This window comes from Carcharodon carcharias, chromosome 9 (genome assembly GCF_017639515.1).
Source record: "Carcharodon carcharias isolate sCarCar2 chromosome 9, sCarCar2.pri, whole genome shotgun sequence".
In the NCBI taxonomy this organism is placed as follows: domain Eukaryota; kingdom Metazoa; phylum Chordata; class Chondrichthyes; order Lamniformes; family Lamnidae; genus Carcharodon; species Carcharodon carcharias.
Window position 1 is genome coordinate 96,701,935 of NC_054475.1, and position 62,715 is coordinate 96,764,649.

Here is a 62,715-nt window from a genome sequence, read left to right on the forward strand (position 1 = left end):
ATAAATGTAATCCCTCATCCCTCAAACCATTCCAATAAATCTCTTCTGTATCCTCTTCAAAATGTTCGCATCCTTCCTGAAAAGTATAGTGAATATAACTTAATTGCTTTGCAGTTTGTTCCTCTATTTATGGAGTCCAGAATCTCAAACGCTTTATGAGCTGCTTTGTTAACAGTAAAGTCATCTTCAAAGATTAATGCAGAAACACCTGGTAGTCTTTTCTCCCTCAAACCAAATGTTTAATGCAATCATGTTATGGTTACTGTTAGGTAGGTATTCCCTTACCAAATAATTGGTAATCTCCCTCAGAGTAGAAGTGTTTAATTTGGTCCTGCCTCAGGCACTCATTCTGAGGAATTTATGCATGGGACTGGAATTACTGTGAGAATTTGGCATGACTTTCGAGAAACTTTTTGTGGGTCATTTTCTCACAATGGACAGGATCTAAAGTAAGATGACGTGATGATATTATTATACAGCAGCATATTCACGACTTAAAGTACTTGAACATTCTTAGATGAATATTTGGAAGAGGCAATTATGAACATTTCAACCTAGAACAATGTCAAAAGCTGTCCAACAGCTTCAAAACTTTGATACAGGGCCCAATAAATGAATACCACAAAAATTAGTTAGAGGACAGGAATTTCCAATTCCACCTGTGGCGGGAATCATCACAAGCGGGACAGAAAATGTGACGGAACAAAGAAAGGTCTGTTAACTTCGGGAAGGAATTTCTGGTCCAACGGCAGACTGGACTGAAAAATCCTGGCTGGAGTTTTTAACTTATTGAAGGTATGATATTGTCAAGCTATGCACCTCTGGAAAATGTTGATTTTTTTTTATATATTAAAAGGATGCAACCTTGACAATTTTAAGCACTTTTTTGCTTCATAATTGATAGATTTTTTTAAAACCTGTGACTTCTAGCTGTGGAACTTTCATTCCCTCAGAGTGAAGCACAGGAAAAAAGGTAACAGATTTGTGACACTGAAATCCATCCTCTAAACATTCTCCTGGAAATTAGATTAATCTCCAATATCTGCTATTGTCTGTAATACATGCAGTTAGATTTACACCATGGTTGGTTTGGTATACATCACCTTTCATTATTTTTATGAACAATGTAAATCACAACCTGTTAGGGTACAATATACTTTTAATTGGTGTTTCTTGGCTTTACCCTGAAGACAGTGGAGTTAATTTTAACTTTGCTGTCACAGTTATTACTTGACAGTTTAGATTGATCATCTGTTGTAAACTCCACTTGATGTTATTTCATTGAACTCAACGGAATGAAAGTAACACAGTTCCTTCAGAAGAAATTTCCTCATCACCTACGTGCTGAAAACAAAGGCTTATCTGGAACAGTGTTTCATCATAATGATTTTTCTACTTCCTCTACAAAGAACATGTAACAGGAGTAAAGCATGAAATGGAGAAACGAACAATGAAAAGCCCAAGGCCAGGATTTACAGCTCAGCGTGTGGTAACGTGCCGACACAGCATAGTGTGAAATAGTGCACGATATTTCGGTTGGCAGGTGCGTGCGGGAGTCGGGAGCGTGCCTGTCGACAGTTAAGAATCTTATTAAAGCCCTTAAGCAGAAAATTAAGTGGAATTTTTTGCTTCCCACCCAAACTTACAGTTGATGGTCGGGTGAATAGGCCAGGTGGCCTTTGCATTTTTGCGAAACTTCATCCACGGGTGGGATGAGCTTTCCAATTTTTAAAAAATTTTAACTCATTTTTAACATGTCCCTCTTCATGTGAATGATCACATGTGGGCATATGTTTCCCTTATTTTTCAAATCTTTATTTTTCATTTGAAAATCCTTTAGCTCTCTGAGGCAGCTCTGTGCCTTCAGGGAGCTTTCAGTGTGCGATTCCCCCTCACATACAAAAACTTCAGCGCTCGTGCTTCTCCCACTTCCACATTGGCAGTGCTGAGGCTCTCAGTGCATGTTTCACACTGCCTGGCCGTTAATTGGCCATCCAGTGGGAAATCGTAGTCAGGGGCCGATCGCGGGTGGCGGAATGTTTCGCAGCCGCTCCCGGGCCACCTGCCACTCCAGCCAGACGAGGGGAGAATCCTGCCAAGTGTTTCCTCATTCTTCATTCTTCTGTCATTAACATCAAGAGGTATCATAGAGGTATTTTTGGAAAGCATTGAAAACAATGGTAATGTTGACAGAGTCTCACTGCCCGGACATGAACCACTTTTGCAGCCATGGAGTTGGTGCCAAGCAGTTGACCTGATTTAACTCGCTGATTGTGGGAGGGTTGACAATCTCATCCTAAGTGAACTTCACAATCGGCTTCAGCCCATGACAGGAGCATTATCACAGAGATTATGTGCGCTGCCATAAGCCAGACTGGAGTCAAACATTTACAGATGCGATATGAGGATCTGTAGTGTCTCCTCACTGCATGTTGTCATCATCCTCCACGAATCTAACAGCTATGAGGGCCTCCTGAGCATGTCTGCCTCATCTGGCCAGTGCGAGTGCCTCATCCACATCATCATCGCCTTCCAGGTCCTCCTCACCCTGATCCCTGTCAGCGTCCTCCTCATTGGAGGAGACCTCCAGCTCCTGCATCTCCTCCTCAGCCAGCTCCTCTCCCCGTTGCAACACCAGATTGTAAAGGGTGCAGCAGGTGACAATGATGTGTGACCCCCTCTGTGGACAATATTGCAGGCCTCCACCAGACCGGTCCAGGCACCGGGACCTCATTTTCATTATCCCGATGGTCTGCTCCACCAAGTTGCGAGTTGCAGTATGAGCTTCATTATACCTTACTCTGCTGCAGTCTCAGGGCAATTCACGGGCGTCATCAGCCACGGCCTCTGTGGTTAGCCTTTGTCCCTGAGGAGCCATCTCTGCATCTTCTGTGGACCCTGGAAGACTTCAGGGATCTTTGAGTGACTGAGGATGTAGGAGTCGTGGACAGTCCCTGGGAAATGTGCGCAGACCTGCAGGATGCATTTCTGATGGTCGCACACCAGCTGCACATTCAAAGAAAGGAGGCCTTTGCAGTCGACATAGCTGACCATTTGTTTCGACAGTGATCTGAGTGCCACATGAGTGCAGTCGATGGCACCCTGCACCTGTAGGAAACCTGAGTTCTGGGCAAATCCAATCACTCTTGCATCCTGGCTTTTCTGGTCCTGGATGAAATGCACAAAGTTGTGTGCCCTCGCAAAGGTGGCATCCATGACCTCATGGATGCATTTGTGGGTGAAGGCTTGTGATATCCCACAGAGGTCACCTGTGGAGCCTTGAAAGGAGCCACTGGCATAGAAATTGAGCGCTGCTGTCAATTTCACGGCCACTGGCAGTGGATGCCCTCCATGTACCTGTGATGCCAAATCCTGCAGCAGGTGGCAGATGTGACCGACCAGTTCCCTAGACATGTGCAGCCTTCTGCAACACTGGTTCTCAGTCATCTGCATGAATGAAAGGCAGTATCTAGAGACCCTGGATTTCTAGGTGCCGATCAGCAACGGCTTGTGTGCGGGAACCCCAGTTGCCCCTTTTTCCAGAGGGGGCTGCTCCTCCCTCTGCACAGCCAGGCTTGAACCACTGGGGGGACTGGTCCAATCTGGGATGGTGACATTACAAGAGGTTGTGAGTGTCTCCACTGGTGACTGCTCCAGGCCAGCTTTAGCAAGGAGATTGTACAAAGTGCCCAGTTGTCCAACTATTCTGCAGTCCACAAAAATGTCCATTAGTTAGCAGGCTTTGTCCGAGGAGTGAAAAGCTCTGGAGCACTAGGTGGCACTTTGATGCCTCTGCATTGCTTGAGTGGGCAGAGAAGCTAGACACCCAACTCCAATCATATCAACGTGGCTGCGCTTGAACTGTCTCAGCTGCAGAGGAATGGTCACTTTATACAAGGTGTCCCTAATCCATGGCCACTTCCCTCGCCATCAACTCCCCCCACACCCGGACCTCCCACCCAACCCCAAGACACCTCAACTGCAGGGCAGCCCTTGCACCCCCCACCCCACCCCAAAGCACCTCGACCCAGGCGAGCACTCCACAACATCACTGTGTACTCACCTCTGAGTTCCCCTCAAAGTGCAGCCCGTCAAGTGCACATCTTTTATATGCTGTTGTGAAACACGTTGGTGTGCTTTCCAGCCAACGCAGACAGACAATCTAGTGCAGGGGAATGATTCTGGTGGGCTGGCCGTATAATGATATGCTGATGTATTACAATGAGGTTCCCAATGTCCAACGGCGGAAAACGTGGCACCCCATCAGCAGGCAGAGTGGACGATCACAAACTGGTTTCACGATGTCGTGACACTGACTTTTGGCCTTTTCACCATATTGTCCGCCCAAACCACCGAACATGCACAATGCAAGTGGGCACGGGAAATCTCGGCCTCAGATTCCTCCATGTCATCCACACTTCACAGAATCCTACCATTTATTGTGTATTTTCTTGCCTTGTTTGTCCTTTCTAAATGTTTTACCTCATACTTCTTCAGTTTGAATTCCATTTGCCACTTTTCTGACCAACTGACCAGTCCATTGATATCTCCCTACTGTCTATAGCTGTCTCCCTCACTATCAAACACACAACCAATTTTTGTATCATCTGCAAACTTCTTAACCATGCCTCTGACATGTAAGTCTAAATCATAGCTATATATACCAGCAGTAGCAAGGGAGCCAGTGCTAAGCCCTGCAGAACCCCACAGGTAACAGCAGAAAGGAGGTATCGGGGGGACAGGGAAGAAGAGGAGGTAAGAGGAAGGGGGTCATGGCAAGAGAGATTGTGCCTCAGCAGGGATGGACTTGTCTGCAAACTTTGCTTCAGATTGTGCTGCGGGAAGTGATATCTTGTTCTGCTTGGAAAATGTTTAAGTCCGGAATATGCAGCATTCTGTACTGTGTGCTCACTGAGTTTTCAATGTTTGAATTTTGATTTCAGTTGCACTTCCTTCTGTGGCTTTGCCAAAGTATGTTTGAGGATTGTAGTGAAGGTTTAGCTCTGTAGCTTTTAAGTTTGCTTGGTTACTTGGGTGTGGTTGTTTCAATGTATCTATTTCATTATTGAGCCTCCTGACCTCCCATAATGAAGACGGTGAATCACTTCACTTTTCAATCTCACCTTTCCACTAACTTTGTTTAACAGCTCTGCTTGTACAAGTTGCATTTGGCCTTGGCTGTTCATGGGCAGCTCTGAGCTTGTTGCTTATTTGTCCTGACATTTAGATTCTCCCATTGCTGAGCAAGGGCTTTTTGTGCTCCCTTCATGATAGTGAAAGACCAACTGGACCAGCAAGCTTGTTCTATATTTACTGTACCCCATGATTCTATATACCATGACCCCCATGTGATACTCATCAGGGTTAGAATGGTAGATTCTCACATGATGCCTAAGTCAAACTCCATTGGTATCTGGCTTTCACATATTGGTTTAAGTAATTGGCATTATGCACTAGCTTCACATGGAATGCCCTTTTTATTCATATGGGGTATTAAGTGGTATATGAATTCCATCAATGGCACTTTAGACCAGTGGGAAGCCAGCCAGCCTTTATAACTGGATAGCTCTCTCTTTGTTTCTCTATTCCAGTTGAGAGGAAGTGAAATGGGTAGCCTTGGCAGAGAGAGTGTGAATGAGATTCTCGTGATAGCATTGAGTTGCTAGCAGGCTCATGTGAGACAATCAAAGGATCCTGTGAACAAAAGGTTTAAGGCACCTGTGACCTGAGCTGGTATAGACAACACAAAAGCAAAGCACTGCAGGTGCTGGAAATACAAAATAAAAACAGAAAATTCTAGAAATAGTCAGCAGATCTGGCAGCATCTATGGTCAGAAAAACAGAGTTAGCATTTCAGGTTAATAACCTTTCTTCAAAAGTGGAAAAAAGTGAAAAATATCACATTTTTAGCAGTACAGGGGCAGGGGAGGGTGACAAAGAACAAAAAGGAACAAAATACGGTGGAAGGCAAGAGAGATTAAATGACAAAAGTGATGATAGTGCAAGGCAAATTGGAATGGTAATGAGAGAAAAAAAGAAACAAAGAGAAACATCTTTGCTTCGTGCCTGTCATCCATGTACCTGTCCTGCTGCTCCTGCACAGTGGTACTCCTGCAGCTGCAGCACAACTGTTGGACTTTCAATAAAGGACACTGCAACTGGCCTTAGAGGATGGTGTTGAACAACCTTGGCTTTTGAAGGCTTGGTTGAAAACTGCACCTCTTGGCATAGGCTGCAGCAGTCTAGGTTGGCTGGCTGACAGGTAACAGCATAGGCACTGACACATAGGCAGGGATGGGTGGATGAATCCAGTCTTCTTGACTGGCTCCATGGAGCCATTGCCATTCCACCGGGCATTCCACCGGGCAATCCCAGTAATCTGATGGAGGACAGATTGCTGGACTGCAGGGGGAGAGCAAGGAAGTGAGACTAATTAGATAACTCTTTCAAAGAGCTGGCACAGGCACAATGGGCAGAATTATTATGTAACTGATTCACAGCGGTGGCTGGTAGTGAGCAACGAACACAATTGTTGCTGGACCGAGCTTTACCTTTTCTGTCAAACAGCCAAAGTATTAGCATTTTGCTTCCAGATTTCCCAATAAATCACTGTGTATGTGATGAAATGCACCTTTCAAAGGGAGGGTTTTTATTGAAATGGAGCTGGCAGGCGTCTGAATGGCTCCATTCCAGAATGATTTCTCAGGGTTCAGCAAGCAACGGAATGGAATTGCAAGGTGGGATGGCTGCCCTCAATTCTCTGACTTTTCCCTGGAGCTCCTGTGAGGCCCCAAAGGCCAGGAGGAAAAGGCCAGCCTCTAAGATCAATGATACAGGTGTGACTGGAAATGCTGAATGAATTGAGCAGCATGAGTACCTTGAACCTGAATTCAGTGTTGCAAGAAGTTCAATGACCTCATAAGGGCAGGAAAGGTGAGTGACGTCCCACTGTCAGGTGCCAATCTCAACATTCTGACTACCCCAGTATCACCTGCAACCCTTGCAGTTCCATTCATTCCTCTCTTACAAGGCACCCCTCATATCCTCAAATACAACACTGACACTCACTCTCATCTTCATGACATCTCATAACTATGCTGACTCAACCTCCAGATATTTTGACAGTTCCCTCTTCTCCGCACTATCCATTTCTTGCACTCATAACTCTCTTTTTCTCCCTGCAGAAAAGAGTACAGAGCTCAAGTGAGATGCAGAGAACCAGGAGAGGCTCTCCAGTGACAGCTTGCCTGACTGCTGTGGGAGAGAGGGCATTGGAGATGACCAAGGTGGCGGAGTGCAAGGCCATTCGTGATAGAAAGTTGGGGGTCTCTTTGATACTTGGTGACAGAATTAGAAATCACTCTGTCACTTGGCACATAGCAATCAGTAATGTCGATTGCTGTCACCACTACCTGAAATGGGATCACCTCCACAACATTGACTTTTTACTCTTTTTTCTTGTCAGATCTGCCCCAGCCAGAAGACAGGAAGGAAAATACGCATATATCTGCATCAACCTGGCTTCTTTATAAAAATATTATTTTTATTTTAAAAATGGACAAGGCTTTACCCTGAATAGTCATGGCTCATACAGAGGAATTTCTAACCTCCAGAAACCAGCAGGGATCTTGTTATCTTTAAAGAGATGTTAATGCCCTCGGTGATGGCCGACTAACAAGTGCCAAAGAAATGCACCCACCCCCTTTACATTTCTAAGACACACCTCCGGCCAGTGGAGACTGTACATCTGCAAGGACAAAAGGACCCTGACTCCTGTATTAAACACCAAGATTCCAGACCTGGGAAAATACACCCTTTGTCCAATAAATACCCAGGAGAAGTGGGAGGTATGTCACATGACAACCCAAGCTGGTAGAACCTATAATATTGGCATGTGTAACTGAACTCAGGCAGTCTGCCATCTTACCATCCAACAGGTAGCAGCAGAAAGAGATTTGTCCGGGTTTAAAATTACCTGGCCGTCATCTACACTGTGTACTACTGGAATATTGGAACTTCTGTATCGGTGCCTATAAGACTCATTCATCTCTATGTGCCTTCTTCCATCGTGGAAGTCCTCTCTTCTGGAAAGACGGATCACCCTGCTAGCCTCTGAAGGAATACACCACTGGACTTTTGACTCTGGACTCACATGAAACCATAACCCTTATTTTTATCGTGATCTTGCCCTGTACCCCTTCCTTTCCCTAACCCTCTTTTATTGTATGATTGCAAAAGGGGCAGATGTTGTGAAAACCCCTTCCCGTATTTTACATGTGTATAAAAATAAATCAACCCTCTTATTTTACCTTATCTCAAGTTTGTTGTGGGGTTATTAATAGAGGATTAGATAACTCCAAACTGAAAGGTTGGGGAAACCACACTGTCACTAAACAGGACAAAATCAAAAATCAAAAACAGCTTTCTGTTTATGAACGGGTAGTGAGAGGAGAAATCAGGGCTGTTTAAATTGATCCCCCTCCTGTCCACAACAGATCTATTACTTTCATCTCCAACAGATCCATCAAGTGTGACACAGGAGATACAGCAAGAGGAGTGCAAGAAGTCCTCAGAGGAGGTTGCTCACTCTGAGGAAGCTCTGTCACATAACTCATATGCAACCTCAACCAGTTCATATCCCCACACCTGGATGGGGCCTCCAAGACAGATGGTTGGGTTCTTACATGGGGAGGAGCACATCACATGGGAAGTAGCACATCACATGTGAACATGAGCAGGTGCTGGAGACAGAGAAAGCAGTGGAGGGTCGCCAGCGGAGGACACAGGACACACCAAGCAATGCACAGCTGGATGCAGTTGCTGAGCCTCAGGGATCATTCATGGGAAGAAAATTATGGAATGGCAACAGAAAAACAGAGATTCTGTCAGCCTTTCCAGAGGCACTGCACAACCTTGGAATGAGATTGGCAAAGTTTGTCTCCACCATGATATCTCAGGCTTTCGCTCTGATTTCTACATCCACAGAAAGAATGTCCACTTGGATGAAGCATCAGAGATGACAGGCAGCCAAGTACATGCTGGCCCTGACCAATGACCTGACCTGCAGTCTATTTGCAATGTTAAATTGGATTAAGGAAAGCCTTCCCTTGGTCTTTCAGCACATCATTGAACGACAGCAAAGTGCTCTCCAGCTCTTGACTAGCAGGGAAACGTGGGTGGGCCATAAAAGGGAATTTGGAGAAAGGACACAAGAAAGTGGGAACTTTTTATTTTATTCATTCACAGGGTGTGGGCTTCGCTGGCTGGACCAGCATTTATTGCCCCATCCCTAGTTGCCCTTGAGAAGGTGGCGGTGAGCTGCCTTCTTGAACTGCTGCAGTCAATGTGCTATAGGTACACCCGCAGTGCTGTTAGGGAGGGAGCTCCATGATTTTGACCCAGCGACAGTGAAGGAATGGCGATATATTTCCAGTTCAGGATGGTAAGTGGCTTGGAAGGGAACTTCCAGGTAGTGGTGTTCGCAGCTATCTGCTACCCTTGTCCTTCTAGATGGTAATGATTGTGGGTTTGGAAAGTGCTATCTAAGGAGACTTGGTGAATTCCTGCACTGCATCTTGTAGATGGTATACACTGCTGCTCCTGTCTGTCAGTGGTGGAGGGAGTGAATGTTTGTGGATGTGGTGCCAATCAAATGTTGTGGGAGCTGCATTCATCTAGGCAAGTGGGAAGTACTGTAGATACTGCCTTGTAGATGGTGGACAGGCTTTGGGGAGTCAGGAGGTGAGTTACTCGCTGCAGGTTTCCTAGCCTTTGACTTGCTCCTGTAGCCACAGTATTTATATGGCTAGTCCAGTTCAGTTTCTGGCCAATGGTAACCCTCAGAATATTGATAGTAGAGGGTTCAGTGATGGTAATGCCATTGAACATCAAACGGCGATGACCTGTTATTGGAAATGGCCATTGTCTGGCACTTGTTTGGCGCGAATGTTACTTGCCAATTGTTAGACCAAGCCTGGATATTGGCCAGGTCTTGCTGCATTTGGACATGGACTGCTTCAGAATCTGAGGAGTCGCGAATGGTGCTGAACATTGTGCAATCATCAGCGAACATCCCCACTTCTGACCTTATGATGAAGGAAGGTCATTGATGAAGCAGCTGAAGATGGTTAGGCCGAGGACACCGCCCTGAGGAACTCCTGCAGTGATGTCCTGGAGCTGAGATGAATGACCTCCAACAATCACAACCATCTTCCTTTGTGCTAGGCACAAATCCAACAGGTGAAGAGTTTTCCCCCTGATTCCCATTGACTCCAGTTTTGCTCAAGCTCTTTATGCCACACTCGGAAAATGATGCCTTAATGTGGCTCTTTTGCCCATGTTTGAACCAAGGCTGTAATGAGGTCAGGAACTGAGTGGCCCTGGTGGAACCTAAACTGAACATCAGTGAGCAGGTTATTGCAAAGCAAGAGCCACTTGATAGCACTGTTGATGACCCCTTCCATTACTTTACTGATGATCGAGAGTAGACTGATGGGGTGGTAATTGGCTGGGTTGGATTTGTCCTGCTTTTGTTGTATAGGACATACCTGGGCAATTTTCCACCTAGCCGGGTAGATGCCAGCATTGTAGCTGTACTTGAACAGCTTGGCTAGGGGTGCGGCAAGTTCTGGAGCACAAGTCTTCAGTACTATTGTTGGAATATTGTCAGGGCCCATAGCCTTTGCAATATCCAGTGCCTTCAGCTGTTTCTTGATATCACGTGGAGTGAACTGAATTGGCTGAAGACTGGTATCTCTGATGCTGGGGACCTCTGGAAGAGGCTAAGATGGATCATCCACTTGGCACTTCTGGCTTAAGATTGTAGCACTTATCTTTATCTTTGACACTGATGTGCTGGGCTCCTCCATCATTGAGAATGGGGGTATTTGTGGGGCTTCCTCCTCCAGTGAGATGTTTAATTGTCCATCACCATTCACGACTGGATGTGGCAGGACTGCAGAGCTTGGATCTGATCCTTTGGTTGTGGAATCGCTTAGCTCTGTCTATCACTTGCTGCTTATGCTGTTTAGCATACAATTGGTCTTGTGTTAGAGCTTCACCAGATTGACACCTCATTTTTAGGTATGCCTGGTGCTAGTCTTGGCATGCTCTCCTACACTCTTCGTTAAACCAGGGTTGATCCCCTGGCTTGATGGTAATGGCAGGGCGGGGGATATGCTGGCCATGAGGTTACAGATTGTGTTCGAGTACAACTCTGCTGCTGCTAATGGCCCACAGCACTTCGTGGATGCCCAGTCCTGAGTTGCCACAACTGTTCGAAATCTATCCCATTTAGCACAGTGGTAATGCCACATAATACGAAGGAGGGTATCCTCAATGTGAAGGCAGGACTTCGTCTCCACAATGACTGTGCGGTGGTCACTCCTACTGATACTGTCATGGAAAGGTGCATCTGCGACAGGCAGGTTGGTGAGGATGAGTCCAAGTATGTTTTCCCCTCTTGTTGGCTCCCTCAGACCTGCCGCAGACCCAGTCTTGCAGATTTGTCATTTCGGACTTGGCCAGCAGCTTAGTCAGTAGTGGTGCTACCGAGTCACTCGTGGTGATGGACAATTAAGTCCCCCACCCAGACTACATTCTGCACCCTTTCCACCCACAGTGCTTCCTCCAAGTGGTGTTCAACATGGAGGAGCACTGATTCATCAGTTGAGGGAGGTTGGTACGTGATAATGAGCAGGAGGTTTCCTTGCCCATGTTTGGCCTATTGCCATGAGACTTCTTGGGGTCTGGAGTTGATGTTGAGGACTCCCACTGTGCCGCCACCTCTGCTGGGTCTGTCCTGCCAGTGGGACAGGATATACCCAGGGATGGTGCTGGTGGTGTCTGGGACATTATCTGTAAGATATAATTCCGTGAGGATGACTATGTCAGGTTGTTGCTTGACTAGTCTGTGAGACAGCTCTCCCAATTTTGACACAGGCCTCCAGACGTTAGTGAGGAGGACTTTGCAGGATTGACAGGGCTGAATTTGCAGATCATTTCCGGTGCCTAGGTCGATGCTGGGTGATCCAACCGGTTTCATTCCTTGTTTGAGGCTTTGTAGCAGTTTGATACCTAGGCTATTTCAGAGGGCATTTAAGAGTCAACCACATTAGGCCTGGTGTCACATGTAGGCCAGACCAGGTAAGGACAACAGATTTCCTTACATTAGTGAACAGACATTAGTGAACCAGATGGGTTTTTACAACAAGCGACAATGATTTTAATTCCAGATTTTTATTGAATTTAAATTCTACCATCTGCTGTGGCAGGATTCGAACTTGGGTCCCAGAGCATTACCCAGGCTCACTGGATTAATAGTCCAGCGACAAGACCACTATGCCATCGCCTCCCCTCTGGTGGAAGTGTTCCTGCTTCTCATCCCTTGCTTCCTCCCTAACCCATTCTGAGCCAAATGCTGCCTGCTGTCCCGATAACCGAGTCTTCCCCTGCACAGGGACAAATAGGGCAGCCTTTGGGGCCCTGAGAGGCTCCAAAACCTAGAGAATGTTTGCCAAGGGCAACTGAGCTGTCAGAGCACAGGGACAATCAGCCTGCCTTTAGCCCTGCTGAGATTACATGGTTAGCAATACATAAAAGTACAATAGAACAAAGGAAAAGAAAGATGTTTGAATTGCAACGGGGATTCACTTGGGTGATAATAAAAATGTCAGTGTGTTAAGTTATTGCAAAATGTAAATGAATCAAACACACTGGGCAGAATTTTAGAGTCGGCGATGCGCGATGATGTCGGAGGGAACACCCAATGTCACCACACCTGATTTAAATTTTCAGGAAGGCGGGAGCGCAGCAAAATCAGCTGTGCGCTCACCAACCTGTCAATGGCCAATTGAGGCCATTGACAGGGTCAATTAAGCAATTAAAGGGCCTGCCCGTCCAACCTTAAGGTTGGCGGGCTGGCCAGGCGCCCCGGTGGGAACTGGAAAAAACCTGAAACCTCATCCACGGGTGGGATGCGGTTTCATGTAGGGTTTAAAAAATTTTAGTAAAGATTGTGTAAAAGTTATGGACAATGTCCCAACTCACGTGACATTGTCACATGAGGGGATGCGTAAGGGAAATTTTATTTTTCTATTTTTGTCTTTTTTACATTTACAGGCCATCTCCCTGAGGCTGCACTTAGCCTCAGGGAGATGAGTACGCTCTATTGTGCACATGCACGAAAGAGCACACTCATGATTTTGGGATTCTCTGCCCGCCTGCACAGGGACTGCTTACCGCTTCTGTGTGGGCGTTACGCTGGGTGGACCTTAATTGGTCCGTCCACGTAAAATGGCGCCGTGTCTCCGATTGGGGGCGCTGATTGGAAGCGCGCCTGTACATCAACTTCCCCCCCAACAAGAGAGTGGAGGGGGAAATTCAGCCGATTATTTCAAGTCTCCATTGTCCATTCATCTCTTTTGTTGTCTCCAGCCTTTTAAATGGACTTTAGCCTTAAGGAGAATGGTATGACCAGAGCAGAAGATGAGCAAAGGACAGAATTTAGTGTTCCCCTGGAGGCGAGTTTGGAGGCAGGGATTGGACAGGAGGGTGTGGGCTCAGGGGGAGCGGCGGAGGGGAGGAGGTGCGGTCCCACTGCCTTTCTGCCTCCTCCAATCAAGCTTGGGGGGAAAGAGTGGAAGGCAGCCTTCCAGCCCAGATGTCAATTGAGGCTCTTAATTAGCCACTTAAAGGCCATGTAAGAGCCTTATTCTGCCGTCACTGGTATTTAACCTGTCAAGTTTGCCAGCAGCTACTGGGAAGAACCTTCATCCACAGGCACCTCTGTGCCCAATCATGGGACCCGACTTTGGGAAGAGTGGTGCCGGTTTAAAACTATCTCTGTCCTTGCTTCTGACGCTCCTCCACCCTCTTGCCAGCAACCTTCTCACTGTCAATCCCCATTCCACTCACTTAGCTCCATCTGAGAATCTAGCAGTGATCCTCAAGCTAGACCCAAATGTAATATGGGTGCGGCTACTGCTCCCAGTAGTGTTGCCAGTACTGGAGAGCTGCGAGCCTCTGATTGGCCAGCAGTTCTTGGGAGTGGGATTTCCTCCCTACTGGAGATTAAGTGAGAGGCCCAATGAAGTACAGGTCAATGCCTGATTGCCTGGTAATTGCGTCGGGCCTCTTGGAGAGAAGCAATGCGAGTTCCCACCAGTTCTCCAACTGAAGGGCAGGACTCCCAACCCACACATTAAATTCCACCCGAAAGGTTTGAATGAAATGAAGGAATTTCTGACTGTGGGAATAATTGTGTTTCTGGGAGGAAGGTGGTCAGTAGTGGATTCAGCATTGTTCTGCCAAAGGCTTTGCACACTCCGATGATCTGAACCATACCTAGATGAGTCCAGCTCTGATAGCTAGGTGGGCAGTTGCAGGCATCTGGCCCCATCCTGTTCCTCCTCCTCCATGGAGGATCCAGAGAAGTCCTCAACTTCCTCCTCATGGCAGCTCCAATTCTCTCCACAGTTCAATGTTGTCCAAGGCATAGCAGACCATTATCATTGGGCACACTTGCTGGTGCATACTGAAGGGTGCTCCAAGATCTGTCCAGGCACCTTCATTGTTTTGTCCGTAACCCAGTGACTTGCTCAATGAGCAACCCTGTGCTCGTGAGGGTCCGGTTATACCTTTATTCAGCATCAGCGGGAGGGCTCCTCATTGGGTGTCATCAGCCACATCCTTCATGAGTAGCCCTTGTCTCCAAGGAGCCAGTCACTGATTCTGTTTAGAGGTGCGAAGACCTGCGGGAGATGTGACTGGCACAGAATGAAGGAATCATGGCAGTTTCAGGATATCTTGTACAACATACATGAAAACATTCCAGTGGTCACATTGCAGCTGAACATAGAAACATAGAAAATAGAAGCAGGAGTATGTCATTTGGCCCTTCAAGCCTGCTCCGCCATTCAATATGATCTTGGCTGATCGTCTATCTCAACACCATACTGGGCTCTCTCCCCATGCCTCTTGATACCTTTAGAGTCTAAAAATCTATGATCTTCTTAAATACATTCAGTGACTCAGCATCCACAGCACTCTGTGGTAGAGAATTCCACAGGTTCGCCACCCTCTGAGTGAAGAGGTTTCTCCTCATCTCAGTCCTAAATGGCCTATCCCATATCTGGAGATTATGACCTCTTGTTCTAGACCCCCCCAGCCAGAGGAAACATCATCCCTGCATCCAGTCTGTCCAGCTGTGTCAGAATTTTATTCGTTTCAATGAGATCCCCTCTCGTCCTTCTAAACTCCAGTGAATACCGGCCTAGTCGACCCAATCTCTCCCCATACGACAATCCTGCCATCCCAGGAATCAATCTGGTGAACCACTGCACTCCCTCTATGGCAATAATATCCTTTCTTAGGTAAGGAGACCAAAACTGTACACAATACTCCAGATGTGGTCTCACCAAGGTCATGTATAGCAGCAGTAAGACATCCTTGCTCCTTTTCTCAACTCCTCTTGCAATGAAGGCCAACATACCATTTGCCTTCTTAACTGCTTGCTGCACTTGCATACTTGCTATCAGTGATTGGTGGAGAAGGACACCCAGGTCCCTTTGCACATCAACATTTCCCAATCTATCACCATTTAAATAATACTCTGCCATTCTGTTTTCCCTACCAAAGTGGATAATTTCACACTTTTCCATGTTATACTGCATCTGCCATGTATTTGCCCACTCACCCAACTTGTCTAAATCGCCTTGAAGCTTCTTAACATCCTCCTCAACACTCACATTCCTACCTAATTTTGTGTCATCAGCAAACTTTGGTTCCCTCATCCAAATCATTGGTATATGCTGTGAATAGTTGGGGCCCAAGCACTGATCCCTGTGGCACCCCACTAGTTACCGCCGACCATTTCGAAAAAGACCCGTTTATTCCTACTCTGTTTCCTGTCTGCTAACCAATTCTCAATCTATGCCAATATATTACCCCCAATCCCATGTGCTTTAATTTTACACATTAGCCTCTTATGTGGGACTTTATCAAAAGCTTTCTGAAAATCCAAATACACCACATCTACTGGTTCTCCCTTATTTATTCTGCTAGTTAAGCCCTCAAAAAACACCAGTAGGTTGTCAAACTTGATTTCCCTTTCATAAATCTATGTTGAATTTGTCTTATCCTGTTGATATTTTCTAAGTGTCCTGTTATCACATACTTTATAATGGATTCTCACATTTTCCCTACCGCTGATGTTCGGCAAGCCAGTCTGTAATTCCCTATCTTTTCGCTCCCTCCTTTTTTTAAACAGTGGGGTTACATTTGCCACCCTCTAATCTGCCGGGACTGTTCCAGAATATATGCATCCACTATTTCTTTGGCCAGATCTTTCAGTACCCTGGGAAGTAGATTATTAGGCCCTGGGGATTCATCAGCTTTCAATCACATTAATTTCCCCAGCACTGTTTTTTTTATGAATACTAATTTCCTTCAATTCCTCCTTCTCACTAGACTTTTGGTTCACTAGTATTTCTGGGAAGTTAGTTGTGTCTTCCTCCATGAAGACAGAACTAAAGTAATTGTTTAATTGCTCTCCCATTTCCTTGTTCTCTATTATAAATTTCCTGTTTCGGACTGTAAGGGACCTACATTTGTCTACACTAATCTTTTTCTTCTTACACACTAATAGAAGCTTTTACAGTCCACTTTTATGTTCCTTGCAAGTTTACTCTCATACTCTATTTTTGCCCTCTTAATCAATCTCTTGGTCCTCCTTTGCTGAATTCTAAACTGCTCCCAATCCTCAGGCTTGCTACTTTTTCTAAGAACTTTATATGACTCCTCTTTGGATTTAATACTACCCTTAATTTATTTTGCTAGCCATGGTTGGGCCACTTTTCCTGTTGTCTTTTTGCACCAGAAAGGAAACTGTTGCAATGCTCATATTTTTTCCTTAAATATTAGCCATTGCTTATCCAGCATGCCTTTTAATGAAGTTCTGCAATCTATCTTTGCCGACTCATGCCCCATACCTTTGTAGTTTCCTTTGTTTAGATTTAGTACCTTAGTTTCAGATTGGACTATTTCACTTTCCAACTTAAGGAAGAATTCTAGCATGTTATGGTCATTGTTCCCTAAAAGACCCCGCACAACAAGATTATTAATTAACCCCTTCTCATTGCACAAATCCAAATCTAGGATAGCCTGTTCCCTGGTTGGTTCCTCAACGTACTGGTCTAAAAAAAACATCTCGTACACACTCCAGGAATTCATCCGCCACAGTATTATTGCTAATTTGGTTTGCCCAGTGTGTATGTAGATTAAAGTCACCCATGATTACTAAAGCACCCTTTTTACATGCATCTCTAATTTCCTGTTTAATACTGCCTTCTACCTTACCACTACTGTTTGGAAGACTATACACAACACCCACTAATGTTTTCTGCCCCTTGTTGCTTCTTACCTCCACCCAGACTGATTCTACATCTAGATCTTCTGAGCCAATATCCTTTCTCACTATTGCACTGATTTCATCCTGAACTAACAATGCCATGCCAGCTCCTTTTCCTTTTTGCCTGTCCTTCTTAAAAACTGAATACCCCTGGATATTCAGTTCCCAGCCTTGGTCACCCAGCACCCATGTCTCTGTAATCACAATCATATGATACCTGTTTACATCTATTTGCACTGTTAATTCATCTACCTTATTGCTCCATGCATTCAGACACAATGTCTTTGGACTTGTCTTTTTACATTTTTTTTTGTATTATGATCCTATTTGCTGCTGGCCTCCATTTCCTCTGTCTTCCACTTTTGCTTTTTACTTTTCTGTCTTGGTTTCCCTCTCTTCTGTTTCCCCACTCAGATTCCCATCTCCCTGTCACTCTAGTTTAAACCCTCCCTCACAGTACTAGTGAGTACCCCTGCGTGGATATTGGTCCCGGTCCTGCTGGGGTGCAATCTGTCCAATTTGTACAGGTCCCGTCTTTCCCAGAATGAATCCCAATGGCTCAGGAATTTAAATTCCTCCCTCCTACACTATCTCTCCAGTCATGCATTCATCTGGTCTATTCTCCTATTCCTGATCTCACTAGCACGTGGCACTGGGAATAACCTTGAGATTACCTTTGAGGTCCTGCTTTTTAACTTATTTCCTAGCTCCCTATATTCTGCTTGCAGGACCTCAACCCTCTTTTTACCTATGTTGTTGGTACCACTATGCACTATGACCTCTGGCTGTTCACCCTTCCCCTTCAGAATGTCATGCAGCCACTCAGTGATGTCCTTGACACTGGCGCCAGGGAGGCAACATACCATCCTGGTGTCATATCTGCAGCTGTAGAAATGTCTATCTGATCCCCTTACGATAGAATTCCCTATTGCTATTGCTCTTCCACCCTTTTTTCTTCCCTAACCCCACCCCCCCTAGCAGCTGAGCCACTCATGGTGCCACAGACTTGACCCTCGCTGCATTCCCCTAAGAAAACATCTCCTCCAGCAGTATCCAGAATGCAAAATCTGTTAGAAAGGGAGATGGACACAGGAGACTCCTGCACTACCTACCTGCAGGACTCTGTCTGGCAGTCACCCATTCCTTTCTGCTGGTGCACTCTTTACCTGCGGCGTGACCACCTCACTATCTTTGTTATCCACAAAGATCTTAGCCCTGCAGATGCTCCGTAGTGACTCCAGCCACATCTGAAATGCAGATTTTAAGTATCTGAAACTGGAGACACTTGCTGCACATGTGGTCACCATGGGCACTGGAAGTGTCCCTGACTTCCCACATCAAACAGGAGGAGCATTCCATGTGACCGAGCTACCCTGCCATGACTTACTCTTAAATTACTCCCTTTACTTTTACTTCCTCTAGTTTAGAGAATATCAAGGACAGTAGAAATGCTCACCAACCTCTACATCCCAAGGCCGCTGCTCTTCTTTGATGAAAGGTAAAAAACCCGCTTGCTTGCTTGCTCACTCACTCGCAGCCCAAAACAGCACACCAGTGAAGACAAAAGCAGCACTGTGGATGGCTTGCTTTTATGCTGCCTGAATCTAGCTTCTGAAAACCTGTTTAAGCCAGCTAACTAATTAACCAACTGCAAGCAGAGCCTGGATGAGCCATGTTTTAAAGCTGGACTAAAACTCATCTTCCGGGGTCGAGTTCTGGTCATAAACCAGCTGATTGCTGCCATGCTGTGGTACCGGCTGGTCACTTTGACCCCTCCCCCGGACCTTGTCACAAAAATCCAGAGAATACTCGTCGACTTCTTCTGGGACAAAAGACTGTACTGGGTCGCTGCTGAGGTTCTGAGTCTCCCGCTTAGGGAGGGCGGTCAGGTGCTGGTGGGCATTCGCACCCGGGTGGCGACATTCCGCCTTCAAGCCCTGCAGTGATACCTTTATGTTGAACCCCCTCCGAGATGGTTGCCCTGGCGACGTATTTCTTCCGCCAGGTGCACAGCCTGAATTATGACATGCAGCTCCTGTTTATAGAGCTGAGGGGCCTTCCTGGTTCCTTGTAGGCATTGCCCGTCTTTTACCAGGACCTGATCAAAGTCTGGAACGTGGATGCCTCGCGACGCAGCTCTCCCCTGTCAGGAGTAGCGGCTATCGTCAGGGATCCGCCCCTCTGTCCCTTTCATGGCTGGCAGAGAGGAGAGCTGTGGATGTTGGGGTGACCAGGATCAGGGATGTGCTGGGTGGTGGGGGAGTGGGCTGGATGATTCCCGCAGGATTTGGCACGTCGTGCATCCGTGGGCATCCGTCTCGTGGCCGATGTCATTCAAGACCTTAGGACGATTGTGCTCGGCCCCGGCATCATACTGGGCCTTGAGTTGGCGCAGGTGCGCGGTGGTCTTCCGTTTGAGCGTTCCCCTGTTCAGATGGAATTCCACATTGGCCCCAAGCCTCAAACCCTCCCTTGGGTGCCGGTGCCCTGCAATATGAGCCGCCTCAGGGACATGCCCTCTGTGTCCTTTAGCATGGCATGGAGGAGTTTCCTGTATGGACTGCTGCACATCTTTCACTTACTTGCCCTCGCCTGCCGCCCGGACACGCCTGGCGTGCTTTGTTACCGTCTGGCGGCGGAAGTCCCCATTGGGAGGCCCTCTACAGAGGTGTCCTCCCGCTTTCCATTGGGGACTTGGGGTGGAGAGTGTTGCATGCAGCAGTCCCCTATAACCGTAGGATGTGTTGGTTCACAGACTCCCAGGACACCTGCCTTTTTGCGGTCTTGTGGAGTCCGTGGACCATGTCTATATTAATTGTTGTAGGCTACACTCCCTGTTCAGTTATTTAAAAAACCTTTTATTAATGTTTTGTTTGCACTTCAGTCCCATGCTCCTGATCTACAGACCCCCAGGAGGGGGGCCGGGAAGGAGGAGGACCACCTCGTGAACCTGTTCCTGGGCTTGGCCAAGTTAGCCATTAGCAGGTCCAGGCAGCGGGCAATTGAGGGGGTGGTCCCACTCGACTGTTTGCCCCTCTTCTGCGGCTATGTTCGCGGCCAGGTGTCCCTGGAGAGGGAGCACGTGGTGTGGCACCGTCGAGGCCTTCCTTGCTCAGTGGGCACCATGGGGTCTGGGGTGCTTTATCGACCCCCTTAATCACATTTTGATTTGATGTTTGTAAGTTTTCTTTAAACTTTGTCTTTGGTTTTACAGCTAACTTAATTTAGGAGCTGTGTTTACTTTATCCTTCATTTTGTTAATTTGTTTTAGTTGGTTGGCTTTAAAAGAGCTAAAACTCACCTTCTCCCAATCTAAAGAGCAACTTTTAGTTAATTGCTTAATTAAACAAAGATTAGAATGTAGATAGAAATTAACCCTTAAGTTTGATTAGCCCTTAAAACTCCCTCACTTACCAATCTCCAGCTGAAGCATTCAAATCAGCCCAAAGCAGCACTCCAGTGCAGAGACATCAAGTGGAACATTAAGTGGAATCATGTCCAGCCAACAAATATGTTTTTTTATTAATTCATGGGATGTGGGCTTCGCTGGCTGGGCCAGCATTTATTGCCCATCCCTAATTGTCCTTGAGAAGGTGGTGGTGAGCTGCCTTCTTGAAACACTGCAGTCCATGTGGTGTAGGTATACCCACAGTGCTGCTAGGACGGGAGTATCAGGATTTTGGCCCAGAGACAGAGAAGAACAGTGATATATTTCCAAATCAGGATGGTGAGTGGCCTGGTGGGGAACTTCCAGGTGGTGATGATCCCATGTGTCTGCTGCCCTTGTCCGTCTAGACTGTAGCAGTTGTTGGTTTGGAAAGTGCTTTCTAAGGAGCCTTGGTGAGTTCCTGCAGTACATCTTGTTGATGGTACATACTGTTGCCAATGTTCATTCGTAGTGGGTGGAGGGAGTGAATGTTTATGGATGGAATGCTAATCAAGCGGGCTGCTTTGTCCTGGATGGTGTCAAGCTTCTTGAGTGTTGTTGGAGCTGCACTCATCCAGGCAAGTGGAGAGTATTCTATCATACTACTGACTTGTGCCATGTAGAAGGTGGACAGGTTTTGGGGAGTCAGGAGTTACATTACTCGCTACAAGATCCCTAGTCTTTGACCTGCTCTTGTAACCACAGTATTTATATGACCATTCCAGTTTAGCTTACGGCCAATGGTAACCCCCAGGATGTTGATAGTGGGTGATTCAGTGATGGTAATGCCATTGAATGCTAAGGGGCAATGGCTAGATTCTCTCTTGTTGGAGATGGTTATTGTCTGGCACTTGTGTGGCATGAATGTTACTTGCCACTTGTCAGCCTAAGCCTGGATATTGTTCAGGCTTTGCTGCATTTGGGCATGGACTGCTTCAGTATCTGAGGAGTCATGAATGGTGCTGAACATAGTGCAATCATCAGCAAACACCTCCACTTCTGACCTCATGATGGAAGGAAGGTCATTGATGAAGTAGCTGAAGATAGTTGGGCCTAAGACACTACTGGTTGACCTAAGGTACCTTGACTGACAAAGTCTGCAACTCTCTGTACCTGTGGGAATCCAGCCATTACAGCGAATGTGAAAGCCTCTAATTCTATCTGTCCTCATCAGTAGCAAAATGGACATAAGTGGCAGTCCTGGCAAACAAACATCAGTTTCCTGGGAGGTGCACTTGGGGGCAGTTGATTGCAAGGTTCTGGGCATGTCCCCGGCAGATCACTGGACAGAGCCAGAGGTGAAGAAACTCAGGGGTGTGGTGACCTTGCTAGGTACTGGCAATGCGTGTCCACCTGTTCTTCTTGGCAGGAGATCTTGTTCCAAGAGGTTATAGACTTCAGCAATGACGTGCTGCAAAAGTCTAAGCCTCCTAAGACATTGTTGCTCTGTCATGTTGAGTAACCTGATCCTCTACCTATATTCCACGTGTTGAAGGTATCACCTCCTTCAAGCTGGAGCTCTGTGTTCATCTCCTCTGTCCCTTGGAGCATCACAAGTCTAAGGAGAAGACAGCTATGTTATTTTTGGTGTTGTTCCTGCTGTTCCTGGTGCTGTTGGTTTTGCTGCTCTTCTGTTACTTATACAAGATTAATGCAGCGATCTAGAAACTGTTCCCAAGCTGCAGTGAAGGCTGACACCAGGGAAGTCAGATGAAGGTGAATAAAGTCCAAAATAACAGAACTGGCTTTCAAAATTTTGGAAATTACCTGTAAAACTTGGAATATCTGTGCACTGGCTGTTAAAGCCACAATACTGGGTTAAAGTCAGGATTAATTGTCACTCAACATATTTAAATTACAGGCCCAACATCTCCATTGGGGTTTCCCATTGTCTCCGAATGCATTCTGGTAAACACTGGACATGAACAGGATTGTTTGTGGTACACCTTTAAGTGGGTGCGGTTATATTTTCTGTATACATTACTAGAGGGGAAATGATGCAATATATCATGTGATTAAGCTACCAACTCAGACATGTGTACAAGCTATCCAACTGTGTAATACTGCTACCAACGTCTCAGATCTTTAATAAATGTATTTTTGTGTTATGTGTGGTTGGCGTTATGTGATGTTTATCTATTAAGTAAGCACTGGTGAAAAAAACATGTGGGGGTGGCAAGGAAATTACCCCCACACCCAAGCCCAAACCCACCTTGCCAGTTAAAATCCTGTCCAAAACTCTGGAGTGGGACCAGAATCCATGAGCTTTTGACTTTTGAGGCCAGCGGGCTAGTACAAGTCAAGGGCTGGACTAGAAAGTAATATAATTTCCAAGCGACAATAAAAATATGAAAGACTGACCACTTCATTTGTCTCAGATTGCCGAAGGGCCAACCATAGAATTAGTTTTATTTAGATTTCTTCTGCTTTTCTTTTAATTCTACTTAATCTTGATCTGCTTCCCAGCATTTACGGCTGATGGAACAAAGGGGAATTATGAAGGAGTAAGTAACTTATAGTTGACGAAACAAAGAGATTTATGAAAGTGCAATCAAAATTGGTAACTGGAAAGTTTTCATTGACGTGTTTGCTTAACGTGAAGCTTGGGGCGCCTCAGTACCTGGCATGACCTGGCCGAGAGGCGGAGACTAAGCGGCTCTTAGAATACAGGAAATACAGTCAGTTTCAGTTCAGGAAGAGCATTAGTACCTTCAGCAAAATGGCGCTTTTATTGAGTTTGCTTTCTACGGGATTCCGTTGTCACGGCGTTTACCGTCAGGTAAATTTATCCCACGTTTATGTTCAATAAAATATTGAGCATAAAGAAAGTCTATTCCTGCCCGGGCGCCGGAACAACACAGTCCTCAGTCAGTACATTCCGATCCCGAAGCACATCCTGGGTTTGGGACCACTCTGTGGATAGTGAGATTCTAATTCCGGGTTTGGAGTGGAGGTGTAGCCTTGGCTGTACAAACTCTGGTTTGAGCACCACTGAATGGTCTGCTCCTGTTACGATGTTCCCAGGTAATAAAAATAGAAAGTGCTGGGAAAACTCAGCAGGCCTGGCGGCATCCATGGAGGGAGAAAAACACGCATGGCTGTGTCACAACGTGACTCTTCAGATAAATAGAATTGTTTTTCTTCCAGCAGAGATGGTTAAAGGGATAATGAATAGACGTGTTCAATATCATGAAGGATTTTGATAGATAAGGAGAAACTGTTTCCAATGGCACAATGGATGCTACCCATTTAAGATTTAGGAATAGTGGCAGAAGAACCGGAGCGGAATATGATCTGGGATGCGCTGCCTTAAAGGGTTGTGAAAGCAGTCGATCGTGACTTTCAAAAGCAAATTGAATGAACCCTTGAAATATGGGGAGAGAGCAGGGTGGTGGGAGTAAATGGATAGCTGTTTCATTGAGCTGGCAGAGCAACAATGGGTCAATGGGCTCCTTTTTTTATTCATTCATGGGATGTGGGCTTTGCTGGCTAGGCCAACATTTATTGCCCTTGAAAAAGCAGTGGTGAGCTGCATTCTTGAACCACTGCAGTCCTTGTGGTGCCGGTACATCCACAATGCTGTTAGGTAGGGAGTTCCAGGATTTTGACCTGGTGACAGTGAAGGAATAGTGATATATTCCCAAGTCAGGATGGTGAGTGGCTTGGTGGGGAATGTCCAGGCGGTGGTTTCCCATGTGTCTACTGCCCTTGTCTTTCTAGATGGTAGTGGTCGTCGGTTTGGAAGGTGCTACCTATAAGGAGCCTTGGTGAATTCCTGCAGTGCATCTTGTAGATGCTACACATTGCTGCCATTGTGCATTGGTGGTGGAGGGAGTAAATGTTTGCGGGCTGCTTTGTCTGGTTGGTGTCAAGCTTCTTGAGTATTGTTGGAGCTGCACTCATCCAGGCAAATGGGGAGTGTTCCATCACACTCCTGACTTGTGCCTTGTAGATGATGAACAGACTTTGTGGAGTCAAGGGTTGAGTTACTCACTGCAGCATTCCTTGCCTGTGACCTGTTGTAGCCACAGTATTTATATGGCTAGTCCAGTTCAGTTTCTGGTCAATGGTAACCCCCAGGATGTTGCTAGTGGGGGATTCAGCAATGATAATGCCATTGAATGTCAAGGGGCAATGGCTAGACTCTCTCTTGTTGGAGATGGTCATTGCTTGGCACTGGTGTGGTGTAAATGTTACTTGTCACTTATCAGCCCAAGCCTGGCTATTATCTAGGTCTTGCTGCATTTGAACATGGACTGCTTCAATACCTGAGGAGTCGTGACTAGGCTGAACATTGTGCGATCATCAGTGAATATCCCCACTTCTGACCTTATGGTGGAAGGAAGGTCGTTGATGAAGCAGCTGAAGATGTTGGGCCTAGGACACTGTGCTGTATCCTATGATTCTAAAGCAGGAAATTAGCTTGCAATGTACACATTTAGTTATTTGAGGATGAAATTGTTTCTCCTAGATAGTTGTTGAAGAAAAGACTAATGCAATTTGTAATGGAATTGGATCATTATTTGAAAAGGATTTGTGGAAGGAGCTGTGAAGTTGGAATGGAGCAGATAGTTTCAATTGAGAGTTAGATCAGGCATCATAGACCAAAGAGCTTTAAGTTGTGTTGTAATTTCTGTATTCCTTCAATCGCATCTTTAAAAAAAACTATCTCTATTGCAAGGGGGTTTACCCATTAGAGTACATTTGGCTTCATTTGATGGCTCCGTTAATTAGCATGAGCTACAGAGCTCTTGGTCTAAGTTGATCAAAAACCTACATTTATATATAGCCTTTAATATAAAAAAACTAAGGCATTTAAAGAAATTACTAGGTGGAGAACTGTTGCTGGAGAATTAAGTGAGATGATAACTATCTTAGTTGAAGAGGTAGGCTTTGAAAAAGACTTTTAAAGATGTAGAGAGGTTTACGGAGCGGTAATTGGCAAAATAGATAAAGAGTAGATCTGTTGTAGTTGAAAGCCCTGCCAACAACAAGGGGAAATGACAGTATAGATACAGGAGTACACCATTCAGGCCCTCGAGCCTGTTCCACATTTTGATGAAACCATGATTGATCTGTATCTTAGCCCCATCCCACCTGGCTTGGCTCCATATCGCTTTATAACCTTTTCTAATAAAAATCTATTACTCTCAGATTTAAAATTAATAACTGAACTGCTGCTTTTTGTGGGTGAGTTCCACAATTCTAAAGTGCTTTATCTGAAAAAAATGTTTCCCTCTTCTCTCCTAAATGGCCTGGCTCTTACTTTATAGTTATGTCCTCTTTTCCTAGATTCTCAATATTTTTTTGATTGAAGGTGGGTGACCTTATCCTTATCTGCTTTGAAATCCATCTGCCACAATGTTATTCACTCATTTAGTCTTATCAATGGCTCTTTGTAATTTATGCTTCCATCTGCACTAATTGCAATACCATTAATCTTTATGTCATCAGCAAATGGATGCAAGGCTCTCTATGTGCTACCGAAATCAGTCATAAATATAATGAATAGTGAGGCCCCAGTACAGATCTTTGCCAGGCACCACTTCCATGCAATTCGAGTGCATACCCATTATCCCAACTCTGTCTGCTGCAGCCTAACCAGCCTAGCCAGATCAATAGTTTACCTTAAATTCCATGAGCTTTAGTTTTAGCTAAGTTTCTTATTGAGTGTCTTCTGGTAGTCCATATAAACAACATCTATAGATATTCCCCTTTCTAAACTTTAGTTGCTTGTTTTTTGTTTTGCAATCAGGTTTGTTGGGCATTACCTGCCCTTTACAAATCCATGTTGGATTTCTCTATTCAGCTCAAGTTCCTCTAAATGGTCAATCATTCTGTCTTCAATCATAAATTCCAATAATTTCCTGACGACAGATGTTAGACTAATAGATTTTTAATTCCATGGTTTCTCTCACCTTCTTTAACATTTCCTTTGACACGTTTCCTTGATATAAAATCACATTTTTTCATGTGAACCTAAACCACCCCCTACACTTGTTAGTGCAGCTTTTTACTGAAGTGTTTAACCAGTTGATAGCAGCTTTGTTTCACTGCTGGATAGTGAGGTTTAAAATGGATTTCTGTTATCCAAAGCTAGGATTCAAACTTTGTTCCCTGCTTCATAATTCAATCTATTGCTGTACACCACTTCATTCACTGACAGTTTGGGCACAGGAATTCTGAAGATATAATAATTCTTCAAGATACAGTGTCACAAGGGTGCTTAGAGAAATTGACTGTGGCTACTGTACAGGCCATCTATCGTCCACATCTAAGGTGAGAAATGGTGTACTGAAGCACAGTTTTATCATAGCAAGTTTCGTAATTTCTTTCTAATATTCATATATTATGCAGTGTTTGATCCAGTTCAGACAGAAGTACACTACCTCTCCAATCCAGATCAAAGGATTGGATCATCTTGTTCTGACAGTAAAGAGCATTGAAGATACTGTGGCATTCTACTCTCAAACTTTAGGGATGGAAGTTGTCACTTTCAAGGTAAAATCACGCTTCATGGTCACTTGGTTTCTTTTCTTTCTGTCTGTGCAAGTATTAGACTCTCAACAAGTCTTGATTTTTTTTATAAGGTCCAATAGATCCAGGATTGAAAATATTTTCCAAATTTAGGGAGGCTCTTCCACCAGTTGTCTTTCACTATCTTGGAAATGTTTCGCATGCTAGGTGATTCTTTGCTACAATCTTGGCTATGCAGGGTGGGTGGACGGACGGCATACCTTGGCTGAAGGGGTATGATGGGCCAGAGGGGGTGAGTAGAGGAAATGAGGTGGCACAGATGGGACATGGGGAATGTGTGGGGGTTGAGGGGCCATGAGGGATGAGGGCTGCAGGGCCTTTCTATTTTTATTTTAACTGGGATGAAGTCCCACACCAACCAGGTGGCCTTTTAAACAGCCCTCATCGGCACCCAGCATCCTCTGAGTGCCTCTGACTTCTTTCCTGGGTCGGCTGGCCCAACTGCAGCCTGCGCCTGTGCACGTGCCCTGCCAATGAAGACCCTGCCTTTGAGGGCACTTTCTCCCAAGGCAGGCGGGACAAACTGCGAATTTTCCTGACTTCTGCTACCCACCCGCACTCCCCACTCCTCTCCCACCACCCCCCCCCCCCCCCCCCCCCCCCCCACACACACACACACACACACACACACACACACACCACCACCACCCCCCCCCTCCCCCACACCACGCTCCCAGTGATAAAAATCCAGGCCTTAGTATTTTCCTCTGTAAACACAGACACAAAAATGCTCCCAGAAATACCAAAGAACTGAGAATGAGGCACTGAAAGAATTTTGTATTAGTAAAAAAGTAGTACTGGAGAATTAATGGGACTGAAAATTGATAAATCCCCTGAACCTGATGATCTACACCCCAGAGTATTGAAACAGGTGGATGTAGAGATGATAGCGGATGCATTGGTGATCCTCTTCCAAAATTCTATAGATTTTGGAATGGTTCCTGCAGATTGGAAGGTAGCAAATGTAGCCCCACTATTTAAGAAAGGGGGAAGAGAGAAAATGGGAATGACAGCGCTGTTAGACTGACATCAGTAGCAGGGAAAAATGCTGGAATCTATTATAAAGGGTGTGATAACTCAACACTTAGGAACTAGTAGGATTGGGCAGAAACAACATAGGTTTATGAAAAGGAAATCATGTTTGACAAACCTATTAAGAGTTTTTTGAGGATGTAACTAGTAGAACAGATAAGGGGGACCCACTGGATGTGGTGCATTTGAATTTTCAGAAAGCTTCCAATAAGGTTCCACTCGAGGTTTGTAAGCAAAATTAGAACACATGGGATTGGGGATAATATACTGGCATGGATTGAAAATTGGTTAATGAACAAAAACGGGCAGAATTTGCTGTCGGCGAGCAAGGGGCGGGGCCTGCTCGCCGACGTGGGATGACGTCGGGTGGAACCCCCGATGTCATCCTGCCCCATTTAAATTTTCAGGAAGGAAGGGGCACAGCAAAATCAGCTGCGGGCACGCCGACCTGTCAATGGCCAATTGAGGCCATTGACAGGATCAATTATACAATTAAAGGACCTGCCCGTCCAACCTTAAGGTTGGCGGGCAGGCCAGGAGCCCCTGTGGGCAATAGAAAAATATGAAACCTCATCCACTATGAGGTTTCATGTAGGGTTTTAAAAAGTTTAATAGACTTATTATGTAAGTTATGAACATGTCCCATCTCACGTGACATTGTCACATGAGGGGGACATGTTAGGGATTTTTTTTTCTATTTTTCATATTTTTATTAGTGTCAGCGATCTCCCTGAGGCAGCAGTTAGCCTCAGGGAGATGTGCGCTCTTTTGTGCGCATGCGTGAAAGAGCACACTCTTGCTTTTGAGGAATCCTCCCCCACTTGCACAAGAAGCGCATAGCGCTTCCCACCAGATGTCATGCTGGGCGGGCCTTAATTGGCCAGCCCACGTAAAATGGTGGCGGGCCCGCTTCTCTGGCGCGGATTAGCTCCCTGCCCGCTGGAGGTTGGGCCGGGCCCGCCCGCCCGACAGGCAGAAAATTCTGCCCATGGAGTAGGAATAAATGGGCCATTTTCAGCTTGGCAGCCTGTGACTAGTGGGGTACTGTAAGGATCAGTGTTTGGGCCCCAGCTATTCACAATTTGTATCAATCATTTGGATGTGGGGACCAAATGTAATACTTCCAAGTTTGCTGATGACACAAAACTAGATGAGAATGTGTGTTATGAGGAGGGTGCAAAGATGCTTCAAGAAGATTTAGACAGGCTAAGTGAGTGGACAAAAAAGGGCAGATGGAATATAATGTGGAAAAATGTGAAGTTTCTCACTTTGGTGAGAAAAACAGAAATGCAAAGTATTTCTTAAATGGTGAGAAATTGAGAAATGTTGGTAACCAAAGGGACCTGGGTGTCCTTATTCCTGAGTCACTGAAAGCTAACATACAGGTGCAGCAAGCAATTAGGAAGGCAAATGGTATGTTGGCCTTTATTGTAAGAGGATACGAGTACTGGAGTAAAGAAGTCTTGCTGCAATTGTACAGAGCCTTGGTGAGACCGCATTTGGAATATTGTGTACAGTTTTGCTCTCCTTGCCAAAGGAAGTATATACTTGCCCCTAGAGAGAGTGCAACAAAGGTTCACCAGACTGAAACCTGGGATGGTGGCATTGTCCTATGAGGAGAGATTGAGGAGACTGGGAATGTACTCTCTAGAGTTCAGAAGAATGAGAGGTGATCTCATTGAAACATACAAAATTCTTACAGGGCTCAACAGGGTGAATGCAGGAAGGACATTTCCCCTGTTTGGGAAGTCTAGAACCAGGGAACGGAGTCTCAATAAGGGGAAGGCCATTTAGGACTGAGATGAAGAGGAATTTCTTCATTCAGAGGATGGTGAATCTTTGGCATTCTCTATCCCAGAGGGCTGTGGAAGATCAGTCAGTGTGTGTGTTCAACACTGATTTCACTACATTTCTAGGTATTAAAAATATCAAAGGATATGGGGATAGTGCTGGAAAATGGTCTTGAGTTAGATGATCATGATCTAATTGAATTGTGGAGCAGGCTTGAGGAGCTGAATGGCCTACTCCTGCTCCTATTTCCTATATTCCTATGTGCTTATGCCTCTGGAGTAGAACTTGAACCCTTGAGAGGCAAGAGTGCTATCGTTGAGCCAAGGCGGACACCTTGTGCTTTGGAAAAAAAAGAAAAATGTCTTTTTCAAGAATGCTGGTCAATATGTTTTTATGGTAATGAATCTCTTAAAACAGGGCAACCGCAAAGCACTCTCCTTTGGGAATCAGAAATTCAATCTGCATGAAGTCGGGAAGGAATTTGAGCCAAAAGCACACAAACCTACAGCAGGATCCATAGATCTGTGTTTGATTACAAAAACACCAGTCAGTAAAGTGATTGAACATCTTAAGGTTAGTCAAACAGTATTTTATTTGTGTGCAAAGGAAACTTAAAAGTTTTGAGATATGAGAGCCTGATTAGAGCATCTCTCAGACATTTTGAGTGCAGTTTTAAATAATCACAAGTACAGAGAAGGTTTTTGGGATAAGGTTCCCTTTACCATGAAATCCATGCATCAGCTCAAGAGCTTGAATTCTTGAATGTGATGTTTGTGTGGACACTATGGAGATTTTAAAAGTGTAAGCCAAACAACAAAGGTTTTGTTTTTAAGTTAGAAATCTTTTCTTTTTGTTTATGTATGCCCTGTATGAACTGGCATCATTAGTTAGTAATAAATTTTCAGTAAATTGTCATTAGTGGGAAAACAAACATCAGAAATAAAGCTATAACCCTAACCTATTTGAAGTATTGTGCTGCTCTCATTTGGTGTGTTGGAAACCCTAATCGGAGTAGGAATAACCAGTAAAAAGTTCACCATTTTACTGTCAATGTGGACATGTTGCAAGATCTTTCATTATAACTGTCATATATCAATGAAATGTTTCAAAGACCCAGTGCAAGCAGGTATCCTACCTAATATTATTCCTGATATGAAATTTTGCTGTGGAAAACATGATTTATATTATGATTTTTCTGGCATTGGAGTTGAAATACTTCAGTAGTTGTAGTTGTACAGGAGTCATAGAGTTATACAGCATGGAAAGAGGCCCTTCGGCCCTTCATGCACTCTGCCCTGCTTCCACTATTCTCGCTTCTACTCATCATGTATCAAATTGAATATGAATTTACAGGCAGTGAGATATGAATTTACTTAATGTGCAACTTAGATAATGAAGATTTTCTGTTCGTCATTGTTCTATTGTGCTTTCTTGTAGATAATAATGACTCATAGTGGTTCTTGATATTTTGTATACAGGTATGTGGCATTCACATTGAAGAAGGTCCTATTGAGCGAACTGGTGCAGTGGGTCCTATCACTTCAGTCTACTTCAGAGATCCAGACAATAATCTGATCGAAGTTTCCAATTACAATTCTGATCAATAATGAACACATCAGCAAGCAGAGACCAAACCTATACGAGAATGAAAACTACAAAGATGAGCTGATCTAACTGTTAATTGTACATTTAACAAAATGAGTATGATACTAGTGTCACGAACAATTTTAAGGTGTTACCTTTGTCTGTGATCATTTATATTTGCATGTGTAAGTGTGTTTTATTACCCTCGGAGTAACTAAGTCAGTTTGGAATAATCCAGCAAGCAAGCCTTTTGTGCTTTTTAAAAAAGAGGTTAGTTTATTTTTTACACCTGTTACTAAAGTAAACTATGCCTCACTCACTCACTCTTTCAACACACCAAAACCTGGTATAGATGAAGATAACAATACTTATAAAAATGTAATAGTGCTCAGTCTGTGTTTCAATGCAGGCCTGTTATTTCGTAATCATGTTGTTATATTGTCTGAAGTGAAGGAAATTGCAGAGATGTCTCAGCAGTTGCAATTGCTCCCATAGTTGATCTGCAGGAGATTGGTCTTCTCAGGTAGACTTGGGCCTGAATTTTTCAGGCGGTGGGCGGGCTCGGTGTAAGATGTGAGCGGTACTACCTGTGCAGGCGGGGGAGGAGGAGAGAGAGTCAGGGCCAGCGCTTTTATGCACATGCGCGTGAAAGAACGATTCAATCTCCCTGAGGCACAGAGCTACTTCAGGGAGATTGAATCTACTGAAAATATTAAATACATGGAGTAAAAATTTATTTAAACATGTCCCCTCATGTGACTGTGTATATATGTTTTTATATGTAGGAAAATTTTTTTATTAAATTAACATAAGCTTTAGGAAACCTCATCCCACTTGGCCTTTTTGCCGACAACCTTAAGGTCGGACGGGCAGCATTAACAAGTAGCTTAACCGCTTCCTTAATGGCCTTAATAGGCTGTTTACTTATCGGCGGGCACGGAGCCGACTCTGGTGCATGCCCGTCGAACAAAACATTCCGAGACAGCGCGATGACATTGGGACGCATGCCCAACGTCATCACACGTTATTTTACGCGTTGGCGTGTTGGGCCCACCCCCGCATGGTGACAAAAAATCCTGCCCTTGAAGATAGAACCAGATAGTGGGGAGAGAGGAGGTTCTTTATTTCTCTTTAAAGGAACTGGGGAACCGTGACCCTGTCACAAATGTCTTGTCACCTTCTACATAAGGCATTATGATCATTATGATTACAGCCTGAATCCTCCTCCCGCCTGCTGTGGTGGCTTTTCGTCAGAACCATCAAAGTCAATGGCATCTATTTGTATTGGCTGTGCATTCGTTGAACTGCAAATGTCTTTCATGTCGGAGAATGCATCTTTTTTGTCTCCTTGTGAGATTAGAGAAAAATAGTTGAAATTTGCAAGAGAAGTTAACTCCCTCAGAGTTCATTTTGAATCAGTCCTTTTTTTAAAAAAAGGTAACCTTTAAAATACAGCTTTCATGATTTATAGTACTGTCATAACAATAATATAAACATTACAGTACTGTGGCGCAGGAAAGGGGGCTGAGCACATTGAAACATATGTTTTCATTCTGGGGACTACATGGGGTGGCAGGCAGGAAGGTCAGCCTGTTCCCCGCTGGACAGCGGGTCAGGTGAACATATGCAATCTACTGCTTTTCAGCTCATTAATTATGCATCAGCAATGAGCTTGGCAAATTTTGTGGCAGGGCAGACAAGAGGTTGCCTGCCTGCCATTACCTTATGGGTTGAAGGTCCTCATACCATATTTAAAGGGCACCCAAATAGACATTCACTCACTGCAGGACAGGAGCTCCACACTACTCCTCCAGAGTCCTTATTGTTCGTCCTGGAGAAACTTGCAGATGTGAGGAACCACATCTCTGGACATATGAAGGTGCCTCTGGCATTGCCTCTCGCTCATCTCTAGATAAGAGCACTGCCGGCGAAACACCCATTGTTAGGCCAATGCTCAACATTGCAGTGGTCCATGTTCGCTAGCCTCTTAATCTTATAACGGGCCTGCTCCCTCTTGCTGTTGAGGCCCTTGCTCCTTATGGCCCTATGCCAACCAGTGACAGGCCCTGCATTACCTCATCTGGATGAGAGCCATTACCACGGCAGGGTTGCCTGCAGGCTGCATCATCGAAGCCTCAATGGATGTGTGAATGAATTGAAGTGATACATTATGTGAGCATGTCCTTTACATGTTTCCCTCCATTTGGATGTTATGGTACCTGTGAGTCGGGAAAAAACCTGCTGCAATGCGGGCTTCACCATAGACAGGAGAACACAAGCGAGCATCTTAGACATCCTGATGCCTCAATTATTAGGGTGCCCTTTAATCACCCAGTTGTGCTGACCTTGAACTCCATCCACCCGAAAAGACCCTCCTCCAACCTTGAGGATTCACACGTCCAGAGCAACTGTGTTTTCAAGAACAGCCTTTAGAGAATGGTGCATGCAACTTTTCAGACACACTCCACCACCTTCTACCCTTCCCCTGTTACCCACCAACTTCCACCCATCACCATAAACTCACCAAATATCACCTTTCCACTCCCTTCTGTCACCCTTGAACCTGCCCCTGTAACCCTGGACTCTATAATAATCCATCTTCACGGGCCTTTCGTCTGCTATGAGCTGACCCCCATTACCATCCCCATACCAACCCTGACCATGTCCCATCCTGTTATCCAAGCCACTTGCCTTGTCCCCCTACATGACTTACCTGATGAGAACTTCACCTACCAGACTCTTACCCTGGACCTGTCACCCAACTGCATCCTGGCTCTTCCCCCCTGACTGTGATTGTTCCCTCTTCTCACCAGTATCCTGAGTTCGCCCCCCCAGGACTTCAGCCTCCAATACACTCCCCCCTTCCCCAGGCACTCTCCCCCTTTCCCTTGTACACCTGCCTCCTCTGTCTTGCTGCAGCTTGAGATACAAACAACCAAAATCTCACAGTACCACTATTAAAGGTAAGCGGAAGTAGAGTCCTCAAAGCCATTGATGAAGCTTGCCAGGTACACACCATTTATAAACCATTGGGAAATAGACTAGATAATCAGCTGGCAAGGCACTTAATGTGCAGGGGTAACAAATCTGGTGAGTTGGCCTTTTAATGAACATTCATGAGGTGCAAATTAATGCAAATGTGATTCCTGACATTGATCAGCGAGAAACCCGAGGCCCTTTAGGCCCACCATGAAAGCTGGGAGAACAAAATTCCAAACTAATTTCCTGCCGGCAAGAAAAAAAGTCTTTTTCCATCATGCCAAATCTAGTGCTTCTGCCTGCCATGATTCCCACTGCTGGTGAGAAGGAAAATTCTGCCCCTAATGTACAGTGCATGCCTTCAAAATGATATAAGTATATAATTTTTGGAGTTGAATAATTGATATTTGTTGAGCACATATCTTTCAATAAAAAAATGATTTTTACATTTATTCAACAAGACACTGAAAGGATTGATAAATATATAACTGAAATGTATATCATATTCTGAAGATTTACATGATCATGAAGTACTATTTAAAAAGAATGATCTAGCCATAAAATCAATAAATGCACTTGCCTGGTGCAAGAAGTTAATACACCAGTTTCTTGCTTCTGAGATTTCAATCCAGTTCAGCTGGATACAATACAAATCTTCCGTAAGGATGATTGGTTTGGCAACTTGAAATGTTCACAAAATTGTTGGAACAGAATAGTCGATCACTGTGGAAAGCTATTCAGTTCCCTGGGTTATCTGCTTGAGAACAGCAACCTATGAGCCACTAGGCCTGAACATTTGTTGGATGAGGGAAAGAAAAGCAAATACATATATAGCTGGTGTTCAACATGGAAAAAATACTTATTCATCAGCTGATGGAAGGCAGTAGCTGATAATCAGCGGTGGTTTCCTTGCCCATGTTTGGCCTGATGCATGAATAAGGGCAAACATGGCTTGAACTCGTAAACTTTAGGGCAGAATTTTCTCAGAATTTCACAAAGTGTGGTAGCGGGCGGGTGAAACAGAGTCCTACCCACCAAAGAAAATGGTGTGTTTTCACGCCATATCTTCCCAAGCCTGCCTCATTATTTAAGCATTCTCAGGAAAAATGCCGATTCCATAGCGGGTGGAATCTCATTCGCCTGCTTGCTATCACTCTGCTATTGCATCACACCGGCCGCCATCTTTAAAAGGCAGCCCCAGCAAGGCGCTCATCGCCACCAGCTTACCACTGCTGCCTGGGAGACATGGCCAGCAAAGGCAAAAAGACTGCAGTCCCCTGCTCCAACGATGGGTCCCTCAAGCAACTGCTGGATGACATGGAGGCCTGGCGGGATTTGCTCTACCTCCACCCTGGCCGCAGGATGGGCAGCAATGTCACCAAACTGGCTTGGGAGGTGGTGGCAGTGGTAGCCAGCGTGAACACCCTGCAGAGGAGGACAGCCACCCAGTGCCACAAAAGAATGAATGATGATCTCTGTTCTGCCAGGGTAAATCACTCTTTTCATCACTCCCAACTCACACACTCACTGACCCACAGAGTCCTCACTCACTGCCAGTGCAAGGGACATCACCATTTACTCTCTCACTCTCACCGACATTGTCCTCATCCTGTCCATGGGACCACTCACCACCCACATAGGCCAGGCATACTTATCATCTGGCCCAGCAGACATCCTGATACACTCTTCCATCTCTATCCATACAGGACAAACTAGCTCACAACAGGAGGGAAAGGTCGCAGACAGGTGGAGGGGCGCCAGAAATCAAAGTTCTGTCAGAATTTGAAAACAGAGCCATCCAGCCGTCCGGTGATGATCTGGACCATTCCTGTGCTGACAGTGAGGTCGGCGCTGCTCTACCAAGTGAGGGTCCAGCGGTGCAACAACCATCATCAGACAACCATGTTGTGAGTGATGTGTCCTCTTTCACAGGCCACTGGCATGCACTAATTATCTCGCCTTGCTTTCACAGGCATATCTGCCAAACAGCCAACAGAGTCCATGACCCAGGGCCTCCAATCAAGTCCTGAAGAAACCTCTGAAGAGGAATCTGAAGGCATGCTCCTTGAAGTTCCATCACAGGGCTCACCCACACCCTCCATCAGTGCAGAGACACACACCTTGGTGGGACCTAGCTCTAGAATAGATATGAGATCACATACTGGTGAGCACATCGCATTTCCTAATCCACAGCAGGTGGAGGCAGGGACTCCCCAGGTCCCCTCCACTTGGAGGACTGCTGGAGGTCAGAACATTGCTGTGTCTGAGTCAGATGATGAGCATCTGGACTCGGTCATGTCACAGTTGCTGGTGCTGCAAAGACAAGCTCAGGAACATCAGGAAGGGATGTCCGTTGCACTCCTCAGATTGCAATGCACGATGGAGGAGTCCGTCGGCCTTCAGCCTGAGGCAATAACGCCGGCATTGCACCGCACTGAGATCAACATTGGTAGGATGGCGGCTGCCATGGAGACCTTGGTCCAGCACTGCACCACTGCATGGGCTTAACTCCATCGCTGACACCATAGTTGGCCTCCAACAGTGTGTACGCGAGAGGGATGCTGGGCAGCTCAATCTCACTCCAGCTACTCCTTCCGCTCATGGAGTCAGCTAGGGGCCCTCGGACACCCGTAGGGAGAAGGATCAGCAGGTGCACACTCCGGGGTCATCCACCCAGATGACTCTGGGAGTGATCGGTCATCCGAATCCTGTCGTCCTGTGACCTCTGCAGATCCAGATTCACAGGCCAAGAAGGGTGCCACTGCCACACAGCAGGACCCCAAAAGCAGGCCCTGTCTCCAAGTCTCGGCCCTCCAGAGGATGCCCGCCAAAGTCAGCACAGACAGGGCGTCATAGTCAGCAGGCTGCCTCCACCTCTGCTGTGGATGTCCGGGGAGCACCAGGACAAAGAGGCAGGGTTAGGAAAGTTAGATAAAAGTGACTCTTTTGAGTCAACCAAGCAAACTAAATTAACAAAATTAGAGACAAAGGAAAAGGCAACCCCTTAAATTAGGGAAACTGCGAAAACAAAGACAAAATTTAAAGGAAACTTTGTGATAGGGGGGTCAATAAATCACAACAGTTCCAGTGGTGTCCACCGAGCACAGAAGGCCTCGATGGTGCTGGTAGACACCGCGTGCTCCCTCTCCAGGGACAACCAGCCGCGAACGTAGCAGCGGAAGAGGGACAGACAATTGGGTCGGACAAACCCCTCGATTGCCCGCTGGCTGGACCTGTTAATGGCCAATTTGGCCAGGCCCAGGAGCAGGTTCACAAGGAGGTCCTCCTCCCTCCCGGCCCCCCTCTGCACCAGGTCCCCGTAGATCAGGAGCGTGGGACTGAAGTGCAAACAAAACATCAGTAATAGGTTTTGTAAATAACTGAAAAGGGAGTGCAGCCTACAACACCCTATATAAGTGTGGTCCACGGACTCCACAAGGCCGCAAGAGATGCAGGTGCCTTGGGAGTCCGTGAACCGACACATTCTGCGTTGTCGGGGACTGCTGCGTGCAACACCCTCCAACCCAAGTCCCCGATGGAAATTGGGAGGACACCTCCATAGAGGGCCTCCCAACAGGGACTTCCGCCGCCAGATGGCAACAAGGCACGCCAGGGCGAGGGCAAGTAAGTGAAGGGTGTGCAGCAGCACCCCATACAGGAAACCCCTCCGCACCGTGCCAAAGGGCATGGAGAGCATTTCCACGAGGCGACTCACGTTGCAGGGCACCAGATCCCGAGGAGGGTTTGGGGCCAATATGGAATTCTATCAGAACAGGGGTACGCTCAAACGGAAGACCACCACGTACCTGTGCCACCTCGAGGCCCAGTATAACGTCGGGGCCGAGCACGACCATCCTAAGGTCTTGAATGGCATTGGCACGAGCCGGAAGTCCACTGATGCATGTTGTGCCAACTCCTGGTGAAGCATCCAGCCCACACCTCCGCCACCCAGCACGTCCCCGATCCTGGTCACCCCGACAGCCACAACCCTCCTCTCCGCCAGCCACTGAAAAGGACGGAGGGGTGGATTCCTGAGCAGTGGCTCTCTGATGATAGCCGCTACTCCTGACCGGGGAGAGCTGCTTCGTGAGGCAACTTTGTTCCAGACTTTGATATGGTCCTGGTAAAAGACAGGCAATGCCTGCAAGGAGCCACCGAGGCCCCTCTGCTCTATAAACAGGAGCTACACGTCATAATTCAGGTCGTGCACCTAGCGGAAGAAATATGTCGCCAGGGCAACCATCTCGGAGGGGGCTTGACGTTCTGGTATCGCTGCAGGGTCTGAAGGCGGAAGGTCACCACCTGGGTATGTGGGCACAGCAGCGCCCTCCCTAAGTGGGAGACTCAGAACCTCAGCAGCGACCCAGTGCAATCTTTTGTCCCAGAAGAAATCAACGAGCATTCTCTGGATTTTTGTGACAAAATCCAGGGAGGGGTCAAAGTGATCAGCCGATACCACAACATGGCAGCGATCAGCTGGTTTATAACCAGAATTCGACCCCAGTAAGACAGCACTTGGATCAGTCCTGTCCAGAGCCGCAGGCGAGTGGTGACTTTGGTCTCCAGCTCCTGCCAGTTTGCCGGCCAGGATTCCTCAGCAGGGCAGAGATGGACCCCCAGGTAGAGGAGGCTGGTCCTGCTCCAGGTGAAAGGCCTGAACTCCTCAGTTAGGGGATCCATCTGCCACAGGCTGACCAGGAGTCCAGAACACTTGTCCCAGTTAATGCTGGCAGAGGACACGGCAGAGTAGACCTCCTGGCACTCGCGTATCCTCTGCAAGTCAGCCGGGTCGGTGAACATGAGGAGCACGTCATCGGCATAAGCCAAGAGGACCACCCCAATGCCCGGCCTGTGCAGAACCAATCCCGACAACCTCCTCCGCAATTGGCGCAGGAAAGGCTCCACGCAAATAGAATACAACTGGCCAGACAGGGGGCAGCCCTGACGCACTCCCCTCTCAAAGCAAAGGGGCGCTGTCAGGGTTCCGTTATCCCTAACTAGACACTCCGCGGCAGTGTACAGAAGTCGGATCTGGGTGGCGAAATGCCTCCCGAACCCAAATAAATATTCATGATGCACCCTGTCGAACGCCTTCTTCTGGTCAAGAGACAGGAAGGCACTCGACAGACTAATCCTCTGGGAAAAGTGGATAATGTCCTGGACCAGATGGATATTATCGAAGATGGTGTGGCCTGGGATGGTGTAGGACTGGTCAGGGTGGATCATGTGGTCCAACACGGTGCCAAGGCGGGAAGACATTGCCCTGGCAAAGATTTTATAATCCGTGCTGAGGAGGGAGACCGGGCGCCAGTTTTTAAGGTGGTGAAGATCCCCCTTCCTAGTGTCTTGCAGCACCTCCTCTCTCCTTCACTCCGTCGTGAGGTGGGTCCCGCCATATTTTCCGTGCACATCACCTATCACTCCTGCTGCCTGGTGGGCTCAGAAAATTCCGCCCTTAGGTTCAGAGACAAGAGTGCTACCAAATGAGCCACTGCTACTAACTGTGACTTTGTGTTGGGCGGGAACAGGTGCTGCATGGGACTGCGGTCAATGGGTGGGCAGAGATACAGGTGAGCTCAGATAAACAACTGAGAGCAATTCGCAGGAGGTAGCATTAAAAATGCTTGGAACGTTTAGATGAGTGTAATGGAGGATGGCTCCACATATGTGGGAGAGTGCTTACATGAGGCTCTGAAAGGCCCTGCCCCACACACACTTCTCCCTCTAGAACCACTCATGGTCTAGCTGCATGCAGCTGAACTGCTAGTGGGGTGGGGGGAGAGATGGGGGAAAGCAGGGAAGGATTTGCAAAGCCTGTAAATTAAGCTGAAAGACACAATAACGCATTATTCAGTGAAAGTGAATATATTTTAAGATTATATTTGGCAAAATGTGTATACCCGTGAAACCACATGATCAGAAATTCTTAACTTTTCTAGGCCTACCACATTTTCTAGGTGCTGCCCTGACATTCACAGCAGGGGTGGGAACAGCCTGTGCAATGTTTGGCCCTGTTTCCTCTGATGACTTCGGCATGTGTCCTCTGGAGAGCTGAGGCCTTTGGGGTCCCAGCTTGCTTTGGCTGTTCTCCTATGGGCCAGCTCCTCCCTTTGCAGTGACAGAGGACAAGGTTCAGAGGGTCACAGGCAAAGGGGTCTCGACGGGAGCGGACAGTCTCTGAGATTCCTGAGTGGATGGCCTAGGGGTGTCCAGCTGTCATCTCTCATCCTTGAGGGTTCCTGAGGGCCCCGGCCCCTTGAGGGGGAATGAGCACTCAGCGGTACATCAAGGTGCCCTGTTTCCCTCTCACGTTGCCACTGCAGGATCTCTCCTATGGCTACCATAATGGAGTGCAGGTCTCCCCCAATCTCCATGTTCTGCTAGACCAGGGCCCTCATGGCATCCGCCATCCTTCCCATTGAGACCTCAGTGCACACACATGTGGGCACCACTTCATTAGAGAGCAGGCAGACGCACTCCTCCAACTCGCGTACTGCTCTGTTGATGCCTTCCAGCAGCTCTGCGTGATGTTTCCCCACCTTCTGCTGATTCTCCACAATGCGTGGAAAGGCCGAATCCAGAGGCTCATCATCTGGATTGTACCGCACAGATGCCTCTTCTTCAGCAGTCCTTTCAGTGCCGGGGAGCTCAGCTGAACCTGCGTCCTCCTGTTGCGGACATGTGACGATGCAGTGACCACCAGATTATGAACCCAAGCCTGCTTTGGTGCAGGGTGTGGGAAAGCGCTGCGACGGATCTTCCAGGCTGCTTATTTCCAGCTCTTCAATGGAGGATGTATCCTCTTGGCTGGATGAAGCTGAGGGACTGGCTGGCTGAGGTTATTGGTCACTTGGCAGATCTCCCTCTGAGCCAAAGTTGATATGATTAGTGCATGGCAGCAGAGTCAAAAGCAGGAGAGAGAGAACTCATAGTTGCATTGAGAGAGGGATGTGCGGTGCAGGATCCTCACCAATTTCCATCCCCATTGATACACTGTACACTGTCTAGAACCAATGAACCTTATGGTGCAAAATGACATTTGTAAAAAACCCTTGAAAAATGTCATTAATTGAGAAGCTTCTCCTATTGAAAAAAATTCTCAAGAACACAAGAAGAAGGAGCAGGATTAGACCATATGCCCCATGGAGCCTGCTTCGCCATTCCAAATGATCATGCTGATCTTAGACTTCAACTCCAATTTGCTGCCTAATCCCCAAATTCCTTGATTCACTGACCAAAAACCAGTCTACCTCAGCCTTAAATGTATTCAACGATGGAGCATCCACTACCCTCTGAGTTAGAGAATTCCAAAGATTCACCACCTTTTGAGTGAAATAATTTCTCCTCATCTCAGTCTTAAATGATTGACCCCTTTTCTTGAGACTTTACCCACGCATTTTAGATTCCCCAACCGACGGAAACAATCTCAGTGTCCACCCTATCAAGCCCCTTCAGAATCTTGTATGTTTCAATGAGATCACCTCTCTTTCTTCTAAACTCCAGAGAAAATATATCCAATTTGCTCAGCCTCGCAGTATAGGACAACCCCCTCACCTCAGGGACCAATTTTAGTGAACTTTCACTGTACTACCTCCAGCGCAAGTATATCTTTTTTTAAATGTGGAGACCAAAACTGCACACGGTATTCCAGATGCAGTCTCACTAAACCTTGTACAACTGTAGCAGGACTTTTTTATTCTTGTACTTGAATCCTCTTAACAAGAAGGCCAACATGACATTTGCCTTCATAATTTCTTACTGCATGTGCAAGCTAAGTTACTGCGTTCCTTGTGCAAGTATATCCAAGTCTCTTTGAACATTAACACTTACAAGTTTGTCACATTTTTAAAAATATTCAGTTTTGACCAAAGTGAATAACTGCACACTTCCCTACATTATAATCTACCTGCCACCTTGTTGCCCACTCACTTAACCTGTCTATATCTCTTTGCAGCCTCTCCATGTCCTTCCCAGAGTCTCATTATGTATGCTTGGCCAGACAGCTATTAGAATATGAGAACAGCGGCTTCCCCAGAGGCAACATTGCTTTATTGACAACTCAGGTTCTCTGATCTCTGTGGTCAATTTCACAATGTTTGTTTACACAGGTTGAGTGATTTCAAGGTTTTGTGGTTTTTGAAACTTCAAAGAACTGGGATGATTAACCCTTTTGTTAGCTTGTACTTCAGATTATTTTTTTTAAATAGGAGGAACTTCTTAATGAATAGCTACTTTCAAGTTATTTTTACACATTCCACTTTTATAAGGTGTAGAGTGGATCAATGGGGATGGAAGTGCTGTAGCTTGGCACAGGGGAATGAGGGGCCATGGGCATGAGTGGAAGGGCAGAGCTTGGCATAGGGCATGAGAACCCATGAGAGGTGAACGTAGTGGCATAACTTGGCATATGGGGCATGAAGGGGACCTTTGGAACTTGCCTTTTAAAAGGTCCCCTAATGCAGACTAGAGTTCACAACTCTTCTAAGGGGCAATGAACCACAACTCTTTAAAACCTGGCCTAATACCATGATAATTGTGGCGGAGTAGTTCATGCCTATCTCTGCAATGGAGATGGTCAGGTCAGGAGTGCTAGATGAGAGCTTTTGACAAGAACCAGCCCTGATTCTACAAAGGCACTCTTGAAAATCACACAGCCTAGGAAATGCATCAGGAATCATGGAATCAGGACCCGTCTGCCATTTTTAAAGGGCCCTCTAGTCAACCCAACATGGTGAAAATGTAGAGCCCGGTGTCAAAATTAGGAATCACAATCTCACTTCGCACACAATCCCGAATGTTGAATCTCTGTCACCATTAACTGAAATGTGATCATCTGCACAATATTGACTTTTCACCCTTTTCCCTCAGCAGATCTAAGACTTTCATTTCCAACAGGTCATTCAAGCATGTCATAGGCACTGAAGCAGGAAAGTCCAAGGAATCCTCAGAGGAGGCTGTGCGCTCTGAGGATGCTCGGTGAAATCAAATGAACAGCCACATAAGAATATAAGCAATAAGAGTAAGAGTAGACCATTTGGTCCCTCAAAATTGCTCTGCCATTTAATCCGATCATGGCTGATCTTCAACCTGCGCTCCACTTTGCCGCCTGCTCCCAATATCCCTCGATTCCCTGAGAAACCAAAAATCTGTCCATCTCAGCCTTAAATATACTCAAAGATGAAGAATCCACAACCCTCTGGGATAGAAAATTTCAAAGATTCACAACCCTCTGAGTGAAGATGTAACTCTATTTCTCAGTCCTAAATGATCGGCCCTTTTTCCTGAGACTGTGCCCCATGTTCTAGATTCCTCAGCCAGACGTAAGGATCTCTCAACATCTAACTTTCCAACCCCCTTCAGAGTCTTGTAGGTTTCAGTGAGATTACCTCTCATTCTCCTGAACTCCAAAGAACATAGACACTATCTACCCAGCCTCTCATCATAGGACAATCCCCTCATCCCAGGAACTAACCTGGTGGACCTTCACTGTACTGCTCCAATGCAAATATATTCTTCCTTAAATCTGGAGACAAAATTGCTCACAATACTCCGTGTTGTCTCACCAAAGCTCTGTACAATTGTAGGAAGGCTTCCTTGTTCTTGTACTCCAATCCCCTTGCAATAAAAGCCACCATTTGCCTTCCAAATTGCTTGTTGTACCTCCATGCTAACTTTCTATGTCCATTGTGTGAGCACACCTGAAGCTCCCGAACATCAATATTTTCAAGTTCCAGACTTTTAAAAAAATATTCTGCTTTTCTGCACTGTGATTCTGTGATCTATTCTTACTAACAAAGTGAATAACCTCACATTTCTCCACATTATGCTTTATCTGCCCCTAACCGCCCACTCACTTAGCCTGTCTATCTCTTTACAGCCTCTTCATGTCCAGCTCACACCTTACATTCTCCTGTAGCTTTGTATCATCAACAAATTTAGATACATTGTTTTCTGTCCCTTCATCTAAGTCATTAGTATGGATTGTAAAAAGCTGAAGCTTCAGAACTGATCCCTGTGGCGCTCCACCAACTTGAAAATGTTCCATTAAAACTTCATCTCTGCTTCATGTCCAGAAACCAATCATCTCCCTATGCTAAAATATTACATCAACTCTTTATCTTGTGTATTAACTTTTTGTGTGACCCGGAAATGCCTTTGGAAATACAAGTATACTGCATCTACTGGTTCCTCTTTGTCTACTGTGAGAAACCCATTTTCAAAACTTTGAAGTACATTAAATTTTGGACATTCTTCCACCTGAGTTATTTTTAAAAGTTAAAATATTAATTTGGGGCTGTGATTATGCTATTCTTCAAGAAACCATAGGTCAAGATAGATGTCCAGCAGAAACACCTGTTGGGGAAAAAGATACTTTGTAAATCTAAGTTGACAAAGAAATGCTGTTGTCAGGCTAAATACACTTGTTGATTGCTTAAAAACACCTGGCCCAAGAGAAGTATTATTTGAACAGTTTAGCATGTGTGTGCTTTAGAAGCAGGCTGCAAAGAAAAGACTCTTTCTTTCCCTCTCTCTGCCCCACCTTTGAGTTAAACTTTCCTCAGAAATGTCTCATCAGGATAACTCATCTCATTTTTTGAAAGTCTGCAATTGTGATAAAATGTAGTCATCAAGGACAGTTTCATCAAAAACACCATCTGAAGGAACTTCCAGATCTATTGTGACCAGAATTCTGTTAGATCAACAGCATCAAGATCTCTTTGAATGTTATCCTTTTGAAAGAAATGTTCCCATCCTCCAGTCTCTGCAGTATGTATCTGTTTTGTCCTACTTTGTGTTTGTGTGTGAGTGTATGGGGGCCCCGAATGTCTGTTTTTTTTTAAAGGGGAATATCATTACACTTCTAAATTACAACTTGTTTGATAATCAGTTTGCTAACTTGTTATTAAAAAGTAGTTTGTTTGATAATAAATCAATTTTTTTGTTTTTACTGAAAGAAGCCTGGTTAGATTTTAATGCTGGGACTAAAAGTATCAAAGGGTAACATTCAGCCAGTTTTGTGGTGAATAAAACATTTAAACTATTGTTAGAACCTGTGGACAAGTGGGGCTAGAATTAACTGCACTCCTTGTATCACGGTCCATAACACTGCCCTGCTAGTTACATCCTCAAAAGACCCTGATAGATTTGTCAAACATGATTTCCCTTTCCTAATGTTGACTTTATCTGATTATACTATGATTTTCTAACTGCATTGTTAAAACATCCTTAAGAACAGTTTGGGGTGGGGTGAGGGGCTGGTGTGCGGAGAAAGAGGAGGGTGGTGGTGCACACATTAGCTCATTTGGTTAGATGGCTAGAATGTGGGTCAGACCAAAGCCATCAGCACAGGCTTCAGCCCGCAGTCCAGCTGAGGTAGACTTGGGGCCTGTCTCCTCACAATGCCTCACAGCAAAATCAAAGCAATAAGCATGGTTCACCAATGCTCAAAGAATCAAGGATGCTACCTGGAGAAGAAGAATAATAGATTCCAGCATTTTCCCAATGACTGATGTTAGGCTAACTGGCCTTATTTTCCTATTTTCTCTCCACCTCCTTTCTTGAATAACGGTTACATTTGCTAACTTCCAATCTAGTGGAACCATCTAGAGTCTAGGGATAGCTCTGCAGCTACCTCTTTTAGAACCCTGGAATGTACTGACAATACCACTGACATACCTCAACAGAAAGGGATGTCCAGCCTCCCTGTGACACAAGCCAACTGTGTCCTCCTGTTGCTGAGAGTTTGTAAAGTGCTTCTAAACAGTTATGCCATTGTTGCAGAGTTTTCCTGGGGTTGGAGGAGGGAAGATGTGTGGGGGCAGCAGCAGAAATTCAGTTTCTCCAGTCAAGTTAGAACAAAGTTGTACAAAGAATATTTAAATTGACTTACTCCAGGAAACTTGCATGCAGCTGCATCTTTCAGCGATGGCATAACTTTCTAGTGTAAAAATGGCTTAACCAGGGCATAACTGACTTGCAGGGTTATTTCTGCTCATTAGCAGAAATAATTTTCACTCAGCCATCTGTATAATGATTGTGTGGAAATCCTTTCTGTTCATGGTGAAGGATAACATAAGTAATGTGAACAATACCTTTGAGTTAAGAGAATCTTGCTACCCAGTGAACGCTGTGCTTTATGTTAAGCTGATGTCTCCTTTCCACAGAGGAGGCCAGTTGCAAACATAGTGATTGTTACCTGCTTGAAATATTTGTGTACAGTAGATACTCAAACTGACAGATGTTGTCCTGGTGTGGTTTGGAAGAATTCAGCAGATTGAACGCTTCGTTCTATGGTAAACGATATTGTTACCTCTCTTTCAGATGTTGATAGAATCCTGCAGCAGATGGCTTGCCTTCTTTGCAGATGATGTGCAGATAAATTTCCTATAGGAAATGTCTAGATGCATGTGAACTGGTTTGTAATGAAAGGTTGTCCCCCAAAGGCCTCAGAGGTTCCTGCTTCTGCATTTATTATTGCCACCTCATACAGCTTTTGTTCATCTCAGTTCTGCAGAGTCATCAGAACTCCCAAACGAATGCCCATTCTCTGTTCTTTGCATGGTGCGATGTCAAAGGCAACAGCAGCTAAGAATAATAAATCAAAGTGGTGGCAGGTTTAAAAGAAATAATTTGGACAAGGTTGGATGCATGATCTTCTGATCCAAACCCACTGGTGGGGCCTTGCAAAATATATGGATGAAATAAGTTACAAAAGAAGACCATTCAATTAGATCTTACAAATAGGTTCAAGATACAATTAGATCTAATTGGATCTAATAAAGTTAGATAAAAAGCATGAATTAATTGATATGTTGAAAAAGTGAAGTTGAAATTAAGATTAAAGGTTAGCTTTGCTGGAGCCAAATAACTTTTAATTAAAAACTTCCATTTTCTCCACACTGTGTCTGTGCCTCACACTACTGAGGATTTAGCCTGCTATGAGTTGTGTAAGTAATTGTCTCTCCATGAAAGCACAAATGTTAGAACTGGTTGTCAACACCTCTATTTTGCCTTCCTTTTTCCGCTTGGAAAGTCACCAATGTATTTTATAACAATGGTAAAATAATACTTCCTCCATAGTACAAAAGATCATTTATAGTTAGGTATTAATTTAATCAACTGTGTTTTCTCTGCAAGTCCTTTAACCTGAACCACGCTTAGGAATTTCAGTTTTGTTATTGCTTTATTAATTGACCCATGAATTTCCCCTTATGTATTGCTCTGGCTTTATCTCGTTGTTGCCTCAAAACGACCTCTGTGAAGGGAAATTATGTGGACGTTAGTAAGAAGGGATAGGTTTGACTGTGATGCCCTTCTGATCTATTACCCTTCCAATACTTGTTCTAAGTATGAAGCTTAATCATTTGCATAAAATACTGAAAGGCAACTGGCATGCCTAGAACCACATCCACAATGTGAGATGATACCAGGAGAGTAGCGAGGAAAGACTATTTAAAGCTTTTATATAACATGAGCTGTTTTTTTCCAACTGTATGGGTATCATTTGTTCAGCCATCTGTGTTAATATTAAATTCTAAAAACGGAATAATAAAAGACAGCAAACCAAACTAAAAGAAATGAGGATTTTAGAAAAATACAGTCCATAAAAAAGGTAGTGACCGGCAATCAGGAAACCACGGATAAATTCATTGGGAATCAACAGCAAAAGTTCTGAATTTATTAATTGGTTTTGTTTTTCCTGCCCTCCTTTCCTCATCTAAAGATACTGGGATGGGGAGGGGATTGGGGCTGGGGATGCTAAATTAGATAGCCTCCGAGTTCAGGAGTAGGAAACTTGATGTGCAATTAAACCACAACCATTCAAATTGATGCAAATGGTGTGCAAACCTTGTGCTGCCTGCTAATTGCAATGATTGTGGCATGCAGCCTAGCAATGAGTCCCCTCAGCCACTGAGACCAGCTGTAGCATCGCTGCTGCTACCTCTTGCAGAGATCAGAACCACTTAAAGTTTGCCTGCCCTACGTAAAGGCTGGAGGTGGCATGAGGATTTGGATGCAATGGAAAAAGAAGTTTAATGACCTCCATGGTCAATGTCAATTAATGTATCTGCCACATGCCATAGCCCATCAACTGCACCACTAACCTCAAACATTACTTCAGCAATCACAACCCTTTCATTCACCTGCTAACAATCTCTGTCAGCCACAACTCATCCTTCACATTCATAACCTCACCTCTCCTTCACATGCATAACACTGTTGCAAGTTTCACATTCACATCTAAGTTTGCATACTCAGCTTTTCAACTATGACAGCCACATCACCCAAACACATTGAATCACTTTGACAGTCATATTTCACTGTCCCTTGCAGAATAAAGTGACCCGTAATAGGTAGCAACAGTGGCTATTCAGCAGCAGATGCATGGTTTGGGGGGTGGGTTGCAGGCATAGCTGCATGTGCTGGCCCCAGTGGAGGAGGTGGGGCTGGAATTAACAAAATAATGAGATCTGCCATCACTGAAGCAATGGTCAGCAGTGGGGCTGAAACCATCGAGAATGTTGATATGGTCCTGTCTAATTCGCCTTCTTACATCATTCTTCCCCGTCACCCCACAATCTGCAATAATTTACAATTTGCAATGGTGTAAACATGCACCTCTTGCTTTCCTCGCCTTTCCTCACCCCAACCCTCTGTCTTTATGCTTTCAGATATCCAAGAACTACCACCTGGCCAAGCCGGGTGACACAACCAGGAAAGAAGGAGTGAACTGGCTTCCCTCTATTCAGCCTCCTTGGCTGGTCACAACAAAGGTTTTTAAATTTCTCATCCCCGTGGATACCTTTTTCAAATCCAAATGTATTTTTTACTATCTATGTAGTAACAATAAGGAGCCAATCACAAGGCTTTCTTGAGTCAAAGAAAGAGCAAGATTATTAGCCACTAAACCTGAGAGAAAATAATAAAAGAGGTGATGTTACACCGGTATCAGAAGTAAGAAAAGTTTGAGTCTGAATAAAAGTTAAAAGAATATACAGTTATAAGTCCTTTGCTTATCTCTGAGGCATAGATTATTATACATTGTGGCCGATTTAAGTTATCTTTATCCTTGGACCAGGTAAATGTAGACGATGTTGCAATTCTTACAAGATTTCGATTGTGGGTAGGCCTTGGGTACGGTAATTTGTGGGGACTCCTGATTGCTTTTCTCAACTCCACTTTGGAAAGTGGCTTGCATTTTTAAAGCAAGTTTGTGCTGTCTCAATTCAAAACACAGAGTTTTGTTGAAGATTTTCAAAAAAAATAATTTTTCCAAAAATGGAGAGCTGTGACTCCATGACAGGAGGTTGAATGTCAAGATGATGAACAGACTGATGAGGATGAAACACCATCACTCAATCTGACACTCAAAGCCAGCAGCTCAGATACTTGCACTGCGCAGGTTTTAGTGGGAAGTATAGAGGCGGGGTCTCAACATTTTGAGCCAGTAGGCACAAGTAGGCTGGAGCCAAGGCAGATGAAAAGGAGAGGCAGGGCACCAATTGTGCTGTATGCATGGTTGTACACAGATTGTGCTGCAAAGGATTTAGACGGGGACTTCAACAGAGTGCCTAATAGAAAAAGGCTGATGGCATGCACACTGAAATTCTCAACACGTTGGCAGGCCTGCCAGGGACCCAGCTGTCAATGCCAAGGAGAGTAGAAAAACTCACCATTCTGGCAGCAGATACTATACAGAACTATGCACCCATCTTTTCCAGTGTGGGTGTGTTGGCCAACTCCATGTGAGCATTTGCAGAGCTGACCTTCCAGACTCTGATGGCTGAGACTCAGCTTCCGTTGCAGCATAGGCTGAAGCCTCCCAATGTCTGAATGCTGCAGTGGAAGCGCAGACTGAAGTCATGAGATCTATGCTGTTGCCACAGAAGCCCATCTTGGTGCCATGCAGTCTAAGACTGCTGCCATCATTGCTGTAGATGCCAGTGCATCTTACCAGAGGTGATACAAAAGAGATTTACGAGGATGTTGCCAGGAATGGAGAATTTTACTGATGAGGACAAACAACTACATGCTTAATACTCACCGCCGTCAAATTTGGGGCTTTTTTAATAAATTGTCTTTTAATTATTTGATTTGCTATTACATCACTGTTGCTTGGTAATCAGAATGACTGGATTGCTCCACTTTAACCTTACCTTCATGAAACTATAAGGATATTGCATGTGTGTCAGTATAACTCAGCTGGCAGTACATCTCCCTCTAGCTTTAAAATTGTGGGTTAAACTCCATTGTTTATTTGATTTTGATTGAGATTTTCTACCCTCCCACAAGCGGCAAGTTAAACCAGTTCAGCTGCTTGGTACAAACTGTTTAGACGTGAAAGTGAATCAGCTTTGGTTAGATGGCATGTCCCCTCTGCCCACTTCACCATTGTATTCAATGCCTTCTGAAAATAGGTCTATTGTCTGCAGCTGTTGTCACATTGGAAAGTTACAAGCCTTGGATGTTTTTCAGTCCGTTCTGGAGTTTTGCTTGGAGTGGTGTTCATGGTCGCCGCCTCAGTCCCTTCGGACATGGCCAGCTTGGCCAGTTCCCTGGGCAGTAGCAGGCACATGACGGTCTGGATCTCCTGGGAGCTGATGGTGCTGCGCTTGTTGTAATGGGCCAGGCGGGAAGTCTCACCCGTGATGCGCTCGACAGCATTGTTCACGAAGAAGCTAATGATGCTCATGGCCTCGGAGGAGATGCTGGTGTCGGGTTGAACCTGCTTCATCACTTTGTAGGTGTAGGTGGAATAACTCTCCTTCCTCAACCTTCGCCACTTCTTCCCGGCATTTGCTGATGGTTTCTTTAAGGTTTTCGTGGCTCCCGACTTGGGAGTTGCTTCCTTCTCATCAACCACCTTCAGTTTCAGGAAACCTCTGAGGTTAATTGATGCCGATTACTGAGGCTTGAAGAATGAGGAAACACTTGGGTTTTTCTCTGCTGGTTTTTCCATTTCTCTGTTAGACTCCTGTCGTTTGTAAAGGAGGGTCAAGGATTATCCTAAAATATTGTTCCAGGTAAATTTTGTCTTTGTCACCTGGGTGGTGATCTTCTGAAGAAATTGCCTAATTTTCATTTTATTGTGTTCAATGGAATATGAACTTGCAACAGATAACAGACCTATTCTGTCAGGTAATGCTCATGACAGGAAAGTCAAAGCTTTACTCCACCCATTTCAATTTAGAGATGAGAAACATGGCTGTAAAGTTTACTGTACTGTGGTAGGTTATAATTTACACTTCAACAAAGATAAATAAAGGTGGAACAATTAGTCATGGTGTAAACCTCATTGCATGTGTCACGCACAATAACAAATATTAAAGATTAGTTTAATTTCCAGGAGATCATCCTAAACTGATGTAGCATTTCCCAGTATTTTCTTTCAGCAGGTTCCCTCCTGGGTGACAAAATAAAATATTTCATGTCTCATCTGTAACTGGACCCTGCTCACGTGACAGATTCACATGAGGGGAAATGTTTTATTACATTTTTAAAATCTTTATTTCAAACTTTTACAACTCTTCACCTTCCTGAGGCAGCTCTGTGCCTCAGGGAGATTTTCAAGTGCTCATCTGCACCCATGAGTGAAGATCCTCACCCAACCTCCTTCCTCCTCCCACACAGGCAGCGCTGACTGCTGCCACTTGCGTTTCATGGCCTTAAATAGCCCATAGTGTGAAAATCGCTCTCTGGCCCTGATCGCAGGCAGCGGTTGGCTTCCTGCCCAGCCCCACCATGCCCGCCGAACACGGGCAAAATTCTGCCCATGGTGTAATGTGTACGCGGCATTGGGGGAGAGGGGATCGGGTGCAATATTCCGGGCATGGCTGCATGTGCTGACCACCATGGAGGAGACGATGCTGGAAATAACAAAATAACTAGAGCTGTTGCCACTGAGGCAATGGTCAGTGGTGGGGCTGAAACCATCAAGAATGATGATATGTTCCTGTCTCATTCACCTCCTCACATCCCACTACCCCTCATCCCACAATCAGTTATGATTTACAATCTGTACCTTGCAGCGTTGCTTCCTCCGCTTTCCTCACCCCAACCCCGCCCTTCAGTCTTTATGCTTTCAGATGCCCACGAACTACAACCTGGCCAGGTAGGGGTGCAGGAGGCTGAAGGGCACATGAACGGACTGATGAGGAAGAGACATTAACACTCAGAGCTAGCAGCTCAGATACTTGCAGTGCACAAGTTTTAGTGGAAAGTATAGAGGTGGAATCACAATATGAGTGGGGGATTTTATGAAGCCCACAACAGCAGGAAATGTGACATGCAGGGGGGCGACTTAATTCGGTGTGATAGGGAATTTGGACTTCCAGACGATGGGTTGAGATGCAGAGATAAAGGCAGCTGTGTGTTTGCGCGTGGTGAACATTATGCCAGCCTGTGGCGGGTTCCTACTTGTAATACATTTGCAAGCCATGAATAAGGTAACACTTGTTTTTAATTATCCCGCATTCAAGATAAAATCAGCAGGGTAAGAGAATCTCTAAGACACTCTGTTCATGATCGTTCAAAGCTGGTGTTCATTTGTTATCTTTGTGCAGTTTGTGTTAGGCCAATGATTTTCTCTGTTTGACTCTATGGCAAAAGGGAGGGGAGCAGGAGAACGGACTCTTACATGGAGACCGGCAAAGGAGAGTCAGTGGGGAGGGGAGATTGTGAAGTAGGGATGGGGACATGGATGAGTGGAAAAATGGATCCAGGGAGGACAGAGGGTGGGTTTGGGGGCATGGAGGAGTGGCAGAGGGATCCAGGGGAGTATAGAGTTTTGGTCGGGGACATGGAGGAATGAATTGGGAAGGTGCTGGTGTTCTAGGTGTGCTGGTAGAGGGGCAGCTGATTGGGATCGTCAGTCAAGTTAAGAAAATGAGAGGCCTAAAGGCGGTATTAGGACTGTCCAAATGTGGGTCCATCTCAGGGTATTGGCTGTCAGAGGCCTTATGGGGCTTGGAGTACACCCACAACATTTCAATTGTGCACACTGAAATTTCTCTCAGGTGATGTCCTTTGCAATGCAAAGAGCTGAACCCATAAGTTCAGCCAGGGTCCACAGAGAGGTGAGTACATCACTGGACATTCAATAAAAACATTCAACATGCAAAAACACAACATTGTTTCTTCCACAATAAAGTCCACTGTAACCATCAATGTGGGCCAACCAGGAAGGATGAGTTTTTTTTATACATTCACGGGAAATGAGCATCGCTGGCTGGGCCAGCATTTATTGCCTACCCTTAGTTGCCCTTGAGAAAGTGGTGGTGAGCTGCCTTCTTGAACCGCTGCAGTCTATATGGTGTAGATACACCCAAAGTGCTGTTAAGAAGGGAGTTCCAGGAATTTGACCCAGCAACAGTGAAAGAACAGCAATATAATTGCAAGTCAGGATGGTGAGTGACTTGGAGGGGAACTTCCAGGTGGTAGTGTTCCCATCTATCTGCTGCCCTTGTCCTTCTAGATGGTAGTGGTTGTGGTTTTGGAAGGTGCAGATTAAGGAGCCTTGCTGAATTCCTGCAGTGCATGTTGTAGATGGTACACACTGCTGCACTACTACAGTAGCAGTGTCAATACTTTGACCTCTCTGACTAAGCTAGTCTCAACGAACAATGATGATGCAGATATGAATAAAGTGAAACCAATGTAATGTGAAACATTTACAGATGAAATTTAATTTTGGAAAACACCTGTACCACCTTTCTGCTCTCAAGTCTTAAGTTAATGGAAATAGAGTTGGGCAGGAAAATTGTGGCACAGCATTCCTGTTTTACCATAAGGCTCTTTAATAGCCCATCTGTGAATGTAGCATTGTCTGATGATAGGTTTCACCAATGAAAAGCTTTCCTTGCAGCTAAGTAAAACCTGGTTTGCATGCTTGCTGCTGACACTTCAAAATTTAATCATAATCACGTGGGTAATAGCAAAAATAGGTTAACTGAAAGTGGAACACAGTTGTGGTGACAAAATCCTGGTTGGTGAGTCAGCAGGCACAGGTGGACTGGATCCAGCATAGGGAAATGGGATAAAGTGGGTGTCAACACCAAGAAGGCACGTTGTACAGGAACTATGCTGCAAAGGATTTAGATGAGGACTTCAATAAGGTGGCTAACAGGAAAAGACTGAAGCCATGTGTACTGCAATGCTTTCAGCATTGTCAGATCTCTAGACAGCCTGTTGTCACAGTCAGGGAGCATGGAAAAGTGGTCTCCAGTCTGACACCAGATTTTATGCAGAGCTACGCACCCATACTTTCCAGTGTGGGTGTGTTGGCCAACTCCATGTGAGCATTTGCAGAACTGACCTTCCAGACTCTGATGGCTGAGACTCAGCTTCCATTACAGCACAGGCTGAAGCCTCCCAATGTCCGAATGCTGCAGTGGTAGCAGAGCCTGAAGTCATGAGATTTATGCTTTTGCCATGGAAGCCCATCTTGGTGCCATGCAGGTTAAGACTGCTGCCATCGTTGCTGTAGATGCCAAGCATCTTACCAGAGGTGATACAAAAGAGATTTACGAGGATGTTGCCAGGAATGGAGAATTTTACTGATGAGGACAAACAACTACATGCTTAATATTCACTGCTGTCAAATTTGGGGCTTTTTTAATAAATTGTCTTTTAATTATTTGATTTGCTATTACATCACTGTTGCTTGGTAATCAGAATGACTGGATTGCTCCACTTTAACCTTATCTGCATGAAACTATAATGATATTGCACGTGTGTCAGATATAACTCAGCTGGCAGTACATCTCCCTCTAGCTTTAAAATTGTGGGTTAAACTCCATTGTTTATTTGATTTTGACTGAGATTTTGTACCCTCCCACAAGCAGCAAGCTAAACCAGTTCAGCTGCTTGGCACAAACTGTTTAGCAGTGAAATTGAATCAGCTTTGGTTAGATGGCATGTCCCCTCTGACCACTTCACCATTGTTTTCAATGCTTTCTGAAAATATTGTCACATTGGAAAGTTACAAGCCTTGGATGTTTTCCAGTCCATTCTGGAGTTTTGCTTGGAGTTGGTGTTCATGGTCGTCGCCTCAGTCCCTTCGGACAAGGCCAGCTTGGCCAGTTCTCCGGGCAGTAGCAGGCGCACGGCGGTCTGGATCTACCGGGAGCTGATGGTGCTACGCTTGTTGTAATGGGCCAGATGGGAAGCCTCACCCACGATGCGCTCGACAGCATTGTTCACGAAGGAGCTAATGATGCTCGTGGCTTTGGAGGAGATGCCGGTGTTGGGTTGAACCTGCTTCATCACTTTGTAGATGTAGGTGGAATAACTCTCCTTCCTCGATGTTCGCCGCTTCTTCCCGGCATTTGCTGATGGTTTGTTTAAGGCTTTCTTGGCTCCCAACTTGGGAGCTGTTTCCTTCTCATCAACTACCTTCAGTTTCAGGAAACCTCTGAGGTTAATTGATGCTGATTACAGAGGCTTGAAGAATGAGAAAATACTTGGGATTTTCTCTGCTGGTTTTTCAGTTTCTCTGTTGGACTCCTGTCGTTTGAAAAGGAGGGTGAAGGATCACTATCTCCACCCATTTCAGTATAGAGAAAAGATATATCGCTCAATATACTGTGGTAGTTTATAATTTATATTTAATAAATATAAATAAAGGTGGAATAATTAATCATGGTATAAATTTGAATGCATGTGTCACAGACAATAACAGATATTAAAAATTAGATTAATTTCCAGGAGATCATTCCAAACTGATGTAGTGTTTCGCAGTCTATTCCTTCAGCAGGTTACCTCCCAGGTGAGAAAGACAAACAGAGAAGACACTATTTCAGGGTAATGACTTGTGTCTCTACTTTACGTATAAAAGATAACAGGAGTTTAACAAATAAATAAAAACTCAAGTGTTTCCTCATTCTTCAAGCCTCTGTCATTAACATCAATTAACATAATTGGCAGGATTTTTGGGTCATCATGAGGGCGCATCGGGCAGGCCAGTGAAGGGTTCTCAAAATTCCCACATTTTTCATATCATCAACAAAGATATGACTTTTGGACTTTTATGGCAGAAGACCCAGCTGCTGAGTTAAGTGTAGAACACTGCAGACAGGAGGCTAGGCCCATGAAGGCCTGGGACTGAACATGCCCGGGCTTGTTGAGTGCAGTGTGGATTGTTGCCTGAAATCAGACAACAGGAAGAGACAGAATATGCATTCTTCCCTTTAAAACAATATTAACCCAGAGAAAGATCTCATCTTACACGAAACTAAAGCACATCAAAATCTTGCATAAATAATCGCTACTAACTACTAAGGCAGGAAGGCAGCAATCAATGCAATTATGCAAACCTATCAATACTCCACATATACAATGGCATTCAGTTCAAGACTAATTACAGGGGCAGGAACACAATGATAGACATCATGCAAGCCCATTAAAACAACGAGACAACAATCACCTGAAGAAGCCCACCAAAATCAGACAAAGAACTAACCTTGATTTGTATTCAGATAAGAAATTCAAAAAACAGTATAACTAGGCCACCAGTTATGAGGATGAGCAGTTTTTGGAGGGTGAGCAGTTTTGGAGCAGTTAAAGCAGAGTTTAAGGAGGGAGAGGTAGCTGAGTCAAGTGGAGGGAGGAGATCTGGAGGTTTGCAGGCCCGCAGGCAACATCATGGCGAGGGGCACGGGGTGGTAGCCTCAACAGAAGACAACAAGGCTGCAACTGCAGCCCTCCAAGAAGATTGACCACCCACAACCGCGCCCTCCACCCAACTGAAGAACCTTTGCAGATTCCACAAACCAGGACTACATGGGGATGGCAGGCCCCAGAGGACACAAAGAGCGTGCCCCAAGACTGCAACCTGGCTGGATTTCAAACTGTCAAGGAACCCTGGTTGTTGTCTGCTGCACTTTGTCACAACCCCCAAATAAGTCCAAGGTCTGGAACCTGGGGAGTAGGAGCGATCCAGACTGCTCAAGAGTCAGAGGTGAAGCTGACACACACCCCCACCCCCTAAATAATGGCGACCATGACAGGACCTTGGCAAAAGGGATGCGAAACAGTGGACACTGATTTGGAAGAGAGAACTGTAATGGATGAGAGGATTTTAAATTATGTGTTCAGTAAGGTGAATATGGAAAAAAAAGGGTCACTAATCTGTTAAAGGCTGGGCACCCAGTAGATGCTGCAGCTAAATGGACAGAAGGGAAGGATCATAAAAAATCCATAGAAAAGGCCGTCTGGCTGATGTGCTTCAAGAAACAGATGCAGCTTTCGGACAGGCTCGTTGAAGCACAGGCAGCTGAGATTCGGGAGTCAGCCCTGGAAGTCCAAACAAAGGCCCTAGCAGGGGAGAAGTTACTGTTAGCATTGCAGGCTCTGAACCAGGAAAGGGTGCAGTTAGTGGGGGAGCATAAGACCCAGCAGGAGTATTTACAGTGTCAGGTCACCGAGGCCAAGAACAATGAGCTGGGGTTGCGGGAAAAGAATGCCCACCTAGCAAGACAAGTAAGAGAGCAGGAGGAGAATGTAAAAGGCTTACAGGCAGTCTATAAGATAGTGAGTGCACAGGGGTTTGAGGATGCAGACCATGGCCCCTGCCAGAAGCAGATAGAGTCCCTTCTCCCGGGTAGAAAAAACTGCAGCTCGTAGGAGAACCCCAGCAGGCTTTTGCAGACAGTTTGTGGCCTCTGTATAAGAGCGCATCCAGTGGCCCTAACCGGGCTAACCTGGACCAGGATCAGCGGGCCTACTGGCTCCATTACCTGGTGGTAAACAGCTTGGCACAGGTCAGGGCCGTGGCAGGAATGTGGATTGACCCAAAGAATCCTCGACTACTGAACTCACAGTGATCAGACAATTGATCATAGCTTACCGTAATGGTAAAGGAACCGATGCACACCCACCTAAAGGGAAAGTGCATGAAATGAAACCCAGCCAGGGTAGGAAGGAATAACAACAGGAAGGGAATAACCCTTCCAGCACAAAGCTCAACTGTTATGGGTGTGGGAAGAATGGACACTGGAGGAAGGAGTGTGAGAATCCTTGGAAAGATAACAAGGGAAAGAATTCCTCAACCCCAGCCCCAAAAGGCAGAGACAGGAATCCCTTCCGCCATGGTCGAGTCATTTTTGGATGCCATGAGAACCCTACTGACTGGCCCAGGGAAGGTAGCAAGCCACCACCGGCGCGCTGACCCCATCAGCCCCATCTAACCCACAACCCTGACTACAGCCAGCAGCAGTGGTGGAGGAAGGGGAGGTTTTCATCCATAAGGTGAAAGCCCATTCCTCCGCAGAACCCCAGAGTGAGGGTAACCAGCAGGCCGATGTGCTAGCTAAGGAGGGTGCCTGCACAGGCATTTTCTGGGACCCGTCCTATAGCAGCAGTCACGGGTAGGAATGGGAACCAATGTAAGTTGTTTAAGTCTGAGAGAAGGGAACAGCCAGTTGGGGCAAGGTCTGAGGATAAAAATCCTCAGCCTGCAGCAGGAGCAAACTCACAGACTGCACAAACAGGTGCAGTGGCTTGTTTTAAAGGAAGGGCCATCCCACCCGTGCCTGGGACACTCCCCCGTTCATCTGGGACTCAGACGAGGTGGGACCTGAGGGCAGAGAGTTACCTGCCCCTGACACAGGTTTAGAAGAGACACAGCCTGAGGATAGAAATCCCCAGCCAGCGGCAGTGGAGATTCCACAGACCGCACAAGAGGGGACAGTGGCTCAGGTTGAAGACCCACCAGCCAGAAAACCCCCACCAGCCAGAGTCCCTAGAAGGTCCCCACGAACACCACAGTCAAAGAAACTGTGGTCACCGGCTCCCCAGTTTAAAAGGGCAGCCCCTCAAGTCAGGGATCGATCTGAGGACAGAGGTCCCCAGCCAGCAGCCACAGGCTGCGAGGGACCAAAGTTACAGGACAGGGCAGCCACACCGAAGGGAGTAGTGTGCTGTAGCCCGAACAGGGATTAACCTGGCTGCCCAGGGACGGGTGGTGGATGTACATAGTTTCTGTGATTTACTTTTGAGATTGTTAAATTTGGATGTTTTAGTTAAATTTTAAATAAGATGGTTGGTAGTTTAAGTATTATTATTTAAGAGTGTTTGTATTGAGTCGAGGTCGCAAGACTCGACTATGCTTTACCCAAGCCAGCGAATCCATTTGGGACCTGGCTATATGCTCTTATGTCTCCCTACACAAAGGATTTCGATAGGATGGGGGGCAAACTCCTACTCGCCCTGATAGGAATGGCCACTGGGAGGCGAGGTGACGTGGAGGACTCCCACATTTTTGGGTGCTCAGGGGAGAGAGCACCGGTTGTGACGGCGAGGGGCAGCAAAGGTAACGTGAAGGAGATCACTATCTATTCCCATGTGGAAAGATGGCCAGGGTGGCTGAGATCTAACACCACCCGATATCCAGTCAGACTGGGTTCACCTATGGGGAGGCCTCCCTCCCCTGCCCCAGCATACAGGTTGTAGCCACACGGGTCAGGGTCACTGAGGGCAAACCCGTGTACCTGATCTGCAGAGGACAGATTCCCCTGGGAAGGTGGTGGTGGCTCAGGAAGCTGAGCAGAGACATGGGGGACGGTACAGCTGACTGGGAGCGACTGGGGAGCAACACCCATCAGACCATTACATGGAACCATGGGGGGGGGGTGAGCGTGTGCTGGGGCAAGTGGTGGAAATCGAAACAGGGAATCTATGTCTGCATGTGGGGATCACGGAAGACCTGCCCCATGAGCGTATCCATTATCTTTTCCGCAGCATGGCTGGACAAGGGGAAGGGAGTGGAATGGGATTCCTACCTACACACTTGCATAACCCCATCCTCTCCAGCCTCAGGTAAGGCCACTGAACTCGTGGCATGTGCCCAAAAGCCGCTGCCCACGGCCCCGGCAGTAAGGACACATATGGAGAAGTGCCCTGCCACCACCAAGGGACAAGGGAATGGGCTGGTACTAGTGCCGATCGAATAGGTGCTGTAGCAGGGGATACACTACGCAGTAGCTTCCGTGATTCTAAACCTCACAGAGGTACACTTACATGAGTGGTGCCCCAAGGAGACAGAACAGCTATACCAGGCCCTGTTAAGAGAAATGTTCAGGAAATTCTACGAGTTCGATTTTGCCAATGTAGACAAAACAGAACTGTACACTACCCACACTGAGTACTTTAGCAATGCGGGGAGACAAAGAAGGGGAACCTGGAATGATGTTTTCACAGCGTATAATACAGGATCCTCTGTGATAAACATTCTGTTTAGGTGCATGTGAGTGAGCCCTATGTTGCTACACATTATTTGGAATTTCCAAATATTTATTTTTGATTTTAAAATCCTTCAGCTCCCTAAGGCAGCTCTCAGCCTTCAGGGAGTTTCCATTGCGCGCTCCCGCGCACTTGCATGAACTTCAGCGCTCGCCCTCCTCCCACCCCCACCCCAGCCATGTTGAGCCTTTCAGCGCGTGTTTCACATTGGCTGGCCATTAATTGGCCAACCAGCATGAAATAGCAGTCGGGAGCCAATCACAGGTGGTAGACCATTTCTCAGCCTCTCCCAGGTGTAGGGGGTGGTGGTGTGTGTCAGCTTCACCTCTGCCTTCTGAGTGGTCTGAATCGCTCCCACTCCCTGGGTTCCAGACCTTCGACTTATTTGGGGGTTGTGACCAAGTGTAGCAGACAACAACCAGGGTTCCTTGACAGTTTGAAATCCAGCCAGTTAAGCCGGTTGCAGTTTTGGGGTACGCTCTTTGTATCTTGACTTGGGAGTTGTTTCCTTCTCAAAAACCACCTTCAGTTTCAGGAAACCTCTGAGGTTAATTGATGCCGAATACAGAGGCTTGAAGAATGAGGAAACACTTGGGTTTTTCTCTGCTGGTTTTTCGGTTTCTCTGTTGGACTCCTGTCGTTTGTAAAGGAGTGTCAAGGATCATTATCTCCATCCATTTCAGTATAGAGAAGAGATACATCGCTCAATGTTTACTGTACTGTGGTAGTTTATAATTTATATTTAAATAAAAATAAATAAAGGTGGAATCATGGTGTATATTGGATTGCATGTGTCACAGACAATAACAGATATTAAAGATTAGATTAATTTCCAGGAGATCATTCTAAACTGACGTAGCGTTTCCCAGTCTTTTCTTTCAGCAGGTTACCTCCCAGGTGAGAAAGACAAGCACAAAAGGTGCTCTTTTGGGGTAATGATCTGTGTTCCTACTTTACATATAAAAGATATCAGGAGTAGAACAAATAAAGAAAAACCAGCAGGGAAAATCTCAAGTGTTTCCTCATTCTTCATTCCTCTGTCATTTCCATCAATTACCGTAATGGGCATGATTTTCAGGTTGCAGAGTGGGCGTGGCAGACATGCCTAGGAGCGGCCGGAAAACAGTCCACCATCTGCTCTCAGTCCCGACCGCGATTTCAAGCTGATTGGCCAATCGATGGCCAGCCAGTGTGAAAGGCGCACTGAAGGGCTCAGCGCAGCTTGGGTGGCGGTGGGAGGAGGGCGAACGCTGAAGATCATGCAGATGCGCAGGAGCGCGCAATGGAAACTCCCTTCAGCTAGGGAGCTGAAGGATTTTAAAATCAAAAGTAAAGATTTGGAAATTCTGAAGAAAATGTCACCACATAGGATGCACTCACATGTAAATAAATATAATAATGCTTTGACATAATTTTTATCATTTTTTAAAAATAATTTCAGAAACCTCATCCGGGTGCGGTGTTGCAGGCACGGCTGCATGTGCTGGCCACCGTTGAGGAGACAATGCTGGAAATAAAATAACTAGAGCTGTTGCCACTGAGGCAATGGTCAATGGAGGGGCTGAAACGATCGAGAATGATGATATGTTCCTGCCTCATTCACATCCTCACATCCCACTTCCCCCTCATCCCACAATCAGCTATGATTTACAATCTGCACCTTGCACCGTCACTTCCTCCGCTTTCCTCATCCCAACCCCGCCCTTCAGTCTTTATGCTT

General features: G+C 45.7%; 2 protein-coding genes across 2 annotated transcripts; one reads left to right on the forward strand and one right to left on the reverse strand.

Moving 5' to 3' along the window:
• The first annotated feature begins 23,507 nt into the window (after positions 1-23,507).
• On the forward strand, positions 23,508-32,169 carry glod5 (glyoxalase domain containing 5). Its single transcript, XM_041195835.1, has 4 exons — positions 23,508-23,613; positions 27,192-27,335; positions 30,612-30,767; positions 31,673-32,169. The coding sequence occupies exons 1-4, from the start codon at positions 23,554-23,556 to the stop codon at positions 31,799-31,801; spliced, it is 489 nt and encodes a 162-aa protein (XP_041051769.1). The 5' UTR covers positions 23,508-23,553; the 3' UTR covers positions 31,802-32,169.
• An 18,778-nt stretch (positions 32,170-50,947) lies between these two features.
• On the reverse strand, positions 50,948-55,253 carry LOC121282450 (histone H2B 1/2-like). The gene is made up of 2 exons (XM_041196157.1): positions 55,072-55,253; positions 50,948-51,640 (listed from the first exon to the last, which is right to left on the reverse strand). The coding sequence occupies exons 1-2, from the start codon at positions 55,251-55,253 to the stop codon at positions 51,178-51,180; spliced, it is 645 nt and encodes a 214-aa protein (XP_041052091.1). The 3' UTR covers positions 50,948-51,177.
• Positions 55,254-62,715: the final 7,462 nt, after the last annotated feature.

Excerpts from the sequence above, each read along its gene's own strand:
- glod5 (XM_041195835.1), top strand. The coding sequence starts at position 23,554 with ATGGCGCTTTTATTGAGTTTGCTTTCTACGGGATTCCGTTGTCACGGC. Across the intron at positions 27,336-30,611 it reads TGGAAGTTGTCACTTTCAAG|GGCAACCGCAAAGCACTCTC; the intron begins GTAAAATCACGC and ends CTCTTAAAACAG. Across the intron at positions 30,768-31,672 it reads AAGTGATTGAACATCTTAAG|GTATGTGGCATTCACATTGA; the intron begins GTTAGTCAAACA and ends TTTTGTATACAG.
- LOC121282450 (XM_041196157.1), bottom strand. The coding sequence starts at position 55,253 with ATGCTTGGCATCTACAGCAACGATGGCAGCAGTCTTAACCTGCATGGC. Across the intron at positions 51,641-55,071 it reads CAGCCATCAGAGTCTGGAAG|AGGTTTCCTGAAACTGAAGG; the intron begins GTCAGTTCTGCA and ends AATTAACCTCAG.